We start from the raw sequence: 69679 nt of genomic DNA on the forward strand, positions 1-69679 counted from the left end.
AGAATCTCAGTTTTGTTCAGGACAGCAATACACCCAGTTAACAATACCCATTTGTCAAGACTTCCTTGGAGCCAGCAGAGTCATGCGATCCAGTCCTGGCCAATAAAATGGAACAGGAAGTTGCTGGATAGAGATTCTTAGGAAAGTTGGTTTTTTGTTGTTGTTGTTGTTGTTTTAATGTAGGCTCCCCGCCCAGCCTGCAGCCCAACGTGGGGCTTGAACTCACAACCCTGAGATTGAGATCTGAGCTGCATCAAGAGTTAGATGCTTAATTGACTGAGCCACCCAAGCACCCCTTTAGGGGAACTTTTTAAAGAGAGTCGGGGGCACCTGAGTGGCTCAGTCATTAAGTGTCTGCCTTCGCCTCAGGTCATGATCCCAGAGTCTTTGGATCGAGCCCCACGTTGGGATACTTGCTCAGTGGGGAGTCTGCTTCTCCCTCTCCCACTCCCCCTGCTTGTGCTCTCTCTCTCTCTCTCTTGCTGTGTCTCTCTGTCAAATAAATAAAATCTTTTTTAAAAAAGAGAGAGAATTAATTGGGCTCATATCTGCCCTTTACCTTTTCCCTTTATGCTTCCTGCCTTCCCACCTAGAACTCAGACGCAACGCTCAGGAACAGAGCACACATTTTACAACCATAAAGATGACAGCCATGTGCTAAGGCAGCGATGAAAGATTCCAGCTTCCTCAGGGAACCATGAAGCCTCCGTCCCAGCCCTGTGTTGCCTTCATCGGGTTCTCCTATAACGTGGAAGTAGAAACTCCTAACGCTTAAACCCCAGAGCGAGGTTTCTACTGGGCACAACTGAAAGCCATCCATACTGAATGCTCCGAGCTCCCGTGCCCTATGCTGCCCTCACCGCTTGTATGGAAACACGGCCATGTTCTGGCAATCATCTGCTTCAGAGTCACTTTCTGGACTTGTTTGAAGGCCTGGGGCTGGGAGGATGGGGAAGGAGGCCATTGTGTCTTCCTCAGCCTCCTTCTGACACACAGAAAAGGCCTGCAGCCTGTGGCATTGGCTCTATGACCTCTGAGGTGATTTCAAGCTCTCGAATTCTCGGATTCCATCCCACGTCCAGTACATGGTCGGAGGAGGCCACCACAGCGTAGATAAGACTCAGGCTGGGCCCTCCATCCGGGAAGTCCAGGAAAGCATTAGCGGAATAATCGGACCTTACACAGCATTTCTTAGACCCCACATTGTTTCTTTTTAAAAAAGCTGAAAGTCATATAAAATGGGCCATTTTAAAGCGAAAAATTCAGTGGACTTAGTACCTTCACAAGGCTGTGCAATCACAGCTTCTGTGTAACTCCCAAACCTTTCCATCACCCCAAAATAAAACTTGGTACCCATAGGCAGCCACTTCCCTTCCTCGCCTGCCCCCAGCTCCTGCCAGCCTTCAGTCCCATGCTGTCCCTGTGGTTTCCCTATCCTGGGCATCACGAATCAATGGAATCCGCACCACAGGCCAGCAAGGGCAGGGTGGGCCTCAGCGTTCCCACGGCAGGATGACATTTAGCTTTTCTTTGCTCTGAGGTCGAGGATTCCCACTGCAGCTTGAGTGACTGAAGTGAAAGGTCTTTGCTATCCAGCTCCTAGGAAATCTTTAAAATTAGGTGTGGGGTGAGCGTCTCGGTGGATTAGGTAAAGAATGATGAAGTGGAGGGTAAACTGAGGGCGTACTGGGTGGTCTGGGTCGGGGGGGAGGCAGCCTAGCAGCACTTTTGTGAGAAAACAGCCAGTTTGGGTATTTGGCGGCAGCATGTGCATGCACGTGTGTGTAAACAAGCATCTTGGGGCACATACAAATTTCCTTTTGTGTACAAATCATCCACAAAGCGCTTTGATAGCCTCTCTTTGCAGCTCTCAAAAGGAAGCAGGCCACAAGCACTCTCCAGCCCGATTTATAAATGGGGCAACCCCCATTAGATGACTGGCCCAAAGTTGCACAAAGAATAAGTGGCCGAGCCCCAAGCCTGCATGCCCTCCTTTCTGAATGGCACACTTCCCCTTCTTTGATGTGTTTTGAAAACCTTAAAATGCCTTTAAGAATCTGCTCAGTCATTGCTCAGGTTTGCAGGTTATATTGGTCAAAAACAAAATACCGGGGTGCCTGTGTAGCTCAGTTGTTAAGCATCTGCCTTGGGCTCAGGTCATGATCGCAGGGTCCTGGGATCCAGCCCTGCATCAGGCTCCCCACTCAGCGGAAAGCCTGCTTCTCCCTCTCCCTCTGCTGCTCCCCCTCTCACTGTGTCTGTCAGATAAATAAATAAAATCCTTAAAAAAAAAAATACCGTAGGCTGAGTGGCTTAAACAGCATACATTCATTTCTCACTGTTCTGGAGGCTGGAAATCCAAAATCAGGGTGCCAGCAGGTTTGGTTCCTGGTGAGAACTCTCTTCCTGGCTTGCAATGGCCATCTCACTGTGTCCTTGCATGGCGGAGAGAGCTAGAAAGAGCCAGCTCTCTGGTGTCTCTCTCTCTCTCTCTCTTTTTTTAAAAGATTTTATTTATTCATTTGACAGAGATCACAAGTAGGCAGAGAGGCAGGCAGAGAGAGGAGGAAGCAGGCTCCCCGCTGAGCAGAGAGCCTGATGGCAGGGCTCGATCCCAGGACCCTGAGATCATGACCTGAGCCAAAGGCAGATGCTTTAACCCACTGAGCCACCCAGGTACCCCTCTGGTGTCTCTTCATGTAAGGGCCCTAATCTTATCATGAGGACCCCACCTTCCCAGCCTCTCTGAACCTTAATTACCTCCCAAAGACCTCTCTCCAAATACCATCAAACTGGGGGTTAGTGCTTCCACATATTAATTGGAGGGGGCGGGGACACATTCAGTTTACAATACAGGTGGAAACCCATCTCTTCCTCATCGTGGGTAGAGACCATATGCTGCACCCGGCAAGACACTGTAATGTGCTTACCAAAAAAGACAATTTAACCTAACTCTAGGATGGGGGTGAGCAGCTGGGAAAGAGGACAAAATTCAGAGAGTCTTAAAAAGAGAGTAAGTTTGCAAGATTTAGCAAACAAAATATCAAATATCTACTTAATTTTGAATGCCAAATAAATGATAAGTTTTAAGGGTAAATATGTCTCATGCTTAGTTTGGGGTATCTGTGTCTATATATTCATTTTTAATCTGAAATTCAAATTAATGTGGTGTTCTCTATTTTTATCTGGCAACCCTAAAAGACAGGGGCCGAGAACTTTGAGACAAAGAAATGGATTTCAGGAGGGACCACTGCAGGATCTCTGGATGGATGCTTTCTTTATATACCTAAATTTTTGTTTAGTCTGTTAAAATACCATCTTGGCTTTATTTTTTATTGTTGTAACCCGTGCATAACACAAATGGACCATCTTAACTGTTTGCAAGCGTACAGTTCAGTGGGATTAAGTACATTCATATTGCTGTACAACCATCACCATTTCTAATCTCCAGAACTTTCTCATCATTCCGAACTGACGTGTCAAAGAAAACCAGAGCTGCACAGTAGCAGTAAGAAGAGATTTTATTTAGGACTTTGCAACAGAGGGGGAAAGAGACCTCGGTACAGAAGCAGGATCCCTTGCAAACACAGCATGGCCGAGGGGGGACTTCTAGCCAAGGTCCCCCCGAGGGGGACGGATGGAAAATCCCTAAGAGGGTAGGTAATTCTTTGCTCGGCCGACCAACAGGATTCTTGCTGAGGGCAGCCGGGGCGAAGGGCCAGCCGCGGGGGATCGTGGGGGATGAGGCGCGCGGTCGAATACGGAGGGTGATCTGACGTAGAGGCCGAGGGATTCCGGCTATAGCGACTTGGCAGAGTTCTCGCTACCGCGGGCCGATGCAGCCCGAAGCCTGGCTGGGCACTGGATTCAGGGGAGCCTGAGTCCAAGGCGGTGGGAGAAACCGCAGAGAAAAACCGAAAGTCTGTACGCATGAAACCACCACCCCAGGCGCCGCACACCCACCACTCTACCTTCTGTCCGTCTGTGCGCCCCAGAGGCCGAGCCGGGACTGCAGGGCTCACGCAGGCAGAGGGAGGGCGGGGCCGGGACCGCTCCCGGGTCGGGGTCAGACGCGGGGGCGGCGCTGAGGGGCGTGACGGACGAAGGGGGCGGGCAGCGCGCGGCGGGGTCTGAGCGGAAGGCGGGGAGGTGACGGGGCGTGGGGAAGAGTGAGGGCTCCCGGCGGCCTGGCGCCCCGCAGCACGCGCGAAGGGTGCGGCGGGGGGCGCGGGCGGCCTGTTCTGCGCGGGGGCCCGCCACTGGCTGCGCAGAGCTCCGCCAGCGAGCCGAGAGCCCCAAGAGGCCGAGCGGCGGCGCCAGGACCCGGCGGAGCGCGCGCGGCGGAAGCTCGGCAGCCTGAGCGGCGGGCGGCGGGCGGCCGGCAGGTGAGGAGCGGGCGGCGGGCCGGGGGAGGGCGCGGGGGACCCCGAGGCTGCGCGGGGCCGTGCAGGGGCGGGACGCGGCGGGGAGGCGGGGAGGCGGGGAAGGAGGGGCTCCGGGAGGCAGGGCCGGGCCCGGCCAGGCGGCGAGGCCTGGGATCCGCCACTCCTTCCTCGCGGGAGGCCCGGCGCCGAGCCGGGCCGCGGCCGCCGTCCGCACAGGCCTGCGACCCGGCTGCCATCCCGCCGCGCCGCGCGGCGCCGAGCCTCTGCCCCGAGTCTGACGGGCCCCTCCCCGCTCGCCAGCACCCCTGGAGCCGCTCTCCCCCGCGGCGTGAGGCCGAGGCCGGGGTGCGGGGAGGGCCCTGCCGGCCCGCGGGACTCGGGGCCCCGGGCTCCAGCCCGCCCTCCCCGTCGCGGCCCGCCGGTCCCGTGACCCTCACAGGCCCTTGCACCCTCTGGCCCCTGCAAGCGGGCTCGACCGAGTCCTCGGACCCCCCTTCAGCAGCTCCCTTCCCTCCCCGGCCCCTCTTAGTTGACCTGTCTCGCTGCTTTCCCGAGCTTGCTTCCTGGCTGCGCCCGGCCTTGCTGTTAACCTGGGCGGCTGAGGGCCCTGGGAGCGGGGGTCCAGGGATGGTTTGTGGAAGGAGTCCGTGCACTTCTGTGATTAAACAGCACTGAGAGGCGGGTATGGTGTCTGTTATGGTTTTTACCATATTCTGTAAGGTAGTGTCATCAAATAGAAATACGGCGTGAGCCCCACGTTGTAATTTTACAAGTAAGAACAAACAGGTGGGGGAGCTTGGGTGGTTCAGTTGGTTAAACGTCTGCGCTCACCTCAGGTAATGATCCCAGAGCCCTGGGATCGAGTCCCGCGTGGAGCTCCCTGCTCAGTGGGGAACCTGCTTCTCCCTCTCCCTCTGCTCCTCTACCTGCCTGCTCTCGTTCTCCCGCGCGCTCTCTCAAATAAGTAAAATATTAAAAAAAAAAAAAAAAAAGGTGAAATCGGTTTAGTAATAGATGTTCTTTAACTCTGTATATCTAAAATATGGTCATTTCAGCCTGTAATCAATATAAAAATTTTAATGGGATATTCTACATTTTTTTTCCCTACTAAGTCTTTGAGATTTGGTGTACGTTTTGCACTTACACCACCCTCCCCTCCGGCAGGCCACGTGCAGCTAGAGATTAGCATATTGGACAGCTTGGGCATAAGGGCTTTGGAGCAAACTTCTTGGTGGGGTATGCAGTGTTTATCACAATCTAGCTTTTTAATTTTTTCCTGCTAATGGCTCAAGGATAGTTATACCCTTATCACTCAGCACCACTTGCCCTTCCCTACACACCTTTGTTCAAGTCTTTCTACCTGGAATGCTCTCTCCCCAGTGCCTGGCTGGGCCGGGTAGGGAGATGCCATTTCTACTGAGAGCCTTTTGCTGACTCCTCCAACCTCTTCAGGGATTGATGATCACTCCTTCCTCAGGGCTTCTCCCCTAGCCACTAGTATTGTGGCTGAATTAGAGCACTTGTCATGTGGTGTTTGTTTGTGAGGCTGTCTCTATGGCTAGCATAGTGCCCTACTCATCTTTGTTGCCATCATGTCTGGCATCTAGTAGCTGATCCGGAGATGTCTGGAGACCGAATGAATAAACAACTAACCAGCTGTACTCAGTCTCTTTGTTCTTTTTCCAAGATTTTATTTGAGAGAGAGCATGTGCATAAATGGGCAGTTGCAGGGAGAGGGAGAAGCAGACCCCCCGCTGAGCAGGGACCCTGATGTGGGGCTTGATCCCACAACCCTGGGGTCATGAGCTGAGCCAAAAGCAGATGCTCAACCGACTGAGCCACCCAGGCACCCCTCAGTCTCTTAATTCTTGAGTGGACCTGCTACTTCCTTGTTGAGATTTGTCCCTGTATGACCCCCTCCTGTGCACACACACACACAGTTGGGGTAACTTACAAGGAACTATCTCAAAATGTACACAGAAGTATCTCCACCTTTTACCCTCTCCTGAGCTTACAGATGGGAAAACCGAGGTACAGAATTAAGTTAGAAAGGCCAGCAAGTTTGCATCAATATGAATATAAATGGGGGGGGGGCTTCTTGAAAGGAGTGCAGTGGTCTCAGAGGGTTAGGTTCCTGGCTTAGGCATCAGCTGGCCCCACTTGGGTCATTTGATAGGAGGGAAGAGAAGTGGGGAAGTGAGGAGTGACTCTCTGGCCCAGATGAGGATGCTGGGCAGCTTCAGGTCTTACTGAGGATGTCACTGCCCAAGAAGAAGTTGAAGAGCAGACCCCGAGGTCTGGTAGGAGGGAACAAGCCCGGGGAGAAGGAAGGGCTGGGGAAGCCAGCAGAGGGAGCAAAGGAGTAAGCTTCAGCTTGGAGAAGATGGTGTGCTGTGTTGGGAAGAACCACTTCTTGGAGAGTGGTGCCATGCTCAAGACTACAGAATGGGAGATGGGAAGAATCAGAGGTTCAGAGAAGGCAAGCGACTTACCCCAAGTCAAACCATTCTTTAAGCCCCCGTGAGGCCTCCTCAGCCCTCCCTTTTACACTTACCCTGCCCCACCTCCACCTGTGTTGCACTCAGGGGCCCCAACATGGGGCCAGAGAGAAAAGGTCTGTAGCACAGTGCCAGCTCTGATTAATGTCTTCCTCACCGTCTTCTACTGAGGGGCTGTGATTAGGCCTATTTATAGGGGCCCAGAGCCTTAATATTCTGCCTGGTACATCTCTTGCCGATCAAATCAGTGCCGTGTGCAGCATGATTGCTGCTTTAATGGCACCAGGGAGCGGAGTTAATTAAACCCAGTATAAATAGACTCTGCCCTCATCCTGCAATTGGAAGGAGTGTTTTTCCTCCTTGTCCCCCACCCTCCCATGCCCCTCCTTCCTCCTGGCCCCCCCTTAGTTGTAGCCTGGGGGAGCAGAGTCCTATCTCAGGAACAGGTCTTGAGTTCCTCGGGGCCAGAGTGAAAAGAACCCAGGAGTCTGCATTTCCTGTGCTTTTCCAGACCTGGGTATCATTTGGCAGTTGACACACACATTCTCCGCCCCCCACCCCTCAATCCATCCCTCTGCTCCAACCTCCTTTTCACTCTGCAGCCACGGTTTCTTTCTTCTTCGTCCAGGCTTGGGAGGTAGAAATGACATAATGGATGGAAAGGGTGCCTAGCAGAGCAGTGCACTTCTGACTGCTTCTCTCTGGTCTCTGTTGTCATTACCACTTGCCCTCCCTCATTTATCCAACAAGCATCAATAGAGTACCAGCTCCAGGGAGTTCCTGGCCTCCCACCCGTTGCTCTGTCCCCCACTCCCCACCTCCAAAGGTGGGACCTACAGCAAACAGTTCTGCAGCAAACAGTCGCAGGCAGGGGTGGGTGGGGTGGGGGAGTGCTTGGGTTGGGGGCTGGGCTCCGTCCTCCTGGCACTTGGTCCCTCACACTCTCGTTCCCACCCACAGGCACCATGACTCCCACGAGGACCCAGCACTCGTTGGCAGGGCAGACCTACGCCGTGCCCCTCATCCAGCCGGACCTGCGGCGGGAGGAGGCCATCCAGCAGGTAGCCGATGCCCTGCAGTACCTACAGAAGGTCTCTGGAGACATTTTCAGCAGGTGGGTGCTGCCACTCGCCCACACCTGACTGAGGGCTGAGCAGTCAGCATGCGCTCCTCCTCCGTGAACTTGCTATCAGTAGTTACGGAAAGTGCTTATGTCTGTGCTAACTATGCCCAGGGACCACATTAGCAAGAGGACACGGGCCTTTAAGAGCCATCAGTCCCAGATGATAGATACCCCCTGCCCAGCGACCAAAATAGAGGCAAAAAGCAACATGTGTGTTTTCTTACCAGGATTGTGATTGTATGCTTGCCTTTCTCTAAGGGGGGCACTGGAGTTTTAGCACACTGGCCTTTCCCTTCCTGGTATTTGGCACCTGTAGACAGTTTCATGTCCCTGTGCCCAGGAATGGAATGAGGAGAGGGGAGGAAGTCTATCTCCTGGGAGAGGGTGTTGAGTGGTGGGCCCTCCGAGTGCCTTGGCGTGGTCCAGGGAGCTTAGGGTGCCTCTCAGGAGCCTGGTGCCTGGTCACCCCACTGATGTCCCACCCTGAGCCAAACCTGCTGGACCCTAAGGGGTCCCGACGATGTGTGCAACCTGGTTCCTGTCCCAAGGACCTTGTAGTCTAGAATGGGGGAAACACCAAGTTGAGATGGATTGATTCTTCACTGTGTAGCATGAACCGTGTTGGCTTCTAGGGATCTAGAGAAGAGACAGTAAGTAGGCATCAGAACTCCCCAAACCCGCTGAAGCAATTAGTACCCAGTCCGTGGAGCAGGATATGGAGTCGCAGGGCTTAACCGATGTCGTCAGTACCTGATGTTTCTTTCATTCCATCCCAGCTTGCTGTTTCTCTGTTGGCCCCATTCCCAGAAAGGCCTTGGCCTCCAGCAGGGCTGATGCTCCTGCACTCCACGTTCAGGTCCAATAGGAAAGAGGGACACTGGCCTGGCTGGGTTCTCCTGTCTATCCCAGAGCCCCTTGCGGGGGCAGAGGCCACGACACACTGATGGGCTTAGACCCTGTTACCCGCATTACTCCCCGGCTTTAGCCCCAGCTGAAGTGCAGGGCCTGAGCCTGTGGGAGCAGCGGGTTCCCCAAAGGAAATGAGGGCCCTTACTTGAGTGAGGAAGGAGTGGATGCTGGAGAGGAAACCTGCATTCCTGCTATGTGGTCAGGGGAGGCCTCCTGAAGGCCATAGGAGGGCTAGGTTGTGGTTAGGCAGGGGTAGGAATATGGGTGTGCAGGGCCTCTGCTGGGGTCTAGAAATGGGTGCGAATGGCTCAGAGGCCTGAATGGGAGCATGGTGTATCCCAGGCTGCCCAGGGGAGGCTGGCCTGAAGGGGCCGTTTTGTACTGGGGGTGCAGACATTGCTACTTGCCCCATACATTCAGCTCCTGCACTGCGGAACAGGGTGTGAAGGGTCCGCTTTCTCTGGGTCCAAGGGCCTTGCTTCCCCCCTCTGATTGCATGCCCTTGGGAGCCGGACTCTGGGGGCCTCTCGCTGCTTTCTGTGCTCTGCAGTGCTGCGGGAATGTGCCGGAGCCAAGGGAGGGGGATGGACGATGGGGCCAGTGAGCTGTTAGAACGAGTCGGTTAGGGTCCGTGAGGGCTTCCCCTAACAGGACAGGGCTTTGTGCTTGATTTGGGCCTTGGAGGGAGGCTCCGGAGCAGAGAAGCGGTGCCACAGAAGGGTTTAGGGACGGCTGAGCAGGCAGCACTCAGAGTGGCCAGGAGGGGAGGGAGGGGCTTCCAGGGACGCACTGAGAACTGTTGGTTGCAGTCAAGGCGGGGAAGGGGTGAGGCTGCAGTCCGGGGGCTCGGGGAGGGCTGGAGAAAAGACATTTCAGAGAAGTAACGACCGGACATGGTGACAGATTGGGAACAGGATGAAGGAAAGGGAGGGGTCAGGGATAGTGAGGGTGGGGCAGGCCCAGACCCAGCCTTATTTCCCTGCTCCTCCCACCCTCCAGCCTGCCCCAATCCACACACCCCGTGGGCTTTTCCTTTTTCATGGGCTTTTGTCCTGGGGAAGGGACCCCGGCTTGGAATCTTCCCCCTCAAGCTTACTCCACCTGCTTGAAACCTCATGTAAAGAGGCATGTGGGTATCTGTCTCTCCTCCTCACCGCCCCCCTATTTCAGGCCCAGGCCCCTCAGCCCAGGGGCGCCTGTGCCCAGTTGCGCAGGTAGGTGAGCTCATGGGAAATTAGCATTCCGAACTGGCCTTCCTCCTGCTCTGCCGCAGCGGGAGCCGCGAGGAGCCTGAAGAGAATGACAAGTGCCTCTCAGGCTTTCCTGGACCCGCGCCTCCCACTGTCCGGGCGATCTGCCTGTCCCTCACCTGGGAAAAGCCAGGCCCCAAAATAGCCGCCCAGAGACGTCACCTGTCACCTGCTTCGCATGACTTAGATGACGAGGCAGAGGGGGTTGGGGGCTGGAGGGAAGAGGATCTGGACAGCTTCTGTGTGTGGAAGTTGGGGTGCTATCACTTGCCTTTCCCGTCAGCCCTGGGGAGGGATTCCTTTTCTCTGCAAAGCTTTTCCCTTTCCTCTCCTTTGTCTTTCCAGCCCCTCCTTTCTCCCTTCTTTTCCTTGTTTCCCTCTCTCCCTTTTCTCCCTTCCCATCTTCTCCCCTCTGCCCCCCTTCCTCCCCTCCTCCTGTCCTCTCCTGGCTCTGATTGGCACCTGGTGACTCCCAAGGTTAGGAAGCTCAGTCAGCTGCCTGAATAATTAGCAGATCATTCCTAATTATGCCGGGGGCGGAGGAGGTGACACAGGAGCTTTTCAGGGTCCGCAATGCCAAGGGATAGGACCTGCAAGAGGAGGACAAGCTGGTGCTCCCTCCTCCCCAGCAGCCTCCGTGGGCAGGTGGGAAGGCGTGAGGGTGTGCTGATTGCAGGGGGCGGGGAGGCTGTGGCCGGAAATCATCTGTGAGTGGGTGGGGGGTCAGCGTGGGAGGTGGGGACCGGGAGCCCAAGTGGTGGTCCCTGTGGTGCTCCGGGAGGAGGAGTGGCTTCCTGTCACCCTGCCCCTGCCTTCCTGGTGTTCCCTGTGAAGTGCCTGTTTCCTGGGCCTGGACTGTCCTCCCCCATGTCTGCTCAGCACCTGGAGTCCCTCATCCATCCTAACCTCGTGGGTGGTACTAGCACCTGATTCACCAGCTAGCTCAGGAACATGGCACACCGTTGTTCATTCTTCCGTGCTATAGAAGTCACCAGCCCCGTGTCGCAGCTGAAGAAGCCCGAGGCATAGGCCAGTTCATTGAATTGCTCAAGGTCCCACTGCTGCGAAGTAGATGGTAAACGTACCTGCTTCTGTCCCTGGGAGATGTCTGCTCCCCGGTTCATCTCTGTCCTGGGCTCTGAGCAGACTGGCTGAGCCAGTTCCATTCCTGACACCCACAGAGACCACGCTGGGGTCTGGGCAAATGTGTTTTGGGGACTTGGCTTTAGTGATAAGCTTGGAAACTGACCTGCCGTGAAGCAGACCACCGAGTGAGGGAGCATAGATTAGGAATGGCAAACAGATCACCCTCTTGCCACTACTCCTCCAAACCCTCGTGGAGGGCACTGCTAATCAGTCGTGGCTTTCCGTCCCAGCCGCATGTGGCCTGCTGGTGCTTCCTGTTGCCCCTTTGGCACTGCCACTGCCCATCGTGAGAGCCCTTTCACCCGTGCTCTGCGCTCTTGGCACCACGGCTCCGACAGTGAGAGGTTGGACAGCCTGGGGGCCATTACTTAGACTGGTAGGCTCTTAGATGACCCTGGAAATCCTGTCTGCTTTCCCCTGCCCCCCACAGCAGCCTCCCTCGGAGCATTTCTGATGGGTGCTCATCCGCGGGAATTTGATTTGCAGAGCTCTCCTAGAAGGAAAGTTTACTAGAAAGTTCTCCTTGTGCAGAACTGAGAGCTGGTTCCTTGTAACTCCACCCGCTGGTCCTCATGCTGCCTTTGGGGGTAACAGGGTAAGTGCAGTCGCTTTTCCACCTGCCAGCACTTGTGACGGTTTTGACATACGAAGAGAATTACTGTATTGTCTAAGTCACCTCACCTGTTGCCAGAACACTCAGGACATGAGTAGCTCACTCCTCACCATCACCCTCCTTTGGACGTTCTTGAACTTGTCACTTTTCTTTCACCCAGTATTTGTTACATGTCAGACACAGTGCCAGGTGCTAGGGACACAGCAGTGACTAAGACCTATAGTTAGTCTAGAAGGAATTCAGAGTTCTCTTAAATTGTGGTTCTGGTTTAAAGGGGACACAGCTATAGAGAGGTGGGTGCCCAGCACAGATTAGCTCACTAATCTGGGGTCTGTTTCCTCTCTAGTGCCCCCAAGAGAGTGGATGTCCCCTGTTTACTGAAAGAAGGGAGAAGGGACAAGGAGCTGTGTGCACCAAGATCCCGTTTCCTTCTTAAGCTGCTTAACACACTTTTAGCTCATACTGAGCTCTAGTTAACCAAAACGTCAGGCCTTGCTGCTAACCCTCCATCTTCTGCGTTTGTGCACTGGACTTCTTACACCTAAATGCAGGACCTCATCCCTTGTCAGTTTCGTCTTGCTGATTACAGTCCATCCTTCTGGACTCTTAAGATTTGTGAGTCTTGATTCCCCATGCAGACCATGTTGACCCTCCTCCATTCGCTCCCCCCCAAGTTTACTAACCCAGTGTTGCATGAGCTGGACGAGACCCTGCCAGAGAACTTTGTGCAAGGCTGAAATCAGTCCATTGCTCAGCAGTGTGCTTTGGGCGCTGTTCCTCATCTGGCTCTGAGTTTCTCTAAATGTGCTCCAACCCCCCTAGCTCCATCTCGTCCGCAGGATTTTGTGAGAAGCCGTCAGAATCCTTGCTGACTCAGGATGCACTGTGTTTAAGGTTTTCCCCTGCTACACCAGTCTAATATTCCTGTCAGAAAAAGAAAGGCTGTGAATTTAGAACAATGCTGGCCCCTGGGAGCTGCCTCTTTCTCTTCAGAGGGCTTACAGACCCTCGATTTAATAATCCATTCTGGAAGTTTGCCAGGGTTTATGGTTAAGCTCTGTGTTCACAACTAAGAGAGATCAGCCCTTCTCTCCTTGGTGGAAGAATGAGAACGAAATGTCCTTTGTCCCTCTCCAGTTCTGCTGTCCCTCCCACTCTCCATGTGGACTTCAGGCCGAGCTGTCATATAACCACTGAGGTGGCTTCCGCACCCAGGCCAGGATGGCTGGGCTGGGAGCTGGAAGAGGTAACTTGCGCACAAGTACCCTTTCTCAGCGGACACAAACCCTTCTTCCTGTCAGAAGAGATGGAGCTCATGCAAGTCTGGTGGTTCTTCGTCCTCTCACTGGAAGGCAGCTCTGCCCTCAGTTCTCTGTCTCCTTCGCTGCCCACTCAGCCCAGTCTGTCAGAGAAGACTAAGCTGCTTTGGGTGCCTGCTTGTACCCCAGCCCCCCGCCTCAGTGAGCCCCTGCACATAAGGGGCCGGGAGTAAGCAGGGAGACTGCAGGGAGCCGAGACCCCTGGGCTGTGAAATTGGCTGATCTGGCAGGTTCTCTGGGGGGCCAGAATCTTCTAGAGTTGGTAGGGTTTGATATAGGAAGATGGGTCCAGGGCCTTGACCTTTAAAGAAACCTTTAAAGAAATCCTGGTGTTCCCTGACCCCAGAGACTGTGGGGGCCCCCCTGCCATCACTGTGGCCTCTGCCCTTTCCCGGTAAACTGGCGCTGGCAGTCCTGCCTCTTTCCCACCTGTATGCTCCCTCTGGCCAGGTGGGTGCCGACACGCACCCTCTCTGAATGTGAGGCGTGGAGGTCATGGGCAGGAACTGGAGTTTGTGCAGGTGGGGGAGCAGTTGGGAGGAGGATACCCTGGCCCCTGTTCACCCAGTCCACTCCGCAGGGAGAAGAACCTGGCCATGGCTCAGTAACGGGGACAGTGTAAGTGAGGCTCCTGTGCATTTACGTTGAGGGCACATGGGTGTTCATCACTCATGGAGCCCTCTAGGTGCCGGTGCTGGGAAGACAGTAGGGAACAAAGCCCAGCCGTCTCCCCGTTGGAGAGCGGATAGGCAACAGATGCATGTCTAGTGGCTCCCTGTGAAAGGGGGGGTTGGAAAGTGACAGGTGCACATTTATAGAGGCGGTGGTCAGGAGGTTTTCAGTGAGGAGTGTGCTCGGTGAAGTAAAGAAGCCAGTCCCGGGGCTGTCGCAGGGATGGCACTCCATTCGGTGCAGAGGCCACATGGGAACATGTTTGGCCTGTTCAGGGCCCTGGAGTCCTTGGAGCCCAATGTGCCAGGAAGGGTGGGTGGAAGCCTCTGAGCGAGCCCTCTGGCCGCACATGGGAACCATGGTGAGGACTTTGTCCACCGGAGCCATTTATTGTGTGTCAGGGCAGTTCCACGTGAGTGGGTCTGGGACTTGATTTAGACCCAGCTTTGCCCACCCTCCCTCCTCCTTGGGAGCTCAAGTCTCATCTGGAAATAGGCAATTTTGTAACAAACTATAGAAATGATCCCTGAAAGTATAGTCTTGAAATAGGCAATTTTGTACAGGAATCATGACTATTTTCTCTCCGCTTGCCCCTGCTTGAGGCTGTAAATTCCTGGAGGCAGGGGCCCTGTCCCTGACAGATGGCAAATCCAGGTACCACCCTGGGGCGAGGGTGATTGCCCATTCGTACCCAGAGCTCCAAGGACTCAGTAGAGTTCATTCAGACGCTTCAGAGTAGAGATCTATGCGGAGGTCACCTGGACAGTTAAAGGTCAGCCGTGACAAGCAGGTAACACTGTATTCTAAGGGTCCCTGTGGAAGCCCTTGGCTTTGCGGTTTGCAGATAGAAGCAGGGGTGCAGGAGACTGCAGGGGCTTGGGGAGCAGCCCTCAGCCGCTGAGTTTTGGTTTTTTCCCCCCATGGCAGAATCTCTCAGCGAGTAGAGCTCAGCCGGAGGCAGCTGCAGGCCATTGGGGAGAGGGTCTCCTTGGCCCAGGCCAAGATTGAGAAGATCAAGGGCAGCAAGAAGGCAATCAAGGTAGACCATGTGACCCCGAGTCCCCGTGGCTGGCAGGCAGTCCCAGAAATCCCATCCCTATTCTCTCCCTGTGCTCCTGAAGTTGCCTAGGTCTCTGCCTGCCTTGCCCAGCCACACCTCAACCTTTCCTGCTTAAACCCCCCCTCCCACCACCCTCTGGAGCATCTCTCTGGATCACTCTCTGGAGCATCTTGGACTCCCTGTGTCCCCAGGTGTTCTCCAGTGCCAAGTACCCAGCTCCAGAGCGCCTGCAGGAGTACGGGTCCATCTTCACGGGTGCCCAGGACCCTGGCCTGCAGAGACGCCCCCGCCACAGGATCCAGAGCAAGCACCGCCCCCTGGACGAGTGGGCACTGCAGGTCTGAGGGGCTCACACACTTACAGGGGGTGATCAGAGGTGGTCCTGGGTGTCGGGGAGGAACTGAGGGCTCTATTCCCCGAGAGGACTTGGACTGGGATGGGTGGTCACTTTGGCCCAGTCCTGAAGCCCACCATCCTTGCGCTACTGCCCCTGCCAGGAGAAGCTGAAATACTTCCCTGTGTGTGTGAACACCAAGACTGAGCCTGAGGATGAGGCCGAGGAGGGGCTCGGGGGCCTTCCCAGCAACATCAGCTCCGTCAGCTCCTTGCTGCTGTTCAACACTACAGAGAACCTGTACGGCACACAGCAGGGCCCTGGGAGGGTGGCTGGGTGGCCTGGCCTGGCTTTGTGGGGGCCCCAGGGCGGATGGGGGGACATCAGACTCTGGTGCGTAAGTCTGCAGGCTGGGGAGCCCATAGCCCAGCAGTCTGATTGCCCTTTTGAGGTGTCGACGTCCACAGTATAGACTAACTGTGGCCTGGATGAAGTAGGAAAGCTGGGTCAGGACCCTGGGCCTCAAGCTGATGATGGGCTGCCCGGTATCCCCTCCACCTCTGTAGGTACAAAAAGTATGTCTTTCTGGACCCCCTGGCTGGTGCTGTAACAAAGACCCACATTATGTTGGGGGCAGAGACTGAGGAGAAGCTGTTCGATGCCCCTTTGTCCATCAGCAAGAGGGAGCAGCTGGAGCAGCAGGTAGAGCCCATGCTGCCCGCGGGGGGGGGGGGGGGGGGGGGGGAGGGGGACAAGAAAGCCTGGCGGCGGCCTCTAAATAACTGGTCTGTTGAGCCCCTGCTCCCACCCTGCTGTCCATGGGTATGCACGAGGCCCTGCTGACTGCCCCAGGGTCTAACTGCAGGCCCCAAGCCCCCTTCAGCCCCCACTCGTGCCCCCACCTAATCCTGTAGGTTCCAGAGAACTACTTCTATGTGCCGGACCTGGGCCAAGTGCCTGAGATCGACGTGCCGTCCTACCTGCCCGACCTGCCAGGCATCGCCGATGACCTCATGTACAGCGCTGACCTGGGCCCTGGCATCGCCCCCTCCGCCCCTGGCACCATTCCAGAGCTGCCCACCTTCCACACAGAGGTGGCCGAGACTTTCAAGCCGGGTGAGCAGAGAGCAGCAGTTGGGCAAGAACCCCCTTACTTGGCCACTTGCATTCCTGGGCACCTCACACTTTCCCACACTTCTCTTTCAGACCCAGAAGATGGGGTGCTAACAGCACCCCCACCACCACCACCGCCACCCCCGCCTCCCCCAGCTCCGGCTGTGCTGGTCAACGCTCCCCCACCCCCGCCCCAGCCCATGGCCTCCCAGGTCCAAGGTGCCAGGGAGGAAGACAGCAGTGGCAGTGTGTCTCTAGGTAAGAGCAGCACTAGGGTATGTGGAGGGGTCAGGGTGAGGGGCGTGTGCTCTTTGAGGACGCCTCTAATTTCTGGATCCCGGGAGGGTTTCCTGTAGGTTTATCGCACCATAAATTCTAGACCTTCAGAATAGTTCTGTTTTCAAAATCTTGTTCCCCTGGGTTCATGAAATATTGGCTTTCAAACTCTGTAGCCCCCCAGAATTCTTCTCTCCAGAGTAGAGGGAGCCTGGACGTGGACAGGTAGAGCTGTTGTCCCCCATTTCCAGTTACACCAGTGGGAAAGGGGCAGCTACTGGAAACAGTAGAAGGCTTCAGCAACAAAGTACTCATATCTGTAAATGGCAGGATTTCAGTTTTAGCAGGACATCTCCCCGCCTATTTCCAGCACCCAAAGGTGGCACAGAAACCCCATGTTGGCTCATGTGTCAAGTTCAGACACTTTCTCCATCAGTAGAGTCCCACAGTCCACCTCTGCAGTGGCCCCTAAACTAGGTGGCATTAGGAGAGGGACCAGGGGTGCCCGGACATAGGACTGGCTGAGCTCAGGCAGATGCAAACAGTATCTAGGCTGCAGACGGTCTCCCAGAGCTCAGACTCCCTCACTGGCTTCCTCTTTCAAAAGGAAAGACCCATAGCCAGGCTCAAGGGGAAGCCCCTGGACCCCCAGAACCTCAGGCTGGGCAAGGCTGTCCTGCAGCATGGCCTGCCTGAGCAGCCCTCTTCCTCACACCCTGCCCCCCCCCCCCAAGCTGCAGTCCAGGGAGCTCCCAAGGAAGTGGTGGACCCCTCCAGTGGCCGGGCCACTCTGCTGGAGTCCATCCGCCAGGCTGGGGGCATCGGCAAGGCCAAGCTCCGCAGTGTCAAGGAGCGCAAGCTGGAGAAGAAGAAACAGAAGGAGCAGGAGCAAGGTGAGAGGATCCTCAGCCCGCTCCGGTAGGGGGGCTCTCAGGAAAGGGCCACCTTCTGTCGTAGCTGCCACCAGACTCCCAAGAGGTCAGAGGGGCAGCACCCAGCCCACCCGCCCCATGCTTTCCCCAGGCAGCTGTCCCTAACATTCCCACCCTTCCTGCCTAAGCTGTGGGTTCCTTCCTGGTTTTGTAGCCTGCTTAGAACCTTCCTCTCTAAACTCATAGGAGACAAAGCCTCCCCCAGCTCAGATTCTGCCAGGAGCTGTCTTAGGACATGGCTGGGGACCTGAGCTGCTGTAGGGACTGCAGACCTGGAGGGTTAGCGCAGTCCTGCTTCTCCAAGCCTCTTGAGTCCGCAGGTTCCGTGCGCTGCATCCTGAGTGCAGCACAAACAGAACATTCAGGCCCTGGGGCGCCTGGGGGGCTCAGATGGTTAAGCGTCTGCCTTCGGCTCACGTCATGATCCAGGATGTTAGAATCAAGCCCCGCATCAGGCTCTCTGCCTAGTGCAGAGCTTGCCTTTCCCTCTCCCTCTGCCATTCCCTCTGCTTGTGCTCTCTGGCTATCACATAAATAAAATTTTAAAAGAAAAGAACACCCGGGGCCAAAGCCGCAGTGCCTTTGGGTCCCGAGCTTGAGTTCTAGCTAGATTTCTGAGATTTGCGCTGTGACTTCAGGCAAACTGCCCAACAACCTCTCTGGGCCAGCTTCCTTGTCCGTACAGTGGGGCCCCTCCTCCTTGCCCACTTTGTCTCACAGGGCAGCTCTGCCAGTTTAATAGTGCCCCGGTGCTGGCTCCAGTGACCGCCTGCAGCTCTGGGACCTGGCAGTGATGCCGTGGCTGGGGGGTGGGGCTGACAGGTGTGGAGAGTGAGCAGAAAAGAGGACCAACCCTGAGAAAGTCACCCCAGGGGCAGATTTTGTCCTTGGTCCCCTCATCCTTCTTGACCTGGGACTTCTTCCTGCTACAGTGAGAGCCACAAGCCAAGGTGGGGACCTGATGTCGGATCTCTTTAACAAGCTGGTCATGCGGCGTAAAGGTAGGACACGGAGCCTGGCTGCCTTCCCTAGGCTGCGAATCTCAGGATGTTCTGTATCTTGCACATTCTGCTGCTTTTTTCTTCCTGTTTTTTTAAGTCTCCAGTGGCTGGGTGAACCGGTGTCCCAAACTAACCCCCTCACCCTCCACCTCTGCCCTCCCAGGTATCTCTGGGAAAGGACCCGCGACGGGGGCCAGCGAGGGGCCAGGAGGAGCCTTTGCCCGAATGTCAGACTCCATCCCACCTCTGCCTCCCCCACAGCAGCCACCTGGAGAAGAGGATGAGGACGACTGGGAATCCTAGTGGCTCACTCCTTCCCACCGAGACCCAGATTTAGGTCTCACCCTCACATGGACACGACCAGGATGAGATGCCTGGCCTGTGGGTCTCGGCCCTGCTACCCAGGGAGGAACGGGGACCATGGAGGACTGTCCCAGACCTGCGTCTAGACCTTCTTCAAGGAGTGAGGTAGCCAGTTCTGAGGCCAAGTGGCTGGGAGCGGGGAGCCCTTGTGCTCTCCTCCAGCCGCAGACTGAAATGAGTACGTGCATCAATAAAGCAGTGTCATGCGGGAACCGAGCATAAAGCAAGAGTGCACTTTTACTTAAGGAACCCTGGCTGTCAGGGGGCGAGCGTCTCCTCCAAGCCGACACCTGTCCTCCCGCTCCCCCTGGGCTCAGGCGGCGGGGGGGGGGGGGGGGGGGAAAACACGGGGTGGGCCAAGGGCCCTTCCTCTGGGTCAGGGACAGCAGAGAGGTGTTGTCAACAGGGCTGGCTGTTGCAGATGGAGGGAAGGAGATTTTCACACAGGGAAAAATGTCTCTGTGACAGACACGGGGTCTCTAAAAATAGTCCTGCTGGGAGCCTAATGGCCCTTGGCGTAATGACTGAAGTCAGGGGAGGAGGTGTCTTAGAGTTTGCTCAAGTGGCTGAGTGGGAAGGAGGTGCCACTGACGTGGGAGGAGGACGTGGAGCCAGGCCAAGGGAGCTAAAAATGCTGTGGGACAGGTTAGGGGCCAGCACTGGTTGGGGAAGAGAGAAACCAGCAGGTGGGGGAGTCAGCACATGGCTTCCCAGTTCTTAACACCGAGAAAGGTGGTAGGACTGAGGTAGTCAGAGGGCCCTGGGCAGAAGGAGCCCTATAGACACCAGGGACCTGGGGCTGGATAGAGGGAATGTTCTTGGTTTTGAAAAGAAGGTGAAGGTCTAGAACAACAAATTGTAGCCAGAAAAGGGAAAGGCTAGAGGGCATGTTCTGCCTCACCTGTGAGAGAATGGACACCAAAGGGAGGACAGAGACGCCGCAGTGGAAGACTGGCCGCAAAGCAGGGCAGGGAGCTGGACTCTGGACCGTGGTGAATGGGCATTCAATTCCAGGGAGCCAGACTGCCCTGGGATGGGTCCCAGGATGGCCAGGACCCACTGTTTCTTCAGCATCGACCTGATGTTCTCTTACTGTCTTTTCTACCTGTGCCTAGTCCTGGCAGCCCACTGATTCCAGAAAGGGGCTGGTCTGGTCTCCAGCTGGGCTTCACCTTTTTAGGCTGAATCCCCACAAAGCAGGCATCAGGCAAACATTTCAGGCGAGCAGCTGGAAGGAAGAGGCTGGCATCTGGGCAGTGGTGGGCCATCCATCAGGAAGGGACAGACTTCTCACGATGAAACTGGGGAGATGGAAAAACAGTGAGGCACGAGATCTCACGGGTGGGGGGCTCTCAGAGAGAGGGAAAGGCAGGCCTGACCTTCCTCATAGCAGCAAAGGCAGGACCAAAGGTGGCTTTGACCTCTACACGGTCTCGGATCCAGGCTGGCAGCTTTCCCAGGATAGGTGGGCGGGCATACCGCTGATCCAGAAGCACTATGCTGGCAAAATCCTTCTGGTGCCTGATGGCCCTGCCTAGGTGGGGACAGAGGTTGGGCTCTCAGCTAAACCAGCCTCCCCCACAGTGTATTTCTATCGTGCTCCCTCCTTCCTGTCACCCCATTCTCCTGCCATGTATCCCAAGAGCCAGGTACAATCCCAGGCCTACCTATAGATTGGTTGACAGCCTTCATACACAGATTCTCCACCAAAGCCTTCCCTGGTGGTGGCTGACCTGGGCCTCTGGGCTGGGGAGGGCAGAAGACAGCACCTGTCAGCATGTTCTTCCCCCCCGCCCCGCTCAGTGTTCTGAGAAAATGACCGCTCGGCGTGGGAGAAAGAGCAGCGGGCATCACGGGCACAAGGCCAGCAGCAGCTGCAACAGAGGAGATGGCAGAGTGGCTCCGGAGGGTAAAGGGGTGCGTCCATGCCCTGGAGCGGACGGGAGACACGGGCACACATCGGGGGGCAGTGGGGAAGGCACAGCACTGCAGCCCCGGTATCGCAGCCCCAGAGGCAACAGCACCTCCTCCCAGCCGTCTCCTCCCAGCCTCGGGACACTGGAGGTACTCACTAGGGTCTGGTCCAGGTAGGCCATCTTCTCCTGCAGCTCTGGTGACCTGATGTTTGGGTAGGGCATGCCTACCATAACCACACACCTAGGGCCGAGGAACACGAGGCCGTGGCGCGGGGGCAGTCGGGCCCCCAGTGTGTTTGCCAAGGGCCAGGCCTCACCCTCCTGTCATCAACTGCTACATCCAGCGCTCTGTCACACCCCTCAAGTTGTGCTTGCTGCCTCTACCTCCCTCCACACCGGGAGCAGGTGTGCTTGGCCGAGAGACCCAGTGCAGGCCACATGAATGGAGTCCCCACAAAACTCTGCTCTGCCTAATTTCCACCTGGAGCTAAAGGGCCAAAGCCACCTCCCCAGAGAGCTGAGTGACCTAAGCAGCCAGCCCGGGGCGCAGACTCCCACCGGCATCAGCTTGCAGGCAGGGACCCGGCCATTCGTGGAGTGAAGGGTGATCACAGCAGAGCCCAGAGACGAGAGGCCCACAACTTACCGGCCAAGGTTGTCAGAGAAGTTAATACCTTCACTCATCTTTCCTCCAACCACAGAGAGGAGCAGAGCACCTGTCACCGTGCCTCCGGCCTGGCCACAACACTGCGGGAAATACCAGTCCAGGTTGTAGAGCCAAAGCTTGAGGCCACCCAAAATGCTGCCAGCTGTTTTCTGGACCCAAGGCCTCGGAGTTACACTTCTCACCTTAATGCACCTGGAATACTCCGCCAGCACCTGTTCCACCTGGTTTGCTTTCTTGGGTTCCTGAAATATCTGAAGGAAAACAATGTCTCCCAGGAAAGGGTTTCAGAATGCATGGGCCCCAGGTCTGCTCGTGGCCTTTATGTTTTCCAGACTGGGAACAGGAGGGGCCCCCAGAGTCAAAGGGTTCTAAGGAAATCCTCCAGAGGTGATCAGGGGTTCCAAGTGGGGGGAGTAAGGAGCTAGCAGAAGTCCAGACAGTTCTCTGACATGCATGAGATATCCTAGCAGGAACTCTAGGTGCCACTGTCCTAATAAGTGGGAGTTCTAGCTGAGAGGTCACTCACCTTTTTCCTGAGAGCCAGGCGGGCCAGCAGCCCACTCTGATCCCAGTGGGCATAGACCTGGCGTTGGTACTCATAGGAGGGGAAGAAACAGACCACCCCTCCAGGGACCACAGTGCACAGGTTACAGAGAATGCGACCAGTCTCATCCATCTAAGGAAGGAAGACAGACAGCCCTCCCTGGAGTCATTCCTGAGGCCGTATCCAAACAGCGCTTCCTGACTTTGAGACTCAAAACCACATACAGAGATCCAAGTGTGACTGCAGTCATGGGGAGGACCTGTGGCCGGAAGCACCCCCTCCCCCGCTCCCTCCCACACACATCACGATGCTAGTGCACTGGAGCTAAAACCGGCTGGCATGCGCCGAGGCCTCCCTGCTCAACTCCCAATGCCTACGGGCCACTGGGGACAAGTTCCACTACAACAAATCGGACACTGAAAACCCCACGTGTGCCTCTCGCGACAGGCCCCAAGCCCCATGTTCCTGCCCGGGGCAGGAAGCGATAAAACCAAATGGCAAGAGAACCAAAGGAAACAAGCAGATTCTCCTCAGGTTCATCCTAAAGGAATGGCCCAAGGTTCTAAGAAAACATTATTTAATGGTCGAAGGAGTGAGGGGAGGGGGGAGCTCAGGCCTCCCAAGGAGCATGCAGATGGGACACTATCCAGCCTGGGCTGCCTCCGTGTGAAAGACCCCAGCACTAATCTCCCTAACACCTGAACACTAAAAGCGCAGGCCAGGGTGCCCAGCACCCCAGAAACCTCTCTCCTGCCCCGGCGAAGGCAGTGGTAAGGTGAGCGGGCTGGTACTAACCATCTGCGGCAGCTCTCTCTTCTGGTATGTGAACTCCAGCTGCTGGCTAGAGGGGCCACTGCAGATGACCAGGGGCAAGATATTGTCCGGAGGGATCACATGACCTGCAGAGACCCCAGGGAGGGGCTGAAAACAAGGGGCTGACGAGTCTGTAAGGCAGGGTCTGGAAAGCGCGCTCCCCATCTCTGTCTCCACGCCAGGAAGAGCAGTTCCCACACCCGCCCACGTGCCTGCCCCCACAGCACAAGTGGGTGGTACTCAGACCTCCCCACAAGGCCACCGTGCGAGAGCAGAGAGACGTGAGCCCACGTGAGAGCTGGCAAGGGACTGAGCTCCCATCTCACAGGCTCCTCAGTCCCTGAGGCCTGATGAGAGCACAGGGTCAAACCGCGACGACAAGGGGCCGGAGAGTGACACGGGGCCCATTCCACCCTGGACAGGGATTCTCACCACAGGAAAACTCCACCACTCGCTCAGCTTCCACGCCAGCACAGGCCAGCAGCTGCTCCCGGAAGTCAGACACCTGCAGACCACAACAGCAGGGCTCTGTGATCCCCGAGAGGGCCGGGGACCACAGGCCTGAGCAGGCAGGGGGCCCAGGCAGGGAGGGAGGGAGAAAGCCGCACTTTGGGGAAGACGAAAGTCTGACCTGGCACAATATGTACATAAGAATAGGGAAAAAGAGGTAAAAGGTAAGGCAGATAATAAATTGGCAAAAATAAATAAATAAATAACGATAACCCAGTGTTGGATAGTCTCAGTGAGCCTGTGGGAACAGCATGGGAAATCTGGTGAACTGGGCACAGTGCTTCTCACCCCTGACTAGGCAACCGAGAGCACCTGACAAAATCCACACGTCCAGGTCCCAGCCTCAACTACCGGAGAAGGACCTCTGGGGGGATGGACGGGTGGGACAGACATATGCGTTTGTAATTCTAAAGCACTCCAGGATTTTCACCTACTGAATTGGCAAGAATCCTAAGGCGTGACCCCTCCATGAAGAAACAGGCTGCTGGGAGACAGAACAACTCCAGCTGGAGGAGAACTGGACAGTATTTCGTAAGCTGGATGTATTTTTACTTTTTAGCCTGGCAGTGCCCCCCACCTAGGGGTGCCCCCTGAAGGTACAGCTCCGCAAGCCAACACCTGCGCAGGGATACTCCTGCACGTGATCTCTGAGCGCACAACCGCCCTTCCGCCCTTCCACCCTTCCCCTTCGGGAGGGCCCAGCGCATGCGCTCACCACACCCTTGCAGTGTAGAGCGCCCGCTGGCAGGCAGGACACACACCTGCAATGGTCACCGAACAGCGTGAGCGCCACAACACTGGCGCCGCAGCCACTGACGTAAGAACAGGGAGAGGAGAGAAGTGAATACATATATTTGCTTAGTTCTGCAGAGAAATGCAATGAAAGCAGGCGAGGACAGACTGCCGCAAAAGTGACTGCCTCTGGGCACAGAGAGCAGCCTGGAGACGGACGGAAGCGGGACTTTCTGAAGGCACCTTCCAGGCAGTTTCGACTTCTGAACCATATAGGTGTTTACATATTTTAAAAACACATTAAGTCAAAAATAAAAAAATTAAAAAGCAAATGCTGAAACTGAAAACAGACGGCAATAAAGAGGACCTGTTTGCCACAGTCACAACAGAAGCACACAAGGAGCCTGACTTCCAGGGACTTCAGGTCCTTAGTGAGCATACATCCTTAGCAGGATACACTCTCCGAGCAAAAATAAACGCAAAGAAATTAAATTTCAATCACTAGTTTACTGTTAGAATATCGGTAGCATAGGAAAGTATTTGAGGTCTCCTGTGGGAGAGCGCAAGTAAGTAATAAGATAGAACAAACGTAGTAAGAAACCAAATGTTCAGCTCAAGAAAAAAGATATACAGTGGAAGGTCAAACAAATTCATGGATTTTCACTTAGAAATACGCATGATTTTTTAAAGCCATCTTCCCCAGTCTGTCTACAGAAGGTCTAAAAGCAATTACAATCCAGGAGCACAACCAACACCCCCGGCACCTGGATGCTGGTTTCCACAGACCAATCCCCAAATAAGGAAGCCAGGTTACTTGGAGAAATGAAGGATTCCAGATCTGGCGCAAAGAAGGTATAAGGTGGCCTGGGACATTCTGCATTCTGTCGTGCCAAAAAGCAAGAAAGCATCCCAAGGCCAATAAGGGCCTCGTCAAGGACCAAGGGCAGCATGTGGGGGCTCTGAGGGGCAGGGCCTGAAACACCTGAGCATCAAAAGCAGCAAGGACTAAAGATGATTTTAATTTGTGAACAAAAATCTGAGTCTATACACAAGAAAGAAAAATGGAAAACTAACAGAGTGGCAGGAGTGGTTCCAGTGGCAGAAGAGAGGGACCAGAGTGTGCAGGCACTGAGGAGCCTTCCACTGGCTCAGTCCCGTTGCCACGCATACCTTAGGGACAGAACCGCTGTGCAGAGATGTGGTTCTATGTGCCTCCATGTTGCTTAAAACAGAGAAAACCTGGAAATCACCCGAATACCTAACAAAAGAAGAGTGGTTCTACAAAATATAACATACTCACATAACAGAGTAGAGCCAGAGCGCAGTGGGATAAATGCACACAACTGACAAGGAACAATGTTTATGACATTCTGTTGCCGGCTGAAAAATCCAAATCGTAGCAACAGCATGTAGAGATGGAGATTTTTGTTTTTAAAACGTATGTATATTTGTAAAAATTACACATAAAGACTACTATAATGATATACACTAAAACAAATCTTTTGGTGGTGGAATTAAAATCTTATTTTTTTCCCTGCTTTTGCTGGTCTCTGCTTTCTACAATGAAAGCATAATACTTTCCTCTGTGTGTGTGTGTGTGTGTGTGTGTGTGTGTCTGTGAATTTTTAAGAGAGGGAAGGTGGTATCCCTGGTGGGTCTAAGAAAGGCATGGCATTAAGGCACCACCATCTGGATGGGGGCCTGCGATTCCAGAACAGCTGTCTCTGGAAGAAATGTGGTCCTGTGGCTCCAGAAGCACCAATTGGGCAGCAGTGCCCTTACACCCTCGCCTACCCCTGGCCCCAGGCTAAAGGCCCAGGCCTGAGACAGTACAGCAATGCCACCTGGTGGGCGCTGCTCAGCCTGCTCAAGCTGACCCCCTTCTGGTTTGGGGGCCCACTGAACAGGAAGAGGCCTGACAGTGCAGCTGTCCCATCCCAGCACCTGGGGCACAAGAGGCGGGCTCTGGTTCCCTTACCGGCTGCATAGTGCCCCCCGCGATGACCACGGCCCGGCATTCCTTCACCACCTGGGCAAAGTGTACGGCTGGATTCAGGAGCAAGAATTTGAGGCTACTCTGACAAAGACTTCCTGAAAAAAAGACAGACAGCTCTGTGGGGCAGGGGGGCGGGCTGCAAGCCCAACAAAGACTTTCGTGAGTCTGAGGCAGAAGGGAGCATGGTCATGTCTACGGTCATGTCTACGCAGGAACCACAGGGATACCACTTTCCTCTTTGATGAGGTCCCATTTAATCTCCAGGCCAACCCTGTGGTAGAGAGCTCGATCACCTACCCTTGTACATTGATCTTCAGAGAGACAATGAAACAAAGCTTGGAGGTGAGGGAATCAAGATTCAACCCACCTAGCCACAACCACCAGGCCACATGGCCTCCCTCACAGCCTGGCCCAAGGTGCGCCACTGTCCTAGTGCCTCACACCCCCCTCACCACAGGCCAGCAGACCAGTCACCAGCACCCTGCTTCCTGATCCTCGCCCAGGAGGCGCCACGAGTCTCTCCATGCTCTGGCTTGGCGGCCCATGCCGGCTCCTCCTTGGAATTACCTTGGCGGCTCAGGATGACCCTGCCATCCTGGTTGGCAGTGGTGAGGGCTGCTAGGAAGGATTCGATGTGCATCAGCGGGGAAGCTGGCCGTGGCAGCCTGGCCTCGCCCTCCTCCACAGGGCCCACAGGAGCTGTACAGAGCAGAAGGAAGAGGGTCTGTGACCACAGAGGCGGTGGGTGGGAGGGCCCCCTGCGGCAAGCCTAAAGCCATTCTCCGCAAGAGTGGAATCCAGACGTGAGGGATGGACATTCCTGTCCCCCACGTACAGCCCGGTCTCCCACCTCCTAACTCACTCTCAGCCACTGTGGGCTGCAGGGTCTGCAGGAAGTGCTGGAACCCAGCCAGTCTGGGCTGTTCCCTGGAGGGTGTGAGGACTGTGCCGTACCTTTCTGTGAAGCCGAAGAGCTGGGACGGAGTAAGAGAACACAGGGAGGAATGAGGGTGCAGCAGTGGGAGCCCTGGCTGGAGGGAAGTTCCGCCGCACACCAGACAGCCTGCAACTTGCCCCCTAACCCCACCTGCCATGAAGCCTCCAGCGCCCCCACCCCCACCCGGCGAGCTGTGCTACAGGAAGGGAGCAGAGGGGACTCTGAAAGGCAGGGGAAAGCACTGGGGCACTGCCAGGAAGGGGAAGGCACACCTTTCTGCTGATCATGCTCCTCTCACAGTAGCGCCGCACCTGTGAAAGCAAGCCTACTGCAGGGATCTGGCCACCATTCGCTGGAAAAAAGAAACCACCAGCTTCCCAAACCCCAGGGAAGCGGGACTCCCTGCTCGTCCTCCCCTGGCCCCAGGAGCCCACAGCCTCCTTGTTGGCCAAGCGGGTCACCTTCCTCTGAGGTCACGCCTTTCCTGACGCCCCCACACAGCACGGTGGAAGCCTCGTGCAGGCAGTCCCCTCACACATGTGTACACGACTCCAACCCTCTAGAAAGGTCCCCTGATCTCCTTCAATGTGACAGCACCTAAGCTGAACCTTGAAAGATGAAGTTTTAAAAAACCTACAGGAGCAAAGGCGCGAAGGAGGTAAAGCTTGGGTTTGTTCAGGCGTGTCTGGTGCGTACACTATGTGTAGCCTGGAAAAGACGACAGCGAGTTGAAGCCTTTGAAGATTTCTAAAAAGGGTGCTATCTTTCAGCGAAGCTCCACTAGAACATAGTGTGGGAAAGAGAGCAGAAGGGAGAGGGAGTGCAAGTAGGGAGAGAGGGAGAAGGCAAGAGGAAAAGAGCCTCTCCTGATGTGGCAGCCATGGGAATGGAAAGGCTCCAGAAGTTCAAGAGCTATTTCTGGCTCTGGGAGCTGGTGACCATTTAGATGCAGGACCCAAAAGGAGAAGAAAGGAGTCAAAAAGGGCTAGATCGCCAGCCTGTCTGATGGGGTGATGGCAGTGACGGGGACCAAAATGGGTTAAGTTGGGGGTGTGTGAAGACAAATGGGAAGGCTGGAAGGAAAGCAAAGGGTCTGGAGTCCAGGCAGGGGGGCTAACATGCCAGGTACCATCTGCTCACTTGTGTGTGACCTATGCCTATCCCTCCTGGGGTGACCTCTCCCAGCCTAGGGTCCCTCTGCTTCTGAGCGGTGATGGTACATCCTACCCTGGAGTCACAAAACCTGGTGCGCTGCTGTGAACGCAGTAAGTGCTCTGTATTGTCAGTAACTTAGAATCCCTGAGTCGTGAGTCGAGCGATGGTCGTGGGATCCTGCATAGCAGGCCCGGAGCGAGCTACCACCAGCGGCTACACACAAGTCCAAGGCCTGAGGGGGCGGAGGGGAGGCAGTTCGCAGCCACCTCAGCCCAAAAGCAGGATCATGCTCCCAAGTTAACCTCCTGCTCGGACTAAAGGCCCAGGGCAGAGACTGTGCCGGAAGAAAGATGGAACAAGGCAAAGGACCTGGGAATTTCTGTTTGTGCTTATTTGGGACAATGAAAGGCACCTTTTCTCCCTAGTCCCTAGGACCCTTCAACCCTGGATTAGAGATTACTTTTTTCTTGCTGATGCAATGCTTTCAGGGGTAAGTGATTACAAACACCTATGCTGTAGATCCTCAGACTTCTAGACTGCTTGAGGACATTAGGAATTTACTTTTTATTCCTTCGTCTTCACACAGTGTTCTGCTCACAGATGGTAATAAATATAAGCAAATTGGACACAAAAGGATGAAAATCTCTACCTTGAACAAGTTGATGTTGTCGATCTGGCTCTCAAAGAGGAAATCATTGATGGTCTTCAGCTCTGTCCCTTAGGGGTAAAACAAAGGGCCTTGGAATCCTTCCTTGGAAGATGGGAAGACCGAGGTCCCAGAGGTGAGCTCAGAACCGGCTCAGAGCAGCTCTGGGCCTCTGAAGGCAGTCCTCTTACCTGTCTGTGAAAGGCTTTGTGTGTTGGGATTTTGCTTAATGTTCCCTAAAATAGAGAATTCAAGCTGGTCAGGATGGTGACTCTCTAACCGCCAGCTTGTCACACTGAACGCTGTACTCCTTAAATAAGAGCATTCATAATTGAACAGATTTTTCTGCCATGTATAAGCACCCAAAAAAACCGCTGAGAGGACAGGAGACTCTAGGTAGCCTCAAAATCTGACCCGTGTTTGCACATGGAGCCCAAAGCCTTGTGGATTTCATTCTTTTCACACCTCCTTCACGGAGGCTGGGACCAAGTGACCACCCTACTTTATGCAGTCCCAAGGAGCTGCCCAGGGGCAAAGTAGAGATGGAAGGGAAGAGCACCAGCGCTGGGCAAAATCCCTCCAGCAAAATGGTCCCCTGGCTTCCTGGAACTCAGCTTGTATGCAAGCCTTCAGATGGACAGCCATGCAACACAAGAAAGGGCAGGTGACACAGAATCGTTGAGAGCCACATGGACCTGGAGCCACAAGAGTCCCGCCATTAGGTTCACAAAGCAGAGACAGTTCACACCCCTGCTCTGAGCTCTAGTTTACTCAGCTGTCCACAAGGGTGAGCTCGCCTGTGTTCCGTGCTTTCCTCAAAGGTATGCTCCAAAGTGACTTCACGTGGTCCCATTATACTACGCTGTTATTACTACCTGGGGAGTAGGGTCTGGCAAAATAAAAAGGACTCAGAACAGGGGGAAATAAACTAGGAATCTAAAAAAGGATCTAAGGCTAGACAATTCAACTAAGCTGTAAGAGAGAAGAATCTTCTCCATCAATGGCCAAGATAATTCTTGGGGATGCAGAAAACCCAGGTGTCCTGACTAGCATCCAGGGAATGGACCACACAAGCGTAGCAGGCCAGGGGTTAGGGAGGGCACGGTGCTCCTTACCACCCAACACAGTCACAAACTTCTCCAACAGATACAGGATCTGTTTGATGTACATCAAGTTCTTGGCCTTCAGACGCTTCCTGAGGAGACACCAATGGACATCAAGTGGTAGTACTCCACAAGCAACTTCCAAGTGCCTCAAACTGAGGCCTTTCTGTCTAGTGTCTTCCAGAGCAGACCACGAGCAACAAATACACCCCCAGAAAAGAAGGCTCGCCGTGGCCCAAGGCCTTTGTAGCCAGCTGTGGCGTCCCAAGCATTCTAGGCCTTTGTGGGATACACACCATCGTGAACAGAAGGGGAACAGTGCGCTGGTCTCCCTGGCGCTGGGCCCAGGCCAGAGGTGGAGACCCCAGTGCTTTCTCTGAGACTGAGCAGGATTTTCCTTTCCCCCTCAGGAGGCAGTGTCTTACCCATATCGTTCCATATACTGGAGCAACTGGGAATGGGCCTGGCAGAGCTGGAGAGAACAGAGAATGGACGTGAGGGCAGGCCAGGCTCTATCTTAGATTATGCCTAGAAAATGCCACCACGTCACATAGGAAGCGGTAAAGGGAGTGGGCCTGGGTAGAGACCAAAGGCCTTGAGGCTGCTGGGAGCTGAGAGATGAAGGAAGGAAGGTTCTGCTGCAGTATCCACTTTAGGTCAGTAAAAAAGCAAGAGGCTAACTAACTCTTTCAGGTAATGAATCTCCCTGTTAGTTTTTACTATGTTGGGCAAAGATGTATTTTCCACTAAGCAGAGAAGTGGTTCGAGGCAGCCATTACACCCTGGCCTAAGGTCAACCCTGGCTTTGGTCAGTAGAAGTGGTGGGAGGCATGTGGGTGGCTCAGTCAGTTAAGTGTTTAACCTCACTCAGGTCACAATCTCAGGGTCCTGGGGTTGAGTCTGGCATCAGGCTCCCCGCTCAGCAGGGAGCCTGCTTCTCCCACTCCCTCTGCCCCTCCCACCCCATCGCCACCCCCACTCATGCACACGTGCTAATAAAATTAAAAAAAAAGGGGGGGGGGTGGGAATACCATGTGGGCTTCAGGGTCAGAAACCAGTGGTCAAGTCCCAGCTCCAAACTCCTGAGCTGTGTGACTTTCGGCACACTGCTTAAACCCCCCGAATCTCAGAGTTCTCAGTGTTAACTAGGAACACCAGCCCACGTGGAGGCAGTGTGAAAATTCATGATACTGCACACGGGCCACAGCACAGAAGAGGTAATCAACAGTGGCCCTCAGAAACCCTGAGCATCCCTCAAAGCAAGGCTAACAATGCCGAACTACGTGAGGACCCCTGCTTCCTTTGCCCTATCATCCTGGCTTACAGAGAACCGGATATTAGCATCTGGGCTGGAGGGACTCAGGATGACTGACCTAGGACAGTGAAGAGCAAGGACACGAGCCACTTCCCCTTAGCTGGGTCCCCATAGTTCTACTATCTGCTGGAAATCCAGTTAGCCCCCGACGAGGCCACTGCCCCGACTCAAGGCACCCTCTCCCAAGCCACCTCCAGACCAATTCCAGGGCTTAGAGAAATGATCCACGTCCCTCCACATCCCTCTGCCCCATGGCAGGCCCTGGCCCAAGACGGGAGAGGCCGACCCACCTGGGAACCGCTGACCTCTGCACTGTGGATGCCCGTGATGGTGTCGATCAGGTTGTGCGCCTCGTCGATGAGCACCACCTGGCCCTGCAGCCGGATGCCCGCAGCCTGGCGGGTGGCCGCGTGCAGCAGCATCTGGTAGGGCAGCACCACGAGCTGCGGGGAGGGGCGGCCGCCTGAGCAGTGTTGGGGGGAGGTCGGGGGTGGGGGGATACTCCTTGCTTTGGCAAGTGTTCCCCGCCTACTCTAAGTGCCTGGTGCAAATGGTTTTAGCCAATCTGATTCTGACTGAACCAAGAGTGGGGGTGGGGAGAGGGGGAGCAGAGAGGAGTGTGGAACCCCTGCCCAGCCTTATCCATACCTCTGAGGCACCCGAAGTTCCTCAAAACACAGTGAACACCCCTGGTGTACTAGAAGGTAGCCCTACGCTCTGGTCCCAGGGCTGTGACTTCTTAGCTGCATGACTTGGGAAAGCCACTCAAACTTTCTAAACCTTAGTTTCTTCATGGGCAAAATGGACTTAATAAACTCTATCTCAAATGACAGCCAAGGGCCAGAGGTCGGGGCAACAAAAATAAGAACTCTGTAAATTTTTTGGTGCTACTCGTGAGACCGATTTCCCAGTTAAAAGAATATTGATAAAGTGAAACTCCAGAAAACTGGTAACTTAAGGCCCAGCTTTAATTTGGCACCATTACCCACCTGCTGTGAGAAAACAGGTAAATCACTTAGCCTTTCTGGGCCTGTGTCCTCATGTGTACATATGGATAATACCTGCCTTTGCTTTTTCTGTGGGATACTACAAAGCAAAAATGAGGTGACAGGTGTCTCAAAAAGTCAAGATCATGGAAATCTCAGGGCACCTTATATTTGCACACACGTATCTATGGCACTGATCTTGTGACATAGCAGACCGACCCCAGGAAAGCATGCAACAATGGTGGGGGCTGGGAAGGTTCTAGAATTTCCCTCTGAGCACCCATGCAACACAGTTCAGAGTAGTATACTAACAAGCATTTAACTGCTGTAAAATCATTACTAACATTGTTCCCTGTATCTCTGAAAAGCTACCTAATCTTTTCCTGCTTGTATGGAATTCTCCACAAATGAAACTCTATTTCCAAAAGTCACTCGAATTAAACAGTGGCAAGAAGACAGTAAACCATACCAAATAACAATATTTTGGATCTGTCAAATGGGCAGATCCAAATGCCCATCCAAATGGGCAGAGTAAAGATGAGCCTCAACATGGCAAGTCGAAAGACAGCCTTCTCCCACACCGACAGGCAGGTGCCTATGTCAGCACGGTTGGTGTGAAAGGCCGTTTGGAAACACATTTCTGTTCCGCAGCGCCCTGACTGTATCTTCTCAGCTTCCTGCTGCTCTGTGCCCCTGGACTCTGGTTTCTTTAGGACTGCACACCCTTCCCAGTTCTTATCTGCTGTCCCCAGTAAGGCCATCTGTTCCTGCAACCCACAGCCACAGGACACCCCGACTCCCACGCACTGGCACAGAGGGGGTGACAGGTCACCTGGGTGCTGTGTGGTCAGTCCACCCACAGCCAGGGACATCCTCCCGAATTAAGAGGAATGAGGAAACCCCTTGTGGCAGAGGCCACAGTTGGAGCCAAGAGTTACTGTCCAACCCTCCAAGGTCTTTACCTGGGCTGCTGGAATGGCAAACCGGCTCCCGTAATAGGGACAGGCCCGAGCCTCCTTCCCCAGTGCCACCAACTGCTCAATGTCCTTCACCCCCACCAGGACCTGGTCTCGGAGGAGCTGCAGCTGCTCGTAGCTATAGAAGGGGCATGCGGCCCGGTGCTCCTGCCTTCTCCTCTTGGGCTTCTCTTCCTCAGCTCTGTTCCTCTCTGAGGGGGCAGAGGCACAAGGAATGACACCTGTCCACGGGGCCAGCACTGGGTCTAAAATGTCAAGACCCAATTCCATGACCCTTCCCACTACTATTTAGGAAGGTCTCACCATTTGGGCATTTAACTTTGTGTTCTCTAGAAAAAGCCAATAAAATCATCTCAGAGCCAGGTTTCTGGACTAGACACTGACCCAAAAAGCAAAATGCCTTTCCCAAGGAGACGACCTTAAGGAAGGACCCAGCTGCCCACTCCACTGTCACTGCCACTTAAGACACTATCTCCTGCGTCCCGGGTCCACTTCCAGCCCACTCCCCACCACTTCTCAGTACTGCCCCAGGCTACACGACCACCCCAGGGTCCGTGCACGGCTCTAGTGCTGGGGGCTACCGTGTTTGCTTCTCTGCATCTCCACGCAGCGGTCATTGATGAGCTGCGCAGAACCCAGGGTTTTCACGTCATCATTTATACAAAGGTTCTAGAAGACAGAGGGCAAAGAGAGAGCCACAGCAGTCACGACATGATGTACAGCAACCCTCTGGGGCCTGCCCAGCGCCCTGCCAGGAACCAGAAGAGGCCGATCCTCCCACCGCACGGCATGCCCTGGGCCTGGGCCCACCATCCTTCCATGCCTGGAAGAGGAAGATGAAGGCCCAGGAAAGGGAGCGGGATGGCACCCAGGCCAAGACGCAATGCCTCCATGTACCTGCCGAGAGCCGAGGGAGACGAGCCGGGTGTCCTTGCCAAAGGGGCTCCTCTGTACCTCGTGCACAAACTGAGCCAGCTGGGAGTGTGTCCGACTGCAGTAGTAAATCTGCTCCAAGGAGGAGCAGGGGATTTCAGAAACGAGACTACAAGATCTCCATTCTCTGCACATCAAGGAATGCACGGCCCAGTAGGCTGAGGGACTGGGGATAGTGGCCACAAACACACAAACCTAAAACAACGGGACTCTGTCCCACAGCAGATCTCAGCTAACTTGGGGCCCAGGCAGTCCCAACCTCCCCACCTCAGCTCCAGAAGTTTACAAGAACACCCACAACATGGAGCTCCTCCATCAGTCCTGCTCAGCCATGAATCCGGCCACTTCACGGGCTTGGTCATCTCAGGAGAGGCTGCCTCCCTGAGCTGTGGTTCCCCAGGGGGAAAAAACAGATTCTGGCGAGCGTGTCGGGGGTGGGCTGCCCACACACTCCTCCCAAAAGGCTGGGGGGCCAGGCTTGCAGTAGGACAAGGGAAGCTGAGCTATGCTCTATGCTCCTCCAAGACTAAGAGCAAGAAGAGAAGAGAAATAGGGAGAAAATATCTACTTTTAACAGAGAAAACCAAAGTCTTACACAAATGACACCAAATGTTTTAAAACATGACAAATGTCTGAACCCTACATACCTCCCAGCGCTCCGTGCCAACGGAAACACAGACAAGAGAAGAGGGAACCAAAGGGCAGGGCACTCTTGCTCAGGCCTGCCCTCACCCCCTAGCACCTCCAGACAGACACCACCGGTCCATGGGCCTGCCAAGTGAGCACCCCAACACCGAGGTCTGGGTCTGGGGAGCCCCAGAGTCAGGAGACTAGAGGCTCTTTGTTGATGACAGAGCGAGAAGCAGCCAGGGGGGCAGACACAGAGCCCTGGACTCAGGACCAATCCCAGAATACCCAGGACACAATGTCTTACCTTAGTTACATGTTCTTCCTCTGGGTCATCCTCGTCCTCGTCCACTCTGAGAGAGAAAAGAACACAGAAACTCAGAGAACTCAGGCCACCTGAAGACACACTTGAGTGAGCACCTACTGCATGCCCACAATGAGCCCTGGACCTAAGCCAGATTCGGTCCCTGTCATTGGAGGCCAGCAGAGCTGAGGCTGAGCTCTGAGCCAGAGACAGACAAGACACATCCCAGCAACAAAATTCCACCAAAGCAAGTGCCTGCTTGCTTGCCCATTGGGTCAGAGAGATGCACCGAGCTAATACCAGCCTGATCCTCCCCCCCACCGGCACTCACGAGGGAAAGGAGAAAGGGGCACAGTATTCCCAAAACCTACATTCACTGTCCGACTCTGTCCATCATCAAAGGCTACTCCGTCCTTACTGTCCACACCTCCAGCAAACTAGAGTTCTCTCAGTCCCCGCAGAACTGTGCTCCTCTTCACCCCCTCGCAGCCTTGGACATGCTGTTCTCTCTGCCTGGCAGGCACTCGCCCCTCACTTCCTCTTTTACCTAGCCAACTGTGTCAACCTTGAGATGCCCACATAAACACGGCTGCCGTCCTCCACCTCCCCGAGAGGCTCGGCCAGCCCCACGCCACACTGCTGTGGCCCCCTGCACTGTTCTTTGCAACACCCATCTCCTTCAAAAGCACTTATTCTGGGTCCGTCCGCCTCTCTAGACTCATGTCTGCAGGCAAGACTCTGGGGTGTCTTGCTTCTGAGAGGGCCAGGGGACTCACCCCGGCCTCGGCACACGGCAGGAACTCCAAGTACATTTCCTGAGGGAAGCCACAGCTGACTGAAAAAAGATGCTGCTGCCCAGAACCAGACAAACCTCTTCTCTCCTTGGCACCTCACCCCTCCCAGCAATGAAGGAAGAGCCCACATGCACTGAGGGACTGGGAGGGAGGTCAAGTTTGCATTACAAGGCGGAATGGTTAGCTGACATTATTAGTCTAGGCTCCCCCCCACCAAACAAAATCTTTTACAGACACACTCCCCCTACAGGGCCATCACTGGGATTCTTCTTGTTCACCTGGGAATTTTTTTTTTTTTTTTTAAAGCAGAAATGCTAATTCCCTTGGGCAATTAGAAAAGGAGTTATTTATAGGGTTGCTTTTCTGGTCAATAAATAATTGTTCAGAACCCTTTGTCTGACAGGCCTTGATTTAAATCACATAGCACAAGGTGAGCAAACTCAATAGGATCCAGGTAAGAAGCAGGATGTGTGAAGAAAGGAAGAGCAGAAATTTTATGTTCAGAACCGGTTGGGGCACCTGGGTGGCTCAGTCAGTTAAATGTCTGCCTTCGGCTTGGGTCATGATTCCAGGGTCTTGGAATTGAGCCCCCACCTCAGGCTCCCTGCTCAGCGGGGAGTCTGCTTTTCCCTATCCCTCTGCTGCTCCCCCTGCCTGTGCTCTCACTCTCACTCACTCTGTCAAATAAATAAATAAAAATCTTTTTTTTTTTTTTTAAGATTTTATTTATTTGACAGACGGAAACACAGCAAGAGAGGGAACACAAGCAGGGGGAGTCGGAGAAGGAGAAGCAGGCTTCCTGCTGAGCAGGGAGCCCAATACAGAACTCAAACCCAGGACCCTGGGATCATGACCTGAGCCAAAGGCAGACGCTTAACGACTGAGCCACCCAGGTGCCCCAATAAATAAAATCTTAAAAGAAAAAACAATTGGTTGTGTTCTCAGAGAGGCTCGGCTCCTCCTCCCTCTCCAAATACCAAGGCATGAAGCTGCAGGAGTTAATCCGCAGGATTAATGGCTCAGGCCCAGGCCCTGGGTAGTAGCACTTTGTTACTCTAATATTCACAAACTCCATTCAAGTCCTTTCTCTTATCCCGAGGGCGGGGCTCTCGAGGAGAAGTACAGGATCGGGCAAGTAATCTTGGAGGCAGGAGGCAAAGGGTTTGCGGAGCACGTCCTACCTCCCCCAGGTGGGATGCCTAAAGAGGTCTGACCATCTCAGCCCTGGCCAGGGTCAGAAGTTTTGGTTCTAATCCAAGTCCTGAAATCTGTGCTTAAGGGCAAGCCTCTAGCATCAACAAAGAAAAGCCCAGGGCCAGATAATTTCACTGGCCAGACTGATGAGGATTTCGATATTTAAAGAAATGATGCCAACCCTTCTCCAGCTCTTCCAAAACATAGAAGAGAAGGAACACTCCCAAACTCATTTTATGGGGCCAGTATTACCCCAATACCAAAGCCACATAATGACACTACATAAGATGTACAAGCTACTATATCCCCGATAAAGACAGATGCAAACACTCCCAGCAAAATGTTAGCAAACTGAGTTCAATAGCACACGAAAAGGATCAGGCCCCAGGATCAAGTGGGGCTCCTGCCTGAAAGACAAGAATGGCTCAACATATGCAGATCAGTAAATGTGAAACATCAGTCAACAGAATGATAGACAAAAGTCACCTGATCATCTCAGTAACACAGAAAAAACAAATGACAAAATCCAACACCCATTCATGATAAAAACTTTGCCATAGGAGGTACAGAAGGAACGTACCTCGACAAAGGCTATCCGTGACGAGCCCACAGCTAACACTGTACTCAGCAATGAAAGCTTTCCCACTAAGACAAGACTAAGATGAAGGTGCTTCCTTTTAACTCTTCTCTGCAACACAGTGGAAGTCCTAGCCAGGCCCATCAGCCAAGAAAAAGGAAGAAAAAGCATCCAAACTGGGAAGGAAGAAGTAAAACTACCTGTTAGCAAATGACATGATCACACACAGGAAAAGCCTGAAGATCGCACCAAAAAACTGTTAGGACTAATTAGCAAATTCAGTGAAGTTGCAAGGTACAAAATCAACACACAAAAATCAATTTCATTTCTGCATGCTAACAATAAACTATCTGAGATAGAAATAAAGAAAACAGTCTAGTTTACGATGGCATCAAAGGCAATAAGATACTCAGGAGGTGAACACTTACACACTCACAGCTACAAGTCTTTGATGAAAGAACCTGAAGAAGACACGAACGACAGAATGGCCCATGTTTGCAGGTCAGAAGAATTCATGCGCCGAAATGTCCACACTACTGAAATCCATTTATAGATTCAGTGCCATCCCATATCGAGAGTCCAGCAATATTTTTAACAGACATACGAAAACAAAGATCCTAAAAATCATATGGAACCACAAAAGACCCCAAATAGCCAAAGCAATCTTGAGAAAGAAGAACAAAGCTGGAGGCATCACACGTTCTGATTTTCAACAGTATGTTATCAAGAGTACAGTACTGGCATAAAAACAGTAGAGTAATCAAGGCAGGAAGGTACTGGCATAAAAATGGACACATAAGACTCGTGGAACAGAACCCAGAAATAAACCCATGCATATACAGTAAAGTAGTATTTGACAAGGGAGCCAAGAATACTCAATGAGGAAAAGACCGTCTCTTCAGTATGTGCTGAAGAAACAGAAGAGTCACATGCAAAAGAATGAAATGCGGGGCGCCTGGGTGGCTCAGTGGGTTAAAGCCTCTGCCTTCAGCTCAGGTCATGATCTCAGGGTCCTGGGATCGAGCCCCGCACTGGGCTCTCTGCTCAGCGGGGAGCCTGCTTCCTCTTCTCTCTCTCTCTCTCTCTCTGCCTGCCTCTCTGACTACTTGTGATCTCTATCAAATAAATAAAATCTTTAAAAAAAAAAAAAAAGAATGAAACGCAATCCCTATCCTACACCACTTACAAAAACTAACTCAAAAGGGATTAAAGACTTAAATGTGAGGCCTAAAACTCCTAGAAGAAAACACATGGAAAAAAGATTTAGGACATTGGTCTTCACAGTGATTTCTTTCGCTATGACATCAAAAGTATAAGCAAAGCAAAAATAAACAAGTGGGACTATGTCAAAATAAAAAGCTTTTGCTACGGCAAAAGAAACAATCAACAAAATGGAACAGGAACCAAAAAATGGGAGAAAATATTTGCAAATCACCTATCTGATAATAAGGGGCTTATAACCAAAATATATAAGGAACTCCTAAAACTCAAGAGCAAAAAAGAAATGATCTGATGAAGAACAAGCAGAGGAACTGAACAGACATTTTTTCAAAGTCATACAAAAGGTCAACAGGTCCGTGAAAAGATGCTGATCCCCCAAGGAAATGCAAATCAAAACCACAATGAGTGGGGTGCCTGGGTGGCTCAGTGGGTTAAGCCTCTGCTTTCAGCTCAGGTCATGATCTCAGGGTCCTGGGTTGGAGTTCTGCATCGGGCTCCCTGCCCAGCAGGAAGCCTGCTTCCCCCTCTTGCTCTGCCTACTTGTGATCTCTCTCTCTCTGTCAAATAAATAAATAAAATCTTAAAAAAAAAAAAAAACCAGAATGAGCTATCAGCTCACACCTGTTAGAATGGCTATGATCAAAAAGATTAAGTGTTGGCAAGGGTGCCTGGGTGGCTCAGTCACTTAAGCAGCTACCTTCCGCTCAGGTCCTTCCACTCAGGTTCTTCCACTCAGGTTGCGATCTCAGGATCCTGGGATGGAGCCCCATGCTGGGCTCCCTGTTCAGCAGGCACAGGGAGCCTGCTTCTCCCTTCCCCCGACCCTGCTTGTGCACACAGGTGCACAAAAGCACACGTGTGTACTGTCAAATAAATAAATCTTTAAAAAAGAAAAAAAGAAAAGATAAGCGTTGCCAAGAATGTGGAGAAAAGGGAACCCTGTGCCCTGAGGGCAGGAACGTAAATTGCCACTTTGGAAAACAGCACGGATGTTCCCCCCAAATTAAAAATATTAAGTAGCATATGATTAGGCAAGTCCACTTCTAGGTATATACCTGAAGGAAACGAAATCCGTATCTCAAGATCCCTGCACCTCCCTGTTCACAGCAGCAACTAATGAAAACCACCGAAGCACCCCCGGACAGATGAATGCATAAAGAACACATCGCACACACGGTAAAACAGCCATAAAAAGGGGCGCTTGGGTGGCTCAGTGGGTTAAAGCCTCTGCCTTCGGCTCAGATCATTATCCCAGGATCCTGGGATCGAGCCCCACATCGGGCTCTCTGCTCAGTGGAGAGCCTGCTTCCTCCTCTCTCTGCCTCCCTCTTTGTCTACTTGTGATCTCTGTTAAATAAATAAAATCTTTAAAAAAAAAAAAAAAGAGCCATAAAAAGGCAATTCTGCCAGCTGTGACAATCCAGACGAACCCTTAGGGCATTGTGGTAAGTGATGTTAAGTCCGAGAAGGACAAATTCTGGGTCATCTCATGTGCGGAATAAAAAAAAAAAAAAACACCCAAACTCCTAGAAGTAGAGAGTAGATTGCTAGGGGCTCAGGAGTGGGTGAAGGTAGCCAAAGGGTATGATCATTAATAAGTGATTAATAAGTAATAAAATTATTTTAATTAATAAGTTTTATTAATTAATAAAATAAGTGACCATGGTAACAACACCGTATTGTTTATTTGAGAGGTGCCAAAACAGCACATTTTTAAAGAAATATTACGTATGTGAGGTAATGATTTAAGTGACCTCATCACAGTGGTCCCTTTGCAATAGAGACACCTATCAAACCCTCATGGTATGCAACTTCAACTCACACAGTGTTCTATCCTGACTGTAGCTCAATAAAGCTGAGGGGGAAAGAAGGAAGTCAGGGCAGCCGGGACTATGAGCGTCCTTGGGTCAAGTCAGATGGTGCACTGCAGCCCAGCTGTGAAGGTTTTCTCCATCACCCGTCAACGGCAGGTTTCAGACACTGGAGTTACACTCTACACACACTCGGTCACCACAGCGTCAATGACAACGTGGGACACATGGGACCTGCAGTCACCTTTAGAGGAGCAGGAAACCTCCCTTCCAAGCTGGGAGCCCAAGAGGAATGACCTCTAGGGGCACGCATGCCATGGGGGCAGAGCCCCTGATGTCAAAATGACCTCAATGCCCTTCCTAACTCCCAAACCCAATCAGGTCGCTCCCCCACTTGTAATGGCCCACAGCCCCGCAACATGGAGAAAGACACCCAGGGCCCTCGGTGGAACTCCGAGGCCCCCACAAACTGACAGCTGCCTCTTCTCTACCTCATTTGCTTTTAGCCCCTGGACCTTCTCTGTGTCCCTCAACCCACCAAACCTGCTCCCCTTTCCAGACCAGGGCACCAGCAGACCTCTGACTAGCCCTGTCCTCCAGGTCTTCCCACGGCTCCTTCTCACCCTTCCTCACCTCCTCGGAGGCCTCTCCTGGCTTCACCCAGAGGAGCAACCCCACACTCTACCCACTGCCCCGGTTTTATTTTCCTCCTGGGCAAATGCGCTCATTCCGCGCAGTTACCATCTGTGTGTTTGTCCCACCCCCCAGCTCCAACCACATGCGAGCTCGCCCAGGGTAGGGGGCGCATCCGGACGACTTGACATCGGGGACCATGCTGCACCTAGAGCTGACCCACAAAGGGCATCTGTGCAACTGAAGCGTGAATGAAAGAGGAGCCCCGACAAGGGGCAGCTGTCATCTTCAGGGTCTTCTACTCCACCCAGCAGCTTACTGCTCACAAATCAGAAACCCAGACAGAAACCAGACGGTGGAGACAACAGCTTAGGCTAAGGATACATTGATGGTTTACATCCTAAAGCTCCACAGTGTCGTCTGGGAGCAAGGAGCACACGACTAGAGCCGGGCCCGCTGCCTCCAAGGCCCAGCTGCTTTGTCCCCAGCCCTGTGGCTTCAGCTAGGCACAGCCCCCGCTGGGTGTGACGGAGACGCAAACCTGGTGGGGGCAACGGAGCTCAGACCCACAGAGCCAGCGCCGGCAGATGGAAGGGCACTGTCTCCAGCCTTCCGAGCGCTCCAGAGGAGCCCGGCTGAGAGCAGGGGCAGGGGCTGGCACGCCATCCCTTCGGACGCCTTGTGAGGGGCAAAGCAACCTGCCTCTCTTTGGGCACAGGAGCCGCCCCCGTGGGAGCCCCCGTGGCAACCCGGGCAGGGGCAGTGGGTGAAGGAAAAGCATCGTCTCACCGGCGAGCCGCTCCCTTCTCCTCATCACTCTCATACTCGGCGAGGACCAGCTCCTCCTCCCCAGACGCCAGCGGCTCCTGAGGCTCGGCCTCTGCTCCCGCCGCTAGCATCTCCCTGCTGAGGCAGAGGAGACGCTCCATCTCTTCTTCCTCTTGTCTCTGCCGAGGAGCATCGCCAAGCGGGAAAGAGAAACCAATCTCAGGACTGGACCCCTGCCCCCCGGACCGAGCAGCCTGAGCGGCTACCACTGAGGATGACACACACGCCACTACCACAGGCCTCACTCTCCTCCCAGTGTCTAAGGTATCAATACCTCAGCTCAAGCTGCAGCTACTGGGGGATGAGAACTCAGCTTGCGGGGGTGGGGGGTGTCCGGCCCTGGCCACTCACCCAGGGGAGCAACGGCACCCACGCACTGTCCCCGCCACCCCGGCAGAGGGCGCTCACCACGCGCTTGGCTGCATACTTGAGCTGCGCATTGTGCCGAATCTGCCGCAGGCGCTCCTCTCGCTTCTTCCGCCTGACCTGCTCCTCCTAGAGGGTGAAGCAGCCAGAAAGAAAACCCCTGCTGAAGTCCCCAACCATGCCTTTCTTAAAGAGTCCGGGGCACGGCGGTTCTCCCTTCCGTGGGCAACACTCCAGGGGGGCAGCAGCATCCCTGACCCTCAATGTGGGAGGTCCACACACTTTGTCCCAAAGCCACATCCTCTCAATCAAATTCATTCCCTTAATGGAGTCTGCAACCGCAGAACCGCGTTGCCAAGGGCAACGGTGAGGCTCCTTCCCTGGGTGGGTAATGAATGGAACCCTCCACCCCGCCTAGAAAAGGCCTGTTGACACCAGCTTTGAAAAGACAGCGCAGGTGCAGCACCACTGACTCAAGGAGGCACTGAAAAGGCAAAGGACATGCTAACCCCCAGAATCAACCCCAAATCACCAGCCAAGCCCTGTTTCCTGGATGGCTCCCAGCTCCTGTCACCCCACAGCTCACCTTCAGGCGGTCCACCAGGTCCCTTTCTTCTTTCTTCTGCACAAACTGAGTCACCCAGTCAGGCTCTCCTGCAGGCCTCGAGGTGTCTGGAGTCTCTTTGCAGGAGGATGAGAGAGACAGGGGCTGCTCCTTCCCGTCACTCAAGGGGACAGTTCCAGTTTCAAGGAGACGTGCCTCTTCCTGATGTTTCCTCTGCTCAAAGTCACGGAGCCAGGAAAGAGCCCCACAAATAAGACTTAAAGATTTTCCCTATAAGAAGAAAAAAAGTCTTCAAAAAACAAGAACAAAAACCAAAGCTTTCCAAATAACGTTTCTCATTTTAATAAAGCCTTCAAGCAAGGTCTAACTTTAAATATTAGAAAGCACTCTAAGACCAACCTGAGAAAGGACAGGAAGGGATTTAGCAAAAGGACAGCCAGAAAAGATAAGAAAAAAAATAAAAATAAAAATAAAGCTCCTGGCTTAATTATATAGCTCACTATTCCTAAGATAATTTAATGTGGCTTATCAGGTTACATATAAGTACTGCAAGTTAACATAATTAGAAGCTGAGGAATTAGATAAAGTCCCAAAAAAGAATTAAGGCCAAAAACACATGGCTTGAAATCCTATATACTCGCAACGGGAGCCCCATTTGGCTCTGTGCTTTAATACAGCCATGTGCAGACAGAACAAGATCAGTCCCATGAGATCCAGTCTTCAAAAAAATTTTAAAGCAAACTAATTGCTCTGGAGAACACAATTCTTAAAGACTAGAATATCCCCTATGGGTCCTCCCTGTGGGTTGAATTGTGTCCCCCACAAATTCATATGTTAAGTCCTAAATGTATGTCTCAGAACGTGACCTTATTTGGAAATAGGGTCATTGCAGATGCATGTAGTTAAGAAAGGAGGGCCCTGATCCACTAAGACTGGTGTCCTTAACACAATGGGGAAATTGGGCCACCGCGGAAAGCCCAGAGGGAAGGCAACACAGTGAATCACAGGGAAGGCTGGCCTTGGACATACTGAGGAAGGGGCCCGAACAGTCTGCTCTCAAAGCCCTCCCTGCCGACACCCTGCATCTGCACTTCTGGCCTCCGGAGCTGGGAGACAGTATGCTTCTGTGGGTTAAGCCCCCAGCCTGTGGAGCTCTGTTAGGGCAGTGGGAGCACTAACTTCCGGGAGGCTGCTGCATGGGATCTTTCCCTAAAGCTGCTGTTTCTGAGGTCCAAAGGGCAGTTCAGTTCAGGCGAGCCTCTGCAGGAGCCAACATGCTCTGATCAGGCAGTCAACTATCCGAGCCTGCTTAAGCCAAGGGGGTCTCAGAGCATCCAGAGGGGTCCTGAACCTAATATGGGCTTGAACGAACTGTAGGTAAAATGCACAGTGTGTAGGGTTGGGGATAGAGTGGAGCACAGTAGCTAAGGCTTCAGACTCCAGGCTGCCTGGCCAAACATTGGCTCTTCCACTTACCAGCTCTGTGACCTGAGGCTAACCTCCCTACGCTTGTGTGCTCCACATAGGCAAAAATGGGAAGAGTTAAAGAAATAAGATAAAAAAGGAGGCGATGTATATGTGTGTGTATGTGACCGAGAGAGAGAGAGAGAGAGAGAGAGATAGTGCCTTCCTCAGAATTGCCGTAAGCATTAAGTAAGTTCATACTCATAAAAGCTAATACCTACACCAGGACTAGAACAACACCTGGTACGTAAGTGAGCAATAGGAGCTAGCTTTTTTTTTTTTTTTTTTGCTTTTGTTAAGTAATAAATTATTGTGTCCTTGAATAAGAACCTATTTCATGAAGTTCCCTTGAAAGGAACTTGAAATAAAATCCCATGAAGATTTGATTTATTTATTTGTCAGAGAGAGAGCACACACACAGGCAGGGGGAGCAGGAGAGGGAGAAGCAGGCTCCCTGCTGAGCAGACAGCCTGATGCAGGACTCAATCCCAGGACCCCAGGATCATGACCTGAGCCAAAGGCAGGCACTTAACCGACTGAACCACCCAGGCGTTCCCTATTTCATGAAATTCTTAAAAGGTCCTATGACAGAACGGCACTTCTGAAGAATGAATGGATAACATATCTTTGGAAAAGCCCATATATACCATTTCTCTCAGCTTTTGATGAATACAGAATGGCAAAGCCTTCTAAACAGCCCTCCCCAGCAGCAGCTCGAGAGCACATTCTGTATTGCCAGTAAAATGGGGAGCCACTGGCTTTAGCCATCAACAAGCTAAGGTCACGAGAACCACCCCCTGTAACAGTGGCCCAGGGTCAGACAGCTGGTCAGAGCCAGCACCCTCCCCTGGAAAGGGAGCTGAGGACCTTCCTAAGGGAATGTCAGAGTTATCTTCCCACAACCACTGCAGGCACACTCTATCACAAAGAGAAAGGAGAACTGAGGCCTGCAATTCTATATCCTCTAGTAAGACAACAAAAATTTAAATTGGAAAACATTAAAAGGATATATGACCAAATGCTCATGTTAGGAAATAAATTTAATAAAGTATCCACAACATACCTAGCTTTGAACAATGTTATTTCATGGGGTACCATCCAAGGTATCACAGTTCTAAAGTTTACGCCAAGTACATTCATACACTCTAAACACCCACACTGTTGCGAGCACTGGGCTTGATGCTGAGAAACAGAGTTCTCTAGAAAATGCCCATAGGCACAAACTTAACACACGAACCATGGCCATGGGGTGTCACATTTCCCTGTGAAGCATGGGCTCCATCCAGGTGGAAAGGTCAGCACAATGTGGGGGACTGATGAAAAGCTATAAAGGGGACACGGACAAGGGAAGCAGCTGCATCAAGAGCTAAGCGGGGAGCTCAGCCGCCGAGGCAGAGGTGAGGCACTGCGTGTAATGGTACGGCACCCCGGTGAGCAGTGGGGCGCCCATGATGGGGAGAAGAGCTTACTACAGGTGTGATTTAGACAGTGTCAGAATGGGACAGTAACTGAAGTCACAAGGACAGGAGACCCTGGACCCAAGAACATCGACAAGAAAGGGCTGAGCAGAGGAACAGGTTACACGGAACTGGCAGAGCGCTGAGATGGGGACCTGAGCCTCCAGGTTAGACAGGACAGAATGAACACATGCTCTTCTGTGTTCTTTTCTGAAACATGCTAAAATTACACCAAAGGCATAAAAGAGGCTTAAAACCCACCGAAACAAAGAAAGCGGAAGAAGGGAAAGTAGGTTTTAGGAGAGATGGAAAGCAGACAACCAGAACTGAGAGGAGTAAAGGATGCTAAGCCTGAGTGCCTGCAGAGATTCCCTGATATTCGTGCTCAGAAGCCCCAAAACTGCCAGGGACGTCCCCACCGTGCAGGAGACAGGACGTGTACCCTCTGGAGGGTCTGAGCCAGGAGGGCTCTGGAAATGGCGGGTCATGTGAAGGGTGGGGAAAAGGGCCAGACCCAAATCAGGACACACAGTGAAAGACCATGCACCTGAAGCCACTTCCCCAAGACACCTTCAAGAATACTGGCCATCAGGCTGGGACCAGAAGGCAAGGGTTTAAAGGAGCCTACTCTGGAAAAACTGGATGGCTCGAGCGACATCACACAGACACTAATCACCGGATGCCCCAACAGAGAGGCTAGCCCATCAGCCCACAGCCAGCCTCCAGCCAGCCCTGCGGTGGCTTTTTCTTGAACACCAACAGAAGACAGCCGAGGGTCACCAGACATTTGAGGAAAGCCTCTCAGCAAAGCACAGAACCCACACTGGGGGAGGGAGGAGGATGGACAATGAGATGATACAGGGTGGAAAAAACGCAAAAATGCTACTTTAATTGATATCTTCAGAAAGATATTACTATTTCAGGGAGACTAGAACAGGATGCTATTTTTAAGAAGCAAAGAATAAGAACAAGGTCCTAAATATTAAAGACAGAGTAACAGAAATAAACTGAAGAGAAAGACTGGACAACAAAGTCAAAGGAATCTTGAAGAAGCAGAATTCAAAGCAAAACAGAACAAAAACAAACCAATATGCCCAACAAGACAGGCAATTAGAAGACAACACAGTAACAGGATTAACCAGAAGGTCCAAACTCAAAGAATGGGAGTACCAGGAAGCTTATCAAATGTGTAAAAACATCTCAGAATGGAAAGAGAGAAGCTTCCTGTTGCAAAGTACCCATCAAGAGGCCAACACAAAGAACTGACCACACTCTTCCAAACCACCACCAAGAAGTTTCGGAATACAAAGGACACTGGATATCCTGAAACTCTGGAGGGCGGGGTGGGTGGACCAGGCCACCAAGGACCGAGGTGCAGGTTGCACTGGACTTCCCAGTAGCAACACTGGAACCCAGAGGGTGGAGGGAGCAACCGGGAGGGAAAAGCACTCTGCCGCTAGAATTATACACCCAACCAACCAATCGCGGTCAAGCAAGTGAAAAGGCACATTGACACATTTTCAGACCAGCATAGTCTCAAAATCTTACCCCTCCATGTGACCCTTCAGGAACGTTCTCTTCCAAAACAAAAGTGAACCAAGAAGACATGGAATCCAGAAAACAGAAAATCCAACCCAGAAAAGAATACACTCAACAGGGATGAATCCCCAAAATATATACTCAGCCAGTATAAGAAGCCAGTCACCAGACAGGACTTACTGTATGATTCCACTCCCATGAAACTTTACAAAGACAGAATGCGTCTGCAGAGATGGGAAGTGATCACTGGCTGCGGTGCGGGTGTGCGAGGGGAAGAACAGCAGCCAAGGGTACAACAAACCCTGGGCTGATGGAAACGTTTTCCATCTTCACTGCGGTCGTGGTTATATGGGGTTTACATCTGTCAATACTCACTGACTTGGGGATTTAAAAGAGGCATGTTTCATTTTATGTCAATATAAAGTTGATTTTTCTTTTTTTCAAGGAGAGAAAGGAAATCCCTAGTACTACAGTTGTGAAGTAGATCTTAGGAGAACATAGAGAAGAAAGTCTCCAGGGTAAAATGGAGTTAGTAACTACTACAGACCGAACTGTGTCCCCCCACAAATTCGTATGTTGAAACCCTAACCCCCATGGGACTGTACTGGAGAAAGGGCCTTCAGGGAGGGGTTACAGTTAAATGAGGTCCTAAGGGCAGAGCCCTGATCTAATAAAACTGATGTCCCAATAAAAGGAGGAGAAACACCAAAGATCTCTCCCCCATGTGAAGACACAGTAGGAAGGGGGACCCCTACAAGAAGGAAGAGTCGCCACCAGAAGCCAGAAGCTGCCCAAACCTTGCACTTGCCAGCCTCCCAAACTGCGAAATAAATTTCTGTCCTCTTAGCGCCCAGTCTGTGGTATTTTGTTATGGCACCTGAGCAGCCTGAGTAAGCTATAATTTTAAGGATGGACTAGCATACGGAGAGGCCCCTGGATGGTGTGAGAAAGTGATGTAGGTATACTAAAAACTAGACAAACTTTAAAAGACAATTATCAACTCTGGGAAAACAAAAATTATTCCAGAAGAAAACCCATAATCAGAGCATCCTGACTTAGCAGAGGCTAAAATTTTCCATCTAAGCTACATCGGGAGGATGGGGCGCTGGAGGGAAAGGAAACGGTTACAGAGCTACATCTTAGCTATCACAAGGGGAAGGCACAATGACTAGAATAAATCGAGAAACAGCACCAAGCTTACAATTCCAGTTATGCTATGCAAGTGTATTTCTTAGGAACCAGTTAAAAGAATTCAAAGGACCTGCCCAAAGAACCAAGTTTGATAAATTTAACTTTTTAAATGACATGCATGCATTATTCTTTATTAGATTTTTCATATGACTTTAAACAAAGGAGAGGGAGATGTTCAACGACACTAACTGTTGCTGAGAGGTCAAGTAAGGACTCAAAACACCCAAATCTACTAATCAGGAAGTCACTGCTGATACTAAAAGCCATCTCAGGGGACTGGTAGGGGAAGAAGGCCTGCTGCACCAGCCTGAGAGCCTCCTGTGGATGGAATTTGCCAAGCTCCACGGGATGACAGGGACATGGAGGACCTCCAGGAGGTTGCAGCCTGGCTGGGGGAACTTCGCATCAACGCTATCACGTAGTACTTTCTAAAGGAGAGGCGGGGGCTGCTCGCTATAGCTCTAATGCTCTTCCTGGCCACCCTCTGATAAATCCCTCTGTCATTCCACTCCTGGAAGAAAAAGCTCACAAGCCTTTGACTGGATCTCTCCAGCACTCGGTAACCTGGTAACCTCGTTCCTGAAGACTAAACCAGTATGTTTAACCTGTGAAAAGCCAAGGTAATCAGTTTCTCAACATCAAAGCACTTGTGTGCCCAGAACAATTTGGAAAGCTTTAGGGCTATAGGTCTTGGTTCCTATAGGCATTCACATTCTCCTTTGTCTTCAGCCTAATTGTTCTCAAACCCTGGGGCTGCATTTAATCTTTAAGAGGAAGTGACTGTTACTCAGAAAGGTAAACCAAGGGAACAACTTTGCCCAACTTCAAACCATGAAAATTTCTGCCTAGGTTAACAAGCATGCTAGGTGGCTTCTACGGTGTCATAATCAGGGTCTCTCAGAACCCTCCTGATGATTCATACTTACAGTGCCAGTCGGACTCTCAAATATTCCAATCTTGCCAGCCTCCAACACCCGATACAGCTCTGCCATGAAGTCTTTCTGGATGGAATAGGGTGTGAAGGGAAAAGGGAAATGGATGCCACCAACCTCCTGGGTTTTATTAGCCATGGTCCTAAAGGGGGGGGAAAAAAAGGCTTGAAATCTAGAGCAGTTCCTAAGAGCAGTCTCAGTACTAGTTATGGAATCTCTCCTCAGGCTGTAGGCTTTTTTGCAAACAGAGACCATGTTCTCCCCATGGTGCATGTCCTCATGAAGCCATACCCAGCTCAGGCAACCCATCAAGTGACATTTGTCAAGAATGGCTATGCAGAACACAGCCGAGCAGAGTCCCACAAGAGAAACCACCCTGCCATCTTACCTGGGATTCCTATCCTTCTTGGACACCCTAATGCCTCCAGAAGAGGCGCAGAGACTTCGTCTGGAGGACCTGTGCCCTGGAGGTCAGGGATGTTGCTCCCGACTACCCGTGCAGCGCGGTTCTGCACATGTCCACAGCACGGCCGTCGCCTGGCAAAGCTGTCGCATGTACTCCTGCTGCCAAGGTCTGTAAAATTATGACACACAGGCAGAGGGTCACGAGTATGGTTCTTTATGTGGCACAGGTACATGCATACATCCACACCTCAAAGGAATCTTCAGTTTGCCTCTTCGTTCGTCATGGCCTCCATTTCCAGAATACATCAGAGCTGCCTCCTAAAGCCTTCCCAGCCTCAATAAATAAGCGCTTCCTGTCTGGTTGCAGACTGGGAGAGCTCTGCTGACAGGCACTAAGTCCTGGCTAGAATTCCAGAGCTCCCCAAACTGAGACTGATGTGTAAAACAAAGGCAAAAGAAAACTTACTAAATTTCCTTACTACCTACAGCCCACTGACAAGTCCCTGAAACAGGGAGAGTGACATCCTGTAGGGACTCAACTGCCTCAATGTTAATACTTTGCTAAGGGCAAAAGGTGATCCCAGCCTGACTACCCCACCGCCCCTCCCATGTAAGTCCACTTTAACATATAAAAATTCCTTTGGAGTGTCGCCTGAGTGGCTCAGTCGGGTAAGCCGCTGCCTTCGGCTCACGTCATGATCCCAGGGTCCTGGGATCGAGTCCCACATCGGGCTTCTGGCTTGGCAGGGAGCCTGCTTCTCTCTTCACCTCTGCCTGCCACTCTGCCTGCTTGTGTGCGTGCACGCTCTCTCTCTCTCTGACAAATAAATCTTTTAAAAAAAAATTCCTTTGGAAACTTCTTTTATCTCTAAACACCCCAAGATATGTGTTGGCAATCATCCCCCAAGCATATGGCCCACTGATATACATCTAAAGGGGCTCATAACTAAGATTTTATTAGACAATAATAAATGACCTTTCCCAACAACAGTTAACCCTCTCAAGATCCTGGAAAACTTGCTTCCAAAATTCCTTAGAGACTTACATTATCCCTGGTCCCCTCCCAGCTTGAAAGTATATAACGCACCACTGCTCATGACCCCATTGCAGCTCTTTCTGCCCACGGATCCTGTCCCCGTGCTTTTCTCTTTCCTTGCCAGGCCAAGGTCTAAGAACTTCTCAGCTCCATGTTTGATCTTTTTTCCCCTCTTCTGAACCAAATTTCTCCAAGATAGCTTCTGCATACCTCTTCTTCCTTTAAATTTTTTTTTTTTTTAGATTTTATTTTATTTATTTGACATACAGAGATCACAAGTAGGCAGAGAGGCAGGCAGAGAGAGAGGGGGAAAGCAAGCTCCCTGCTGAGCAAAGAGCCTGATGTGGGGCTCGATCCCAGGACCCTGGGATCATGACCCACGCCGAAGGCAGAGGCTTTAACCCACTGAGCCACCCAGGCGCCCCTAGATTTTTTTTTTTAATCTATTTTAAGTAGGCTCCATGCAACATGGGGCTTGAACTCATGACGCTGAGTTCAAGAGTCACATACTCTACCCACTGAGCCAGACAGCTACCCCAACCCTTTCTTCCTTTCATCACCACGTGGAGGACTGACCCTTCCATTCTGGTTCCCACACTCTCTTTAGAAGTCACTGCTCCAAACTATTTGGAAGGCCTATCTCTTCTAAGTACAAGTACTAATCAGTCTGAAATCCACCTACAATCAGCTACATGACTGGCTTCAATAAGACCAGTGACAGTGTCGGTACATTTATGAAGGGAAAGGTAATTGCCATGACACTCTTTTGGTTATAGTTTAGGAGCACCTAACAGGACAGAGGTCAAAGAACTATAAGGGTGACTCTTACAAACTAAGACCACTTAATACTGAGAGGGAGGCATATAATTAAAAAAAAAAAAAAACAAAAAACAGGAAGAAAAGAGGAAGGTATCTAACAAATTTTGATCACCTAATATGCGTTAAACACTGCACAGGCCTTTTTACTATTATTACCCTGGTTAACCTGTACAACACTGTAAGGACACAGTTGTCGGGTACTCATGCTTCCAGACACTAAGTAATTCTCAAAGGCAGAGTTAAGAGAAAACCCAGGAATCCACACCAAAGTCCATATGAGTCTCTTTTAGTCACATTCATCTGGAAAGAGATAACCAGCAGAGGCAGAAGGGAGATCTAATAAAAATATACATATTGAGAAATTATGCAAAACCTGCAAAAACCTACAACAGAAGCCACTGCAGAGTGGGATTTCTTGCAGACTAGAATTACAAAGTAATCCAGATCCTAAGAGAGCTCCAAGAACTTCTCTAACAAGCAAATACCCACAGATTGCCCCTCTGCTGCTCAGTCACACGCCAGATGGATTCACTCGCTGACCTCCTCCGCTTACTCATAGCTTCTGCCTACCCTAGACTTGGGCTGGCACAGGGCCTCTTCAGCACCCTCTACCTTTGAGCTTCAGAAGGGGAAATTCTTTTCACTTTTTTTAGTTCTAAAATCCCAAGGGAACAATCTCATCAGCATTGCCTGTCCTTTTAAACTAGATCACTGGTCAGCCTACAGACTGGTGAGGTACCCAGCTTGATCTAATCGTATTTGCTGCTTCCCACCCCCTTCCACCACTGTCTGGGAAATGACAGACGTTTCCTTGCCAGGCCAAGGTCTAAGAACTTCTCAGCTCCATGTTTGATCTTTTTTCCCCTCTTCTGAACCAAATTTCTCCAAGATAGCAAATTTCTCCAAGAGGCTTCTCTGAGAAGCCTCCCCCTCTATTTGGCCACCCAATCTGGGTCAAATACCACTCCCTATCCAAACACACATACACCACCCTGCTTGAAGTCATGCTTTTGTCTCATTACCCTGTATTTAATTTCTTCATAGCTCTTAGCACTAGCTGAACTTCTTTTATTTATAATCCTTTCCTACCAGAATACACGCGGCACCCTGTCCATCTGGTTCTTCCCTGCCCCCCAGCACCAGAATAGGTACTGTGGCACCTAGCAGGCAGTCAAATAAATTCTGATGGAATGAACAGCCAGCTTGACATGGTGGCTATAAGCAGAGGTTTCTGTTCTTCAGAGGTGTGGGCAGAGGAGGTTCCGCAACTAAAATATCTAGTCCAAGGGCCCGTTCTTTAATGGTTTCAAACTGCTTTCACAGAACTTCACAGCAACCCTGTGTGATATTTTCAGTACTCTATTTTATAGATGAAAACACAGAGACTCAGATAGGCTGAGACCTGCCCAGTCACTCAGCAAGTGCTTGAACCCAAGACTTGAACCCCCATCCGCCAGACCTCCAAGCCCCTGGGATTCACAGTTCATCCCTCTTCTTCCCACCAGGGCAAGCTGACTAAAAAGAAAGACTTGGTTACTAAACATCAGAATGACAACATGAAACAATACAGAGGAAAAGTAATTATTATTTCACTTCCCTGTGGGTGGTAATTATGGATCTCATTATTCCAGAAGCAGCACAGGCTAAATCACAAGTTAAAGAAGCATTTGCATAAATGCTTGAATAATGGATTGACTGAGTGCTATTAAGGACATTTGATGGGACTTTTTCTCACCTCTTCAGGTTGGTTGTGTGGCGGACAACCACGACCCCAGGCACAAGTTCTCCCTAGAATTCCCCAAGAGTGCTAAGGCATACGCCAGATACTTATTAAAGCAGATAAAATACATGAAAGCATCTCAGGTATATGTTAGTTCTGAAAGCTCATTTTCTTCAGTTCTCAATCATCACTCATTATTTGTGTATAAACTATTGCTACAGACTGAATTGTGTCCCCCAAAATTCATGTGTATTCATGTATATACTGTATATATTGTGAGAGCCCCAAGGATGGAGCTGGGAGGGAGACAGAAGGCTCCAGCAAGTGAGAATGAGCAGGTTGTGGGCCAGGTCCTGGAGGACTGCTGTTGTGCTCTGAGTTAGCAGCACAGTATAGACTGTATTTGAAGATAGGGCTTTTAGTAGGAAACTGAGGTGAAACAAAATCATTAAGAGTGGGGTCCTAATCCTTACAAGGACGGGTGGCCTTAGAAGAAGGGGAAAGAGGACTCTTTCCACACCATGTGAGGATGAGGAAGAAGCAGGCCTTCTGCAAGTCAGGAACACAGCTCTCACAAGGAACCAAATACGCCAGCACCTTAGACTTCCCAGACTCTGCAACCGTGAGAAAACTAATCTCTGTTAAGCCCCCAGTCTAAGGTACTTTGTTATGGTAGCCCAAGAGAACTTGAAGCCAGCGACGATTGTGCGGTTATGTTCCTAAAACACTTTAAGTTCACACACCTGGGAGACAATACAGCCCAGAAGAAGAAAAGCTTCTCCACACCTGCTGCCAACTCAGAGCACAACAGCAGCGCTCCAAGACCCGGCCCACAACTTGGGCCACCTTGCTGGAGCCTTCTGTCCCCCTCACAGCTCCACCCTTGGGGCTCTCACAATATCTAAGAAGAAGCTGCTAAATATTAGCATTTATTTCCACATTTAGGGCACCTCCTCCAACATTCCGGTCAATCCATTCATCCCAGTCCTCTAGACTGACCCCCTACTTCACCTCGATTCCCTGACGGGCAGTAAAGCACAGCTTTCAACAGTATGGGAGCTGGGCTCCAGGGGCCAAGTCCGGGATCCCAGCTCATGTTAATATCCCTAAGCCTCAGTCTCCTCATCTGTAAAAGAGAAACAGGTAACAACACTCACTTATAGCGTTGTAGTGATCACTAAATAAAGCAATTGATGACAAGTGCCTTAGCACAGCCGGGCTAAACTGAAGCCCCCTACGCGCGGTAGCTGTTCTCACGCCCAAGCGCAGCTCCACAGCAACTGCAGGTCCCGCCCTCATTAGTCCGCCCTTTCCCCTCGAACTGGTTCCTAGCCTGCCAATCACACGTTGGTCCCGCCTCTCCGGCTCCAGAACCGAATTTTCCCGCTCGCGGCTCGCCCTGCCCCCTGCACAACCGCCCGCCGTGTCTGCGCTTCCACTGGCGTCTACCGTCTGTCCTCTCACTTCGCCTCATCCTCACGCGGCACCGCGCTCACCTTTTTCGCCGGCGGGACTGCTTCGCTGAAGCCTGGCGGACGACGAGCTCGAGCAGAAGATCCCGGAATTTCAAATCGCGCCGCACCTCCGTCAGCGTGGGCCCCCGGGAGGAGCGAGCTGCGTCGCCACGCCCCCGCGCCAGTGCGCCTGCGCAGTCCGGAACTCGGAAGGGCGGGTAGACTGATTCGCCTTTTGTACCTCGGCTCGTGCACAGCGGTTTCAGCGGGAATTTTTTTTCCCCCCTGGCGCCGGAAACCGTTGTCATGACAGCACCCTAGAGGCTGGGGTCAGGATTCCGGGCTCTCTCCCTTTGCCCTCCTGCCAGATGCAGGATGTTTTAGTGATCTTCCACTGACTGGCACCAAATGTACTGAGCTCAACGGTTGCTTGACTCGATCAAATTGGCCAATATTGATCAAACACCCAAAGGACGACGTGCTGTAACCAAGAATCAGAAAACCCGTATTCTGGTCCCGGCTCTTGTCAGGCCTTACGAATGAACCTCAAGTTATTTTACCTCTAAAATGGACGGCATCTGCCTTGGTCACCTCAACAGGGTTGTGCATGGTCTTGGATATCCTGAAATCGTGTAGATTAAAGCACTCTAAGAGAGTTTAGGTTATTGTTCCCACCGAGTACCAGGCACTACCCTGAAGAGAAGGAAGCAAGGAAATCTAGTAAAGCACCAGCCCGGCTGAAAAAGATGCATAGGGCAAGGTTATGTGGGAATCGAACATACCTTCTCTAGTAGTACCACTCTCCCAGGACCTGCATGCATTCACTAACAGAAGATCTCTGAACCCATTACTTCTGGGGTTTTACGGAAGTTTCATTATGCAGGCATGATTGATTAAATCATTAGCCATTGGTGATTGAATATTTTTATCTCCAGGCCCTCTCCCTTCCCAGGAGGTCTGGGGGTGGGACTAAAGTTCCAACCTTTTAATCTCTTGGTTGGTTCCCCTGGCAACCAACCTCCATCCTTCTCTTACCTAGGGGCCTTCCAAAAATCACTACATTAACATAACACACCTCCATCTATCTCAGTAAATTCCAAGGATCTTAGGAGTTCTGCGCTAGGAATGGGGACAAATACCAAATACATATTTATTACCACAATATCACAGAATGATCCTAAGAAATGATAAAGGAGATATTTAATACTAAGTGCTCCTGCGGAATGACATAAGTAATTGGTGTGATTTCCCAGCAGGATCAAGGGATGTTAGGGTTAGTTTGCTGGAATTCGAAGGAAAGGCTTTCAGGAAGAGGAACGAGTGTTAAAAACTGCATAAAATCATAAAAGTTAAAAACTGCATAAAAGTGGGAGTTTATAAAAGGTGATTCTGATGTCGGAAAGAACATTCGGGTTCGAAGCCCACGCCAAGAAAGAATTATTGAGACATCTTTGGTGCAAAAAGGTGATTTTATTAAAGCACGGGGACAGGACCTGGGGGCAGAAAGAGCTGCAATGGAGTCATGAGAAGTGGCCCATTATATTCTTTCAAGCTGGGAGGGAGCTAGGGATAATGTAAGTCTCTAAGGAATTTTGGAAAGCGAGGTTTCCAGGACCTTGAGGGGGCTGGCTATTGTTGGGAAAAAGTCATTTATTATTGCCTAACAAAACCTTCGTCATGAGCCCCTTTAGATGTATATCGGTGGGCCATATGCTTGGGGGGTGATGGCCAACATGTATCTTGGGGGGTTTAGAGATAAAGGAAGTTTCCAAAGGAATTTTTGTATGTTAAAGAAGGCTTACAGGATTTTGGGGTGGGGGACTGCTAGGATTGTCTTTTGCTCTTAGCAAAGCGTCGATATGGAGGCAGTTGAGTCCCTAGAGAAATGTCACTCTTCCTGTTTCAAGGACTTGTCAATGGGCCATAGGTAGTAAGGAAATTTAATAATTTTCCTTCTTCGTTTCCCACATCAATTCCCGTGTCAGTTATTTTTGAGTACTTCCGACTACCAGTGACTGTGGTAGTTCGAAGTTAATAAGAAAGTAATGGGGTATTGAGATGTGGCCCACCAAAATCCCAAGAAGGTCTCTGATGCCCTGCTTTTAGCTTTAAAGTTGATGTAATATTGCACTCTATAGCATGTTTTAGAAAAAATAATTTTTTTTAGAGTAAAAAAATTGTCATCTGGTAAACTTGACTCTTAGAGATAATGCTCACTAGGTTTTGGCCCTATTGCTTCAAAGCTCCCTCTGTCTCTAGCCACACACACACACACACACACACACACACACACACACACTCCTAGAGTATTGAAGCCTCTGATTTAAGAAGCACCATTGAAGGAATTGGAGAGGATAAGACTCATGAAGGTAAGTCAGGGTCTGGTTGCAGAAGACTTTAAATAGCAAGGTGATACATTTAGACTTCATACTTGTAAAAACAAAACAAAATTCAAACAAGTAAATTTGAAGATCTAATTGGGTTTTTTAAACAATTCACTCATCCCATCTAGGAAGCCCAGAGGAGCCCCACTGATTTAAACAAAAGTAAGGTTTTTAAAGACAAAGAAGGCATTTAAAAGGAAGAAAGGAATTTGTTAGCGAGGAATGAATTGTTTAGGCAAGGTTGACCCCTACCCCCACCTCAAAGGGAGCAGAAGGGATCTATCAGTAAATTTCCTGGTCATTGACCAGCAAATTCCCTGTTGACTGATTGGTTAAAGGTTAAATTCTTGGGGGTTCAAACTGCAACTAGATTAGGTATTGATTCATGGTTTATTGATTTAGCCTAAGTGACATTTTGGACCTGTCATTTCCTTTTTAACATACTGTAAGCAATTTGCAAGTCACTGAAATATTTTTGAACGGAGGGACAAAATTGAAAAAGCAATGTCTTGGAAATATTAAGCGGGAAGCAATGTGGAAGTGATGCCAGCAGACTAGGTCCCGGGACTCAGAGGGGGATCCCGCCGGACCAGCCAGGAGGGCCCCTGGCTGCGCACAGGATAGTAATCAAATGTGAGCCCAGGAGGAGGTGAAAGCCAAGTTTATTGGAGATATTAAAAGAGTGCAAGTACAGAGTGTCTGGGAGACTCAGAAAGGAAAGGAGAGAGGGTCTTGTCTATGTTTGGGGTCTGGGGTACGTATTCTCTCAGGCATCCAGGAACCAGTTAAAACAAAGATGAGGGCCCAGGTGTTATTCCTTGGAGGCAGGGGATCTTGGTGTCAAGATGTCTAGCGCCCATGGTCTGGAACACACATAGGATGACTTCTTCCGGTCATGTGCACCTGCTCCTTCCTTAGATGTTAATTACTCTAAAGAAGTAATAAACTCCCTGTCTCCTCCAAAGAAAGACCTACATTATTTGCACTATGAGGCGTAGGTAAAGTAGGGTGCTGGTCCTAGCAAGGATAGAAGCCGGAGAAGAGGCAAAAAGCAGATTTTTTAATGAAGTCCTTCAGTTTCCCTACCTCAAATGGTGTTTTGGAAGGGAGAGAGACCAGAAGCAAGTACACAAGCCAGGTTGTGTGAAAGGTCCCCCACTAATGGGTCCGTGATTAAAGGAGCGAGACTGATACAAAGCGAAGGTCAAGCAAAGCTCTATTTCACACCAAGCATCAAGAATCAAACCATCTGGCCAGGGCTGTGCCTCTTACAAAGAGGGCGACACCCCCGCCCCAGCCTTACCGACTAACTTTTAAAGGGCAAGGGCCATGTGGTTGGGCCTGGCCACACACAGGTGGCCAATGAGATTGTAACACACAGAGAAAGCAGCACAGTCATACTAGGTCATACACGTGATGAGGGAGCAGGAGGCTGGCTGAGGACAAAGCAAAAGCTGGCACCTTGCACCCCTTCTCCATCAGCTCCCCTCGGTAATGTGTGTGACATTCCTGAGGCACCCCTGACTGCTATAAACGAGAAACAAATAGTTAACTTGCAGAGATCACAATCCTGCAAGATAGAGACTCCCTTGGTTGACAAATGTCCTAGAGATCTACAAACAAAGAAGTTACCTTATCAATAGCACAATTTCCAGAGGCAAATAACTCAGTTCCTCAAGCCCTGAGTAAAGTTAAATTTCTTCTAACCCCAAATCTCACTAACAAAGACGCTTGATAGCAGAAATGTGAATGGCTTGCCAAAAGACAACATTGATCAAGCTGCAAGGCCTCCCGTATCCGGCACCTTGTAGGCCCTCTTTAGCACATGAAAGTTCCATTGAAACCTCCCTTCCCCTCACCTTCCCCCAACCGAAGGGTACAGAACCTGCCATCTCTCACAACCTGGGGCAGCAGCTCTTCCTGCCCATGGTCCTGTCCCCGTGCTTTAATAAACCACCATTTTGCACTGAAGATGTCTCAAGAATTCTTTCTTGGTCATCGGCTCCTGACCTCAGCCCACCAAACCTCACCTAGGTTCTAGAACTTCATCACACGGGTGGCCAATTGAATTACAATTTACCCTAGAAGATATTTGAACTAGCCTATCACCTTGGTCAGAATTGGTGCCCAAAAGGCGGGGCCCATACTCCTTGGTAGCTAAGGAGACAGTATGCACCCCTGCAACTGATCGGATGTCTCCACCTGGCCTGACCCACCCTTATATCTGGGCTTTGTTACCTGGGACTGGTTTCCTGGGCTTGCTTTTAGGTAAGTCCCTGAGGGGGGGCAGGGTCAGTTTAAGTTTTACTGCATAAATAACAAAATCACTGTTTAACCCAAGATGGAATCCCTCCTACTAAATAGGCCCTTACATTGTGCAATAAACCTGACCATGCAATAGGGAAACGCACTTCCAAGGGTGGCAGCAATAGAAATGAGAGGATGGAGGCAGTTACTATGAGGCTATAAACCTGCAGGTCACCCTCTATCCTCCCCTCATCTCCACCACATGGATCATCTATAAGATAGACACCCCTAACATTAGACTCTGCGCTTTGTCCTGAAGGTAAAATCAAGACTGTTAGACCTATGTGGACCGCCTCTGCATTTCTTATTAAATAGCCTCAGATAGTGTCATTCATTGAATTAGCTCAAAGACCTTCTTAACAAACTCCTCCCTAAACTCAAGGCCAGGGAGAAAAAAAAAATCATGTACAAACGTGCTTTCTATAACTCCACAGTGAGAGCCATTGTAGTTTGATGGGGTCCAGGAGCAAACCATCATGGAAGAATTCTTGAGATGGTTTTGGTGCAAAAAAAGGTGGGTTTTAGGGATGCCTGGGTGGCTCAGTTGGTTAAGCGGCTGCCTTCGGCTCAGGTCATGATCCCAGCGTCCTGGGGTTGAGTCCCACATTGGGCTCCTTGCTCAGCGGGGAGCCTGCTTCTCCCTCTGCCTCTGCCTGTGCTCACTCTCTCTGACAGATAAATAAAATCTTTTTTAAAAAGGTGGGTTTTTGGGACGCCTGGGTGGCTCAGTTGGTTGGACGACTGCCTTCGGCTCAGGTCATGATCCCGGAGTCCCGGGATCGAGTCCCGCATCGGACTCCCAGCTCCATGAGGAGTCTGCTTCTCCCTCTGACCTTCTCCTCGCTCATGCTCTCTCTCACTGCCTCTCTCTCAAATAAATAAAATCTTTAAAAAAAAAAAAAAAGGTGGGTTTTTTGGGGCGCCTGGGTGGCTCAGTGGGTTAAAGCCTCTGCCTTTGGCTCAGGTCATGATCCCAGGGTCCTGGGATCGAGCCCCACATCGGGCTCTCTGCTCAGTGGGGAGCCTGCTTCCCCCTCTCTCTCTGCCTGCCTCTCTGCCTACTTGTGATCTCTCTCTGTCAAATAAATAAATAAAATCTTTAAAAAAAAAAAAAAAGGTGGGTTTTTTAAAGCACAGGGACCAGGACGGGTGCAGAGAAAAGGTGCACTGGGGTTATGAGGAGTGATGGATTGTATACTTTTAAATTGGGGGAGGGCGGGGGGTAGAGACAAAGGAAGTCTCGAAAAGGATTTTCATTATGTTAAAGAAGACTAATGAAGATTTGGGATCCTGGAGGCCTAGCTATTGTCAAGCTAAGGTAGTTTTCCTCTCTAGCAAGGCATTAACATTAAGAGTTGGGAGTTGCTGGAGGAATGTTAATTTCTGCCTGTCTCAAATATTTGTCAATGGGCGGCAAGTTAGAAGGAAATTTAATTGTATCTATATTTCCTTTTGCCTATGTTCTCTGCATCAAGATATGCCCATTATATGTTCCTCTTTGACTCTGCTAATAATCTCAATACTAAATGTGTGTTGTTTTGGTTTTTCATTGGCCAGTGGTTTTTTTTTTTTTTTTTTTAAGATTTATGGATTTAGGGGCGCCTGGGCAGCTCATTGGGTTAAAGCCTTTGCCTTTGGCTCAGGTCATGATCCTAGGGTCCTGGGATCGAGCCCCAAGGCAGGCTCTCTGCTCGGCGGGGAGCCTGCTTCCTCCTCTCTCTCTGCCTGTCTCTCTGCCTGCTTGTGATCTCTGTCAAATGAATAAATAAAATCTTTAAAAAAAAGATTTATGGATTTGAGAGAGAGAGAGAGAGAGAGAGAGAGAGAGCAAGCTCACGTGCCCACCCATCCAAGTAGGGGGAGGGGCAGAGGGAGACAGAATCTCAAGCAGACTCCCTGCTGAGCACCCAGCCTGATGCAGGCTTGATCTCAGGACTCCTAAAATCATGACCTGAGCTGAAACCAAAAATCAGAGACAACTGACTGAGCCACCCAGCTGCCCCCCATTGGCCAGTGTTTTTTGATACTTATTTTTTTTCCTTATTACTTCTTGATCATTTTAAGTACATGCTGTAGTAGTCAGACCATCTGGGTTCAGATCCACAGTTAACAATCTCGATGACTCTGGCAAGCTGTTTAAGGCCTCTGGGCCTCAGTTTTCTTGGTTATATAATGGAGATAATAGCAAGACCAACCTTCCAGGAGTCTTCTGGGATAAATGAAATCATCTTGGTAACATTGAGGGCTTAGTTCCAGGCATCCCATGTTATAAAAGCTCAACAAAGATTAACACTAATATGAATTGGGTTTGGTTTTATTATAAGTTTTTATTTATAAAATATAAAATGCTTTTATTATAAGTTTTCTTAGATCCCCTTTAGATAGAGCTGTAACATAAATCTAACAATAAATAAATAAAATCTAATAATAAGTAAAGCTGGGTTCTAGCTGTGAATCAAATTTTGAGATTTAGGCCTTTGGCAATTGCAAGAGCAGAAATGAGGTCAAGAGGAATAATGCATTTTGAAGTGGGATAGGAATATTCTACCTTTGAGATATCTGAAGTTATGCAGCTTGATGGGGTACACATGAGTTACATGCCGTGTTACAAGCAGGACCAGGGCCTCTCAAAGGCATCTTTTTCCAGGGTACAACCTGGTCGTCCTATTCATTCATTCAGTGGATACCAACGGAGCATCAGTCCAGAAGCTGAATTCTCTTAGTAAACTCAGAAAGTTCATATCATACAAATGCACGATCACTAAATTTACATCTCTGTCACTGGATTCATTTATAAAGGAGCCACTTCCAGTGAGTGAAAAAAATTCATGTCTTCCTATTTGGGAAGCCAGTGTGAACTGGAAGATTGCTTGGTAAGCATAGAATCATAACAAGGAAAACATAGGAATCTGAGTGAAACATCACCACCTAGGCACTAGGAAGCTCCATGAAATGAGGCTGTCATGTAAGAGAAAACCTCCAGGGGCACCGTGGTGGCTCAATCCATGAAGTCACTGAGTCTTGATTTCAGCTCAGGTCTTGACCTCAGGGTTGAGAGTTCAAGCCCCACGCTGGGCTCCATGTCGGGTGTGGAGGCTACTTACAAAAAAGAGAGAGAGAGGACCTCCAGAGAGCAGATTGGTCCCATCCCGCCGACTCCATGTGCCTCTCCCTGGAACAGTGCAGGATGCACTCTAGTAATACTTCTCTGAGCCCTGGTGTCTTTGAGTACTAGGTCTGGTATATATCTAGGTATATCACTTTTCCTCACTAAGCCACACTCTAGTGGGCATAGGATACATTCTATTTCCTCATATAATAGGTTGGTCTCAGGGATACCTGGGTGGCTCAGTTGCTAAGCATCTGCTTTCAGCTCAGGCCATGATCCCAGGGTCCTGGGATTGAGCCCCACGTCGGGCTCCTTGCTCAGTGGGGAGCCTGCTTCCCCCTCTGCCTGCCGCTCTCCCTGCATGTGTGCTCACTCACTCTCTCTCTGACAAATAAATAAATGAAATATTTTTATTTTATTTTATTTTTTTAAAGATTTTTATTTATTTATTTGACAGACAGAGATCACAAGTAGGCAGAGAAGCAGGCGGTGGGGGGGGGTGGGGGGTGGGAAGCAGGCTCCCTGCTGAGCAGAGAGCCCGATGCGGGGCTCAATCCCAGGACCCTGCGATCATGACCTGAGCCGAAGGCAGAGGCTTTAACCCACTGAGCTACCCAGGCGCCCATAAATGAAATATTTTTAAAAACAAAATAGGTCAATCTCATTTGTCAGACTGAATTTATAGGCTGCCCCCCTCCCCAATGTTTCTGTGAGGTCTTCAGTGGTGTTTGAAAATGGAGGACTAGAGTTCAGGAAAAAGGCAGAGGCTGGGTATATGAATTTGATCACCTCTGGGTAAAAGAATTAAAGCCATGATGAGCGATAAAATTTCGGAAGATGTGAACAATTTTTAAAAAGAGGGAGACATGCAAAAAATGAAGTCAGACCCTTACCTTATATCAAATAAAAAATTAACCTGGGGCACCTGGGTGGCTCAGTCAGTTGAGTTATTGATCTCAGCTCAGGTCTTGATCTCAGGGTCATGAGTTGAAGCCCCACATTGGGCTCCATGGTGGGGATGGAGTCCACTTAAAAAAAAAAAAAAAGAAGATTAATCTAAAATGATTTAAATGTAAAAGCTAAAAGTATAAAACTCTTAGAAGAAAACATAGGGGATTTGGATTTGGCAATGATTTCTCGGATAGGATTCCAAAAGCATAAAGGTAACAAAGGTAAAATGGATAAATTGGACTTTAAAACTTCTGTGCATCAAAAGGCACAATCAACAGTGAAAAAACCTCTTAACGAATGGGAGAAAATACCGGCAAATCCTACAGCTGATAAAAGGCTAATATTTAGAATATGTAAAGATCTCCTACGACTCAACAGCAGCAACAACAAAACCAGCCCAATTAAAGAATGGGCCAAGTGTCTGAATAGACATTTCTCTGAACAAAGCTATTAGCATGGCCCAAATAGCCAACAAGCCCATGAAAGATGCTCAGCGTCACTCACATCACTCATCACTAGGGAAATGCAGCCAAAACCGCAATGAGATACCACCTTATATCCACTGGGATGGCTACTGTGAGGACATACAGAAAATAACGAGGGTTAGTTAGGACGTGGAGAAATTGGAACCTTATACACTGCTGGTGGGAAAGAAAATGGTGTAGCTACTACGGAACAGTATGATGGTTTCCGAGACAATTAGATACAGAATTACCATATGATCCAGCAATTCCACTTCTGGGTATCCACCGAAAAGCAGTGAACACAGGGACCTGAATAGGTATTTGTACACACATGTTTGTGGGCACGTTATTCACAATAGCCGAAAGGTGGAAGGGACCCAGGTGTCCATCAACAGATGAATGAATGAACAAATGTGCTATTTACATACAACGGAATATTTTCCAGCCTTTGAATGAAAGGATATTGTGACATATGTTACAACATGGGTGAACAAGGACATGACAGGGTTATCCAGAGAGACAGGTTCAATACGATGTATATAGAGAGAGATTTATTTTAAGGAATTGGCTCACATAGTGGAGGTTTGGCAAGGCCAAAATCTGATGAGGTAAGCCAGCAGGCAGGTTGGAGACTCAGGGAAGGGGAGCATTTTAAGTTCAAAGGCTGTGGGCTGGTACAATCTCTTCTTGCTCTGAGGAATCTCCCCTTGTTCTGTTAAAGGACCTTCACCTGATTAAATGCCGCTGACCCGCATTATGGAGCATAATCTGCTCTACTCAGAGTCCACGCACTGCAATGTCAATCACATCTAAAAACCACCTTCATGGTGCACCTAGGTGGCTCAGTCAGTTAAATATCCGACTCTTGGTCTCAGCTCAGCTAATGATCTCAAGGTTGTGAGATCGAACCCCAAGTCAGGCTCTGTGTGGAGTTTGCTTAAGAGTCTTTTCCCCTCCCTCTTCTTCCCCCTCTACTCCTCCCACCTCTTGCACATGCTCTCTCTCAACTAAATAAATAAATAAAATCTATTTTTAAAAAATCTTCATAGAAACATCCAGAAAATGTTTGACCAAATATTTGGACACCATGGCCCACTCCAATTGACACGAAAAATTAGCCATCACATTGTGATAAGCAAAATAAGCCAGTCACAAAAAGACAAATACTGTAGGATTCTACTTACATGAGGTACCCAGAGTAGTCAAATTCATAGAGACAGAAAGTAGAATGGAAGTTACTAAGGGCTGAGTTGAATGGGAAATTGGGAACTGTTGTTTAATGGGCAGGGTGTGTCAGTGTTGTGAGAGGAAGGGATTCTGGACATCAGTTGCACAACAAAGTAAATGCAGTTAACACTAAGCTGTATGCTTAAAAATGGTTAATAGAGTTAATCTTACATCGTGTATATTTTAACACAATTTAAAAAAAAAAGGAGGATAAAAGCAAGGAATGACCTTCAAGAAATGGCCCCAACCAGGGAAAGGAAGTGAGGAATTGATTAATTAGATCAGCAGAGGGCAAATTAGGGTCGTCATGAGAGCAAAAGAGAAAATGATCAAAAATATTGGATATGGCAAGGTCAGGGAGAACAATAACTAGAAAAAAATTCCCCTGGTAACTTAAGGCAGCAGAGTCAGTACAGTAGTTGGAACAAAATCATTTAGCATGGTTTAAGAAGAGCCTAAATGATGAAGAGGTTGGAGGAGCAGAAGTACTGCGTCCATTTCAAGGAGCTGGAGGGGAGAAGGGGAACAATGGAGGGATGCATGCTAGAAGGCAGGAGGAGGGGAACTGTGCAAAGGAAGACAGGATGCTGACATTGGACCAAGTGAGCATGCAACTTCTCCCCCTGCCATTGACCACTTCTTCAGCTGGGTAGCCTGATTTGGTCAAGGCCCTCCCCAAATACAAGACTAGGGGCCCTACGAAAACCTGGATCCAGAGAGGGCAGCTATCTTCATACAGAATGTATAGCCAGGGAGCAGTGGCAAGAATTAGAGATCATGACAAGGTTGGGGGTATCCTGAGAAGTCCACGTTTGAAGGAAATTGAAATGGAAGTCAGAAAGTCAAAGATGGAGCGTACAGCTAGGCTGAAGGCCAGTGGGGCAAATGCCAATATACAAAGCACTGAAAGTCTCAGTGCTTTGGTTTGGAAGCTAGGTCAGAGTAGTGTTTCTCCTTTAAAGTTTAGCTTTCCTACCAATGCCCACCAACTCCCCGCTTTGTCATCCCAAAGAAATGACACTTCTCCGTTGACTCAGAAGAAGCTGCCTTATACCTACTGTATTAGTTAAGATTTTCCAGAGAAACAGAGCCAATAGTGTGTGTGTGTGTGTGTGTGTGTGTGTAGAAAGGGTAAAGGAGAAAGAGATTGATTTTAGGAATTGCCGATTATGGAGGCCAGCAAGTCCAAAATCTGCAGGTTGGACCATCAGGCTGGAGACACAGGGAAGAGCTCATGTTGCAGTTCAAGTCCAAAGGTCATCTGCTGGCAGAATTCCTTCTTGCCCTCAGGAGGTCAGTTTTTTCATTCTATTCAGGTCTTCAACTGATTGAATGAGGCCCACCCACATTATAGAGGGCAATCTGATTTACTTATTTATAATTGCAATGTTAATCTCATCCAAAGGCATCCCCATAGAAACATCCAGAAAAAGTTTAACCAACTATGTGGGCACTGTGGCCCATCCACAATGACACAAAATTAACTGTCATACCCAGGTAATAATGAGAGCCATTTATTAAGCCATGTACCAAGTACATGGCTATCTCATTTCATTCCATAAAGCCTATAAAGTAAGTTCAAACATTCTCATTTTTAAATATGAGGAAAACAGTTTTAGAAAAATTTTATATAAAAGTTCATAAAATTTAGAAGCAATGAAAACCATCCTGATCATGGTTAACTTCAAAGTTAACTTTCAAAGTGAACTTCAAAGTCAAATTAATCAGTTTGACCAAAGTGGGAACTAGTTCTTTGGTCTTTCCACACCTTCCCCCCACCACCCGCCAACCTATTGTTTATGTTTTTAAGTAGGCTCCATGCCCAGTGTGGAACCCAGGGTGGGGTCTGAACTCATGACCCTGAGATCAAGACCTGGGCTAAGATCAAGAGTCAGAGGCTTAACCACCTGAGCCACCCACATCCCCCTCTTTCCATATCTTTCAAACTTTTCAGAATTGAGTTCCAATAGCCTAAATGTCAGGGCCCTTGGGGGGGGGGGGAATTTATTGCCCTCAGGGCACCTGAGTGGCTTAGTCCATTGAGCTCAGCGTCTAACTCTTGATTTCTACTTGGGTCACGTCCCTGGGACATGGGATCAAGCCCTGCACCAGGCTCCTTGCTCAGCAGGGAGTCTACTTCAGGATTCTCTCTCCCTCTCCTTCTGCCCCTCCCTCTGCTCCCTCCCTCTCTCTCCCTCTCTTTCTCTCAAATAAATAAATAAATCTTTAAACATTTTTCTTTTTTAATTAGAATGGACTCAAAGTTATCCCACCAAGACGTCATCCAGCACAATCTGAATGTGCTTTCTTCAGTGAGAGAGATCAGGCTGGAGTTATTGCCACTCCAATGTTCACACCCACAGCCCGCCTTTTTCTGCTCCAACCTGAAATCTGAATGTAGTGTGTCAGGCCTGGGAATTTCATCCAGTGTGGGGGCGGGGGGGGGGGGGAAGAGATTGGACACTAGGGGCCACGCTGTTCTGCCACCCAATTCTGCCTCCCTCTTATCATTCAAAACTTTACCTGAAGGTTGAAGGATATAGTTCCAGAGCCGTCCCTGTCACTTGAGTTTCTCCCCAGCCCCCCAAAACCAAGATGAACATCATCTTGTCTTAGGATGAGAAAATAAGTTTTATTGACAAATGAATATGCTGGTGGCCAGCAATCCCCAAGGGAGACAAAGGACCAGAAACACACTATGTCTTCTAAGATCAAAAGTGCCTCCTTGGGTGTAATCCCAAAGTAGCCCATCCGGTGGGACTATGGTCAGAGAGCTACTGGGAGGCAAAGTCCTGACATCTGGACGAACAAATGGAAAAGGCTTTAGTCCCAGAGCAGTTGGAGCAATTTAGTTTAGGCGGGCCCGGCCTCTGCAGGTGGACTTCCAGACGTCGGAACCTATGACCATACTGACTATTTCTCTGAATTGCCTATTATGACTGGAATATTTTTCACCCTCCTATTGTACCGCTTGCGCAGTGAATTCAGAGGGCTTTGAAGCCACTTCCAGATTTCCTGATTGTCATCTCTTTCCCGTTTGACACTCTTAAACAGCCGCTTCTTTCTTTTTGGGGTTTTCATGCCAGTGACTTTGAAGATGTTATTACTCAGCTGGCTCATCCTGGAAGTAGAGACAAACCTGGAGTTAACATATTCATCAATTTTTTTCAGAGTTGTATTGACCAAAGACTGCACAGACTCCACAGGATCATTCCTCAGACTTCCAATAGCTGAAACCAGAAAGGAGGTCAACTCAGACTCTTGATCTCCAAGGACGACCTATCCAAACCCCATTATTTTCCACCGCACATACCAGGATATTCTTATATAACTTCATTTAGAGTAACTTTTGTCACCGTTAAAGTAATACTTGTTCTACTCTAGAAAACCGTTTACATAGAAATCATTCTTCCAAAAGGAATGAGAGAAAAATATCTTAGGCGTCCCCCTGAGACAATACTATTAATATTTTCATACCAATTCCTCCAGTATATATATTTTTAAGTCATCTCTGTGCCCAACATGGGGCTTGAACTCACAGCCCCAAGATCAAGAGTCTCATGCTCTACTGACTGAGTCAGCCAGATGTACCTGTAGTAGTTTTTTTTTTAATACCAAATATGGACACTTCTTTTTACAAAAATAAGATTTCCATTTTTTCTTCCCATAAAATATTCCTCTATAGAAGGTGCTATCCAGTCACGTGATCCTATCATAATCTCTGTGATGAACCCTCTATTATAATGAGGTTGTTTGCAGTTTTTCACTGTTAGAAACCATAACCATTAATTCATTCGACAGCAGTTATGGAGTACTTGCTGGGTGCTGGGGTTGCAGTGGTGACCAAGAAAGTTTCCCCACCCTTGAGAACTTGACATTCCAGTGGAAGAAAGACGAAACAAACAAGGAGGGGCGCCTGGGTGGCACAGTGGATTAAAGCCTCTGCCTTTGGCTCAGGTCACGATCTCAGGGTCCTGGGACCGAGGCCCGCATCCGGTTCTCTGTTTGGCGGGGAGCCTGCTTCCCCCTCTCCCTCTGCCTGCCTCTCTGCCTACTTGTGATCTCTCTCTCTGTGT

The 69679-nt window shown here is 50.7% G+C and overlaps 3 protein-coding genes across 5 annotated transcripts in view; 1 reads left to right on the forward strand and 2 right to left on the reverse strand.

Annotated features, from left to right (window-relative positions):
• The first annotated feature begins 4237 nt into the window (after positions 1 to 4237).
• On the forward strand, positions 4238 to 19211 carry LOC111159836 (WASH complex subunit 1). 2 transcript variants are annotated; one of them, XM_022522474.1, is made up of 11 exons: positions 4238 to 4385; positions 7844 to 7997; positions 14843 to 14954; positions 15167 to 15313; positions 15473 to 15609; positions 15876 to 16011; positions 16224 to 16425; positions 16516 to 16680; positions 17433 to 17591; positions 18563 to 18631; positions 18795 to 19211. In XM_022522474.1, exons 2-11 carry the CDS (start codon positions 7849 to 7851, stop codon positions 18932 to 18934), a joined length of 1416 nt encoding a protein of 471 aa, XP_022378182.1. In that variant the 5' UTR covers positions 4238 to 4385; positions 7844 to 7848; the 3' UTR covers positions 18935 to 19211. The 2 variants fall into 2 exon arrangements, with proteins under 2 accessions (XP_022378182.1, XP_022378183.1); XM_022522475.1 differs by lacking the exon at positions 4238 to 4385 and having other exon boundaries at positions 7843 to 7997.
• Positions 19212 to 20210: 999 nt separating this feature from the next.
• LOC111159753 (DEAD/H-box helicase 11) lies at positions 20211 to 55265 on the reverse strand. 2 transcript variants are annotated; one of them, XM_022522336.1, is made up of 28 exons: positions 55204 to 55265; positions 50116 to 50301; positions 49722 to 49869; positions 43166 to 43414; positions 42622 to 42708; positions 42175 to 42332; positions 35159 to 35204; positions 34189 to 34296; positions 33873 to 33960; positions 33277 to 33482; positions 31619 to 31771; positions 30439 to 30485; positions 30026 to 30105; positions 29102 to 29146; positions 28914 to 28981; positions 27382 to 27420; positions 27035 to 27146; positions 26740 to 26871; positions 26155 to 26267; positions 23367 to 23439; positions 22917 to 23020; positions 22104 to 22253; positions 21760 to 21828; positions 21557 to 21657; positions 21067 to 21151; positions 20662 to 20740; positions 20374 to 20528; positions 20211 to 20295 (listed from the first exon to the last, which is right to left on the reverse strand). In XM_022522336.1, the coding sequence occupies exons 3-28, from the start codon at positions 49863 to 49865 to the stop codon at positions 20266 to 20268; spliced, it is 2721 nt and encodes a 906-aa protein (XP_022378044.1). In that variant the 5' UTR covers positions 49866 to 49869; positions 50116 to 50301; positions 55204 to 55265; the 3' UTR covers positions 20211 to 20265. The 2 variants fall into 2 exon arrangements, with proteins under 2 accessions (XP_022378044.1, XP_022378045.1); XM_022522337.1 differs by having other exon boundaries at positions 33870 to 33960.
• A 13191-nt stretch (positions 55266 to 68456) lies between these two features.
• Positions 68457 to 69679, reverse strand: part of LOC111159665 (maestro heat-like repeat-containing protein family member 1) — a 72021-nt gene continuing 70798 nt past the window's right edge. The window contains 1 exon segment of the mRNA XM_022522214.1: positions 68457 to 68833. Coding sequence (XP_022377922.1) covers positions 68457 to 68833 — 377 coding nt within the window.

The sequence above is a fragment of the Enhydra lutris genome, unplaced genomic scaffold, assembly GCF_002288905.1.
Source record: "Enhydra lutris kenyoni isolate GAN:26980312 unplaced genomic scaffold, ASM228890v2 scaffoldscaffold69, whole genome shotgun sequence".
Classification (NCBI taxonomy): domain Eukaryota; kingdom Metazoa; phylum Chordata; class Mammalia; order Carnivora; family Mustelidae; genus Enhydra; species Enhydra lutris.

Bases quoted from the DNA above. Each gene is read 5' to 3' on its own strand.
- LOC111159753 (XM_022522337.1), bottom strand. From the start codon at position 49,865: ATGGCTAATAAAACCCAGGAGGTTGGTGGCATCCATTTCCCTTTTCCC. The intron at 26,268-26,739 runs GTAATTCCAAGG...TCTTTTTTTCAG, and splicing joins GGTCATCCTGAGCCGCCAAG to GAAGTCTTTGTCAGAGTAGC. The intron at 21,829-22,103 runs GTGAGTGACCTC...GTTTTCCTTCAG, and splicing joins GCCTGGCTCTCAGGAAAAAG to ATATTTCAGGAACCCAAGAA.
- LOC111159836 (XM_022522474.1), top strand. From the start codon at position 7,849: ATGACTCCCACGAGGACCCAGCACTCGTTGGCAGGGCAGACCTACGCC. The intron at 14,955-15,166 runs GTAGACCATGTG...CTGTGTCCCCAG, and splicing joins GCAGCAAGAAGGCAATCAAG to GTGTTCTCCAGTGCCAAGTA. The intron at 16,426-16,515 runs GTGAGCAGAGAG...CTTCTCTTTCAG, and splicing joins GGCCGAGACTTTCAAGCCGG to ACCCAGAAGATGGGGTGCTA.